General features: G+C 28.5%; 6 protein-coding genes and 1 pseudogene across 17 annotated transcripts; 4 read left to right on the forward strand and 3 right to left on the reverse strand.

Moving 5' to 3' along the window:
* The first annotated feature begins 3246 nt into the window (after positions 1-3246).
* On the forward strand, positions 3247-7681 carry LOC114181088 (hydroxymethylglutaryl-CoA synthase-like). 2 transcript variants are annotated; one of them, XM_028067428.2, is made up of 13 exons: positions 3247-3572; positions 3701-3807; positions 4780-4912; positions 5036-5179; positions 5629-5787; positions 6035-6108; positions 6191-6266; positions 6384-6439; positions 6571-6658; positions 6761-6901; positions 6995-7144; positions 7274-7435; positions 7574-7681. In XM_028067428.2, the coding sequence occupies exons 1-13, from the start codon at positions 3498-3500 to the stop codon at positions 7586-7588; spliced, it is 1380 nt and encodes a 459-aa protein (XP_027923229.1). In that variant the 5' UTR covers positions 3247-3497; the 3' UTR covers positions 7589-7681. The 2 variants fall into 2 exon arrangements, with proteins under 2 accessions (XP_027923229.1, XP_085527964.1); XM_085671838.1 differs by having other exon boundaries at positions 3248-3572; positions 7274-7681.
* Positions 7682-10384: 2703 nt separating this feature from the next.
* On the forward strand, positions 10385-12781 carry LOC114181500 (peroxidase 66). The gene is made up of 3 exons (XM_028067973.2): positions 10385-10678; positions 11318-11506; positions 12009-12781. Exons 1-3 carry the CDS (start codon positions 10448-10450, stop codon positions 12570-12572), a joined length of 984 nt encoding a protein of 327 aa, XP_027923774.1. The 5' UTR covers positions 10385-10447; the 3' UTR covers positions 12573-12781.
* Positions 12782-29853: 17072 nt separating this feature from the next.
* On the forward strand, positions 29854-33351 carry TRM25 (LOW protein: M-phase inducer phosphatase-like protein). 2 transcript variants are annotated; one of them, XM_028067320.2, is made up of 4 exons: positions 29854-30306; positions 30396-30487; positions 30651-31796; positions 32473-33351. In XM_028067320.2, the coding sequence occupies exons 1-4, from the start codon at positions 30066-30068 to the stop codon at positions 33256-33258; spliced, it is 2265 nt and encodes a 754-aa protein (XP_027923121.1). In that variant the 5' UTR covers positions 29854-30065; the 3' UTR covers positions 33259-33351. The 2 variants fall into 2 exon arrangements, with proteins under 2 accessions (XP_027923121.1, XP_027923122.1); XM_028067321.2 differs by having other exon boundaries at positions 30654-31796.
* A 7748-nt stretch (positions 33352-41099) lies between these two features.
* On the reverse strand, positions 41100-45085 carry LOC114181167 (uncharacterized). Of its 6 annotated transcripts, none has more exons than XR_003603762.2 (9): positions 44900-45085; positions 44795-44826; positions 44133-44230; positions 43900-43982; positions 42637-42714; positions 42466-42564; positions 41693-41888; positions 41540-41620; positions 41100-41417 (listed from the first exon to the last, which is right to left on the reverse strand). XR_003603762.2 is itself a non-coding variant. In XM_028067528.2 (8 exons), exons 1-8 carry the CDS (start codon positions 44981-44983, stop codon positions 41607-41609), a joined length of 684 nt encoding a protein of 227 aa, XP_027923329.2. In that variant the 5' UTR covers positions 44984-45085; the 3' UTR covers positions 41100-41606. The 6 variants fall into 6 exon arrangements, 2 of the variants coding, with proteins under 2 accessions (XP_027923329.2, XP_027923328.2); XR_003603761.2 differs by having other exon boundaries at positions 41100-41446; XR_003603759.2 differs by having other exon boundaries at positions 41540-41888; positions 44900-45083.
* Positions 45086-46421: 1336 nt separating this feature from the next.
* Positions 46422-49390, reverse strand: LOC114181412 (putative fructokinase-7). The gene is made up of 7 exons (XM_028067863.2): positions 49121-49390; positions 48469-48680; positions 48044-48256; positions 47758-47955; positions 47311-47451; positions 46981-47097; positions 46422-46772 (listed from the first exon to the last, which is right to left on the reverse strand). The coding sequence occupies exons 1-7, from the start codon at positions 49140-49142 to the stop codon at positions 46635-46637; spliced, it is 1041 nt and encodes a 346-aa protein (XP_027923664.2). The 5' UTR covers positions 49143-49390; the 3' UTR covers positions 46422-46634.
* Positions 49391-53774: 4384 nt separating this feature from the next.
* Positions 53775-55620, forward strand: LOC146887289 (uncharacterized; annotated as a pseudogene).
* Positions 55621-62744: 7124 nt separating this feature from the next.
* LOC114181616 (MADS-box transcription factor 6-like) lies at positions 62745-69545 on the reverse strand. 5 transcript variants are annotated; one of them, XM_028068117.2, is made up of 9 exons: positions 69358-69545; positions 68626-68897; positions 66809-66887; positions 65400-65461; positions 65125-65224; positions 64901-64942; positions 64204-64245; positions 63991-64094; positions 62745-63044 (listed from the first exon to the last, which is right to left on the reverse strand). In XM_028068117.2, exons 2-9 carry the CDS (start codon positions 68805-68807, stop codon positions 62945-62947), a joined length of 711 nt encoding a protein of 236 aa, XP_027923918.1. In that variant the 5' UTR covers positions 68808-68897; positions 69358-69545; the 3' UTR covers positions 62745-62944. The 5 variants fall into 5 exon arrangements, with proteins under 5 accessions (XP_027923918.1, XP_027923917.1, XP_027923919.1 ...); XM_028068116.2 differs by lacking the exon at positions 69358-69545 and having other exon boundaries at positions 68626-69192; XM_028068118.2 differs by lacking the exon at positions 69358-69545 and having other exon boundaries at positions 62745-63041; positions 68626-69096.
* Positions 69546-72089: the final 2544 nt, after the last annotated feature.

Raw genomic sequence — 72089 nt, forward strand, 5'->3', positions numbered from 1 at the left:
TTGAAGAGAAAAATATCTATTATTTTTGCTCTTATTTCTCCTCTGTCCTCTTCCATGCTAATGGAAGAAAAGAATAAAGTAATTCTTTGGTCTCAATTGATAGTGAAATATTAGTTTAATAATTTATTTAATTATCCTCTTTTATATTAATTGTTTATTTCATGAATATAGAAGAAAAAATATTGTACTGTGTATTTTTTTATAACTGAATCTTGATTGTGGTTCCATTATATGTCTTGAGTTTCTCATAAATTGTTCTCATATCTCATTCTCAACTGTTTTCTTTTGTTTTTGAAGAGAAAAAAATCTATCATTTTTGCTCTTATTTATCCTATGTTCTCTTCCATACTTGAGGGAGAAAAAAAGAAGGTAATTATTTGGTCTCAGTTGATAGTGAAATATTAGTTTAATAATTTATTTAATGAGCCTGTTTTATATTAATTTTTATTTTATGAACATAGAAGAAAAAATATTATACTGTGTGTTTTTTTAACCAAATTTTAATTGTAGTTCCATTATAAGTCTTGAGTTTCTCACCGATTATTCTCACCTATCTTCTTTTATTTATGAAGAGTAAAAAATCTATTATTTTTGCTCTCATCTCTCAGCGGTTTTCTTCCATTCTCGAAGAAATAAAGAAGAAGGGGATTATCTCTTGTCTCACTTGATAGTAAAATATTAGTGTAATCATTTATTTAATCAGCCTCTTGTATATTAATTTTTTATTTTATGAAAATAAAAAAAAATATTGTACTTTGTGTTTTTTATAACTAAATTTTAAGTGTGGTTTGATTGTTATTGAATTTTCTTTTTTGCCAATTTTTTAAATATGTGTGATTTCTTTTTTAGTTATTATTATACTACATTATGTATTTATTTTTATTTTATTAGTGACAATAATTAAATATATAAACTTTTGATGTATTATTTTGGCTCTTCAAACAATTTTCGTCAAGATCTGGCTAAAATAACTATCATCTAACCTATAAGTTTTTAACATCTAAATATCTAAAATAATGGAATTCTACACTTTTTTTGTACTATCGTCAATATAATATGTTAATATTAACATTGTAACAATTGTTGAAGGTAAACTCCATTAAGATACAATCTCATCCTAACTTTCAAAATGACCCAAAACATGTGACCTCAATAAATTTTCTAAAAAATGATTTGTCGTTTTTAACTAAGCATGTATTTATACATGTTGTATAAATTTAAACATCAACCAGGTAAAATATTAGTAAATAATTTCATATTTCACTCAATATAAATTTGTTAAAGTAATGTTTTTTTTCCAACTAATTGAACCATAAATAATCAAATAATCGCAAAAGTAGAAATCTGAGAGATGTTAGACCAAAATTTCATTCACACTAAAATAATTTATGTTTGGATAGAAATACTTAAAAGCATGTGATAGGAATTATTATCACAAAAGAAAAGGATTTAAATAAAAAAATTCAAAAAAAAAATCTAAAAATAAAATAAATATACTCTAAATAAATTTTAAAGTTTCATAATTATTTCTCCCTTAATAATTACCCTATCCATACTATCCTATGTAACCGGGATCAAAATATTTAAAAAATTGGAGAGTGCTACTAACTTATGTCTTAACAACATTGTTTAAGATATAATAAATGAACATTGTAAAAATTAATTAGAAATCACAATATTAAATGAATCATAACTTTAATAATTATTAGTACATTTTTAATTTATTTTAAAGATAAAAATACTTATAAATGATATATATTTGTAATTGATTATTTATTTGATAAAAAAAGTTAAAAAAATAAAAAATAATAAACAACTATTTTTTAATGTTGTTAAAAATTTAAATATAATTAAACATAAAAAACCAGCAGAAAATAAATATTGTTTATTTTTTAAATATAAACAATATTATGTTATACATAATTTAATACTTAATTTTTAGACTTAAACAATATTCTAGAACACTGGTTATGATCTTTTAAAAATTTTAGAAAAAATAAAAAAGAATAAAAGAAACAAAGACAAAAAGAATTATTAAAAGAAATTACTTGTGGAGACTTAGACTCTGTCTAAATTAAAAGAAAACGTAAAATTCAATCAAAATAACTTAAATTAAAAAAATTACTTTATATAAAGTTTAATACTTCGTGTTTGAGATTTTTATTTTTTTTAATTGAAACTATTTTAAATTTTTTTCTTAAAATAATAATTTTTTAGTATGAGCGATTTTATTAAATTTTTCTCAATATATTCTTTGTTAATCAGTCATTTTCAACTTGATTTTAAAATTGAAATTAAATAATTAATAATTTTAAAGCTTGTTTACCATAAAATAAATTATTTATCAAAAACATAAATATAAAATTATATATAAAAAATACCTATTTATAATAAGTTTAATTATATAATATGTATTATATATTTATTATAATTATAATTATATAAAATAAATATTTAGCATTTAGATTACATGCTAAAATAAAGATAGTTTGCTTTATATTCTTACAACATTTATTTAGATACTACACATATTTTAAACGACAGATAATTCTATTCAAATTCTATAAAATTATCGCGGATAATAAAATTTTATTAAAAAATATTTAATACAATTATATATATATATATATATATATATATATATATATATATTATATAAATTAGAACAACTAAACCAAAATCGTCAAAATTCAATTCATAACTTCTACTAACGAAGAAAGCTCTATTTGGATAGATATATTTATCTATTTACTATGCGTCAAACCTTTGAAATATTATTTTCGATGACTTTCAAAATATAATTTTCAACGATAGATGGGGTGATACTCTTTTTGACAATGAAAAGAAAACGAATATATTCTCTCTCTTTTTTTCTCAATCTCTTTTTAATTTATCATTTTTAACATCATTAATTTCAATATCTTTAAAGTTACAAATAGATAAAAATAAAATTATTTATTAAAAACGTAATTTATAAGCTTTAAAAAAATACTTATTCATTATGACTCTTTTTTAATATAATTTATTTATCGTAAAATTCAATCGTATAATAATAGGAAAACTAGAATAACACAATCTAAAACTCAAGTTTGAAATTGAAACTGCTGTAGTAGAATAACTTATCAATCATAAACAGATATAGTTCATTAATACAAAAAACATAAAGAACATCATGAACTACCTTGATGTCTTTTTTTTCCACCTACAAAACCAGACAATCCATTATTGCTTTTGCAGAATTGATGACACTTTCCATTCAAACAAACAGCCATTAAAATTTCCGCCAAAAAAGGTGGTTAGTTGGGAAGGCACACAGCAATTCTTCCTAAACCTAACACTCTATCTCACACACTTACACTTCAGAAATTCCAAATTCCACAGCTTTCAATTTCTTTTATATATAAAAAACAAACAAACACACCCCGCCACCACACACTTCTTCCCCTCTCTTTGCATCCAAACAGGCCCCAAAACAAAGAGAGGGAAAATACACTTCCATGGCCTCTTCACGCCCTACCAATGTGGGAATCCTTGCCATGGACATATACTTCCCTCCAACCTGCGTCTCCCAGGTCTCTAATTCTGTTTTTTGTCATAAAGATGTGATTTTTGAACTTGGTTTTGTGTTTTGTCTTGTAAAGCTGCGATTTTTATTGTTTGTTTGGTTGTGTTGTGTGTTTTTGTTTTGTGGCTTGTGCAGGAAGCTTTGGAGGGTCATGATGGGGTGAGCAAAGGGAAATACACTATTGGGCTTGGACAGGATTGCATGGCTTTCTGCTCTGAGGTTGAAGATGTTATCTCAATGAGGTTGGTTACAATTTTGCATAAACAATAAGCATTTCCTACTTCTAATTGTTTCTTTAGTTAATAGTTTGATTATTGCTGCGACTTCACTTTTGGTACCTTTAGTTTTGGATGTGTAGAAAAACATTTCTATAGGTACTTCTAAGAAGAAAAAAATGAAGAAACAAATAAATTAAGTTTCTTCATAAGTTAACTTGTGCTTCAACTAATTTGTAGAAGCCCTGTCGTAACTTATTTAACTTCATATTTTTAACTTGTGTATAACTCACTTTTAGTTTATGGAGAAGTTCATATTTTTTAACTCTCTCGTAGAAATGCTTATGGAGAAGTGTGCCCTGTTTTTGATTTTGTTCTACTACTTAAAACTCTAAAATTCTTATTTTCATTTTTTATCCAAGTGTTTGAGAGGTTACAAAGAACTTGGGATTTGAAGTAGTTTTGAAAGTTTAGCTGTAAAGAGTTGTAGTACTAAAGGGTGTGAGATTAGGATTTAAAAGGGGGGAAATTTGAGTTTCTTTTTTTTTTCTTATAAATTTTGTGGTGAAAATTGATAATTTAGTTGGTGAGATTTGAGCAAAAGAAGGTTTTAAACAATGTGATTGAATTACTTTTTTGAAAATTTGGTGTTGATAATTTGAACTTTGGGGCTTTAGGTAGAGTCAAATCAACAGAAGGGCTAGATTTGTTCAATTTTAAAATATAGGTTAATCTCTGGGGTTTAAAGAGCATTTTGAAGTAAGTGTTATAAAGAGTGCCTTACTACTAGGATTCCTCCAATGGAAAAAGTAGTTTCTCTGTTTTTGTGATACTGTTTACAAGTAGGTTTTTCGGAGAAGTATGTTGTGGTTCTTTTTCGGGGTTACTTAATCCATGCTTTTGTTCTTGATCTATGTTCTGGACTTGTATAATACTGTAATACACATCTTTCCTGTACTTATTATTACAATATTTTGCGTTTAAACTTTGAATTTGCAGCTTGACAGTAGTTGCTTCACTTCTTGAAAAATTTAATGTTGATCCAAAGCAAATTGGACGCTTGGAGGTTGGAAGTGAAACTGTCATTGATAAAAGCAAATCCATTAAGACCTTTCTGATGCAAGTTTTTGAGGTAAATCATTCTCTGCATTGGTGGTGGCTATTAAGTGTTGTCTCTAACCTTCTAAGGCTATTAGGTTTTACAGCTTTATATTGTATGGTATCTGCATCTTATATTTATTCATGCAACAATCAGGCGAGTGGTAATACTGACATCGAAGGTGTTGATTCAACAAATGCATGCTATGGAGGAACAGCGGCATTGTTCAACTGTGTGAATTGGGTGGAGAGTAGTTCATGGGATGGACGTTATGGACTTGTTGTATGTACAGACAGTGCGGTATGAACTCCTGCCAAAAATTAATCTTTCTTTTGCTGCGATTTACTACTTCATGCTTAAGGAAATTACAACTGTTATATTTTAAAACATCAAAATCAGTGTATTTTAAAGACGTAGCAAAGAACTGTATAAAAAACTCAGCAGAGAGTCCAAATCTCATAACTTTCTCTTGCATTGTTAATGATACTTAACCATTTATAAGACCCAACAAAGTATGAACTGGAGAAGCTATATATTGTTCAAGTTTATAGTTGAATTTCATCCATAGTTTACCGAGATATTTCTTTTACAAGAAAGCCTGCAATGCGAGTTATTTTGAATGTCTAAGTTTCATCTCTTGTTGTTCTTGATTACTGTTATAGTTGTGTTCTTTCCCTTCAAATGTTGAAATCAGTTGCAGATTATATGCAGTATCAAACAATTTATTATCCATGGTTTTCTGGTTTCAGGTATATGCAGAGGGACCTGCTCGTCCCACTGGAGGAGCAGCTGCAATAGCCATGCTTGTAGGGCCAGATGCTCCTATTGCTTTTGAAAGCAAACTCAGAGGCAGTCACATGTCTCATGCATATGATTTTTACAAGCCAAATCTTGCTAGTGAATATCCAGTAATCATTTCTCACCTCCTCACTTTAATTTTATTTGCATCATAGCTGTATTATGAAGTGCTGTCTTAGTTTATGATTGGAATTCTTTTGTTCTTTCAATAAGAAATCTTCTTCACGGTGAAAGTATTTCCAAATTCTCGCTATTATGCTTTAGTGCCTGTTGGTGCCTTCTGTTAATCATCTAAATGTTCAGCACTCATTAAGAAAAAAATGTCTTTATTTTTAATTGGTTGTTTTCTTGCTATAGGTTGTTGATGGAAAACTCTCACAGACCTGTTATCTCATGGCACTTGATTCCTGTTATCGGATTTTCTGTGAGAAGTAAGCATAGATCGAACAAAATGGTGATTTTGAATGTTTCTTTTTGGTTTCAAATTCTCATTAAATGTTCTTCCATATACAGATTTGAAAAATTGGAGGGGAGGCCTTTTTCAATATCAGATTCTGATTATTTTGTGTTTCATTCTCCATATAACAAGGTAATTGTCATGCAGGAATTATTTCACCATATTTGGAATGAAAACGAAAAGGCAGAGAAGTATGTCATAACACGACCTACAATGACTCTACATAATTGCTTTCTTGATGTATTGCAGCTTGTGCAGAAAAGTTTTGGCCGGCTATACTTTAATGACTTCATGAGAAATCTCAGGTTTTTGTTTCTGCTACCTTATATTCTGTAAATTGTTTTCGGATTAAGCACTAACAATTCCTGGAAAACTGCGGTATATGAAACATAAAAGTATCAATTTTGTTTTTCTCAAATATGTTGTCTGGTGCCAGTTTTGTTGATGAAGCTGCCAGGGAAACCCTTGCACCATATGCTTCCTTATCCGGTGACGAAAGTTATCAAAGTCGTGATCTTGAAAAGGTAGCCACTCTTGTCATGTTTGAATTTTTGGAATTTTGAATCTTGTTTTATGATTGCTGGAATGAAACTCTTAAATGGTTTGTGATCAATGTGATTCAATAGGCAAATCAGAAAGCTGCCAAACATGTATATGATGCAAAGGTGCAACCCAGCACACTAATCCCAAAGCAAGTTGGTAACATGTACACTGCATCTCTATATGCAGCATTTGCATCACTTGTTCATAATAAAAACACTTCATTGGTAAGCTTTTCGGCACATAAATACATGCTTTGCTTATTTTCCCTCTGTTCTGAACTGCATCTTTGCTCATATGGGTTGTATTTCAATGTGAAGGTTGGTAAAAGAGTAGTTTTGTTTTCATACGGAAGTGGTTTAACAGCTACAATGTTTTCCCTTCGCCTTCAAGAGGGTCAGCATCCATTTAACTTGTCAAACATTGTAACCGTGATGAATGTTTCAGACAAGTTGAAGCAGAGACTAGAGGTATGCAGTTTTTTACCACTCATAAGCTACAGGGTTTTTAACCGTTTTTACGTGTTAAATGGTGTTCCAGACAGACATATCTAAATATGACTTTTGGTTTTATACATATAAAACAATGTTGTGTTGCAGATTCCTCCTGAAAAGTTTGTGGAAACATTGAAGATCATGGAGCACCGTTATGGGGGGAAGGACTTTGTGACAAGCAAGGACTGCAGCAACTTGCCTCCAGGAACATTCTATCTCACCAGTGTTGATTCTATGTACAGGAGATACTATGCAAAGAAGGACAAGGTGATTGCTTAGTTTATATGTTCAAATTTAGAGTTAAAGTGTATTATTTTATTGTGCTTCAACTGTATTTGATCTTTCATAGGTTATTTATCAAATTGTTTATAAGATGATGTTTTCATTTTTTTTTGTGGTGGTCAGGTGCATCCAAAATAAGAACTAGTTTATATGTAATTGTTAATTGTTTAAAAGGAAAATGTGTTAGAGCTTTGTTCTTATGAGTGAAAAAAAGTATAATGTTGCTGTTAAGGATTTTATTTTCCCTTTTTACCGTACTGTTCTGGGTTCATGGACAAAACTGAATGAAGACACATGCTTTGAAGATTATTGGCTATTGATGACAGGTCCAATTTTTATTTAATCTGATTTAATAACAAAAAAAAAAAACCTTAGGTTTTAGACATTATAAATAATAAAGGAATAACTATTCAAAGATAATATAAAGATAAAAAAATTATTGATCCGAAAATTTTTTATAGATGAGATGCGGACTTAATGGTTATGATATTTTCTTTAATTGAACTAAGATTTTATTTGCTGATTGTTACAGCACCTATAATGCATTTAATAATTCGAAGTATGAATGAGGAACAAAATATATTAGTTTTATATAAAGGAGAATTATAGGTATGATTGATTAAAAAATCAATAAAATTCTATATACTATTATTAAATCAAGGAATGATTAATGTGAAAGAAATATGCAATAGTTGTTGATTGAAAAAAAACATTTTTTTTTTATAAAATCATATTTACGTTTCGTAAGAGACAATATTGTTCGAGTTCAAGAAACAGAGTCCCTCTTTAAATATTTGATGCAATTGTATAGTAAAGACTAGAATTTGAGAATACTCGTTAATCTAAAGTGATCATGGCTCAGATAATTCTCAAATGTATTACACGGACACATTATTTTTAATTGTGTTATTAACCAAAATTAAAATTGTGCTTTTTAAGTTTTACAAAGAGTTGAAGTTTATTAACAGGACCATTTGTGACTTTGTATGATGAATGGAGTAAAGTAGCAGTAATTTGTCATAACTTAGAAGTAAGAAAAGGCAAAATACATACATTTTTTAATTTGTGTTTTAAAGTCCGGTTATTTTATTATAGTTTTATCATCATGTATCTCAAATTTATGATTTTATTTCTTTGTCTTTAAGAAGGATTCACAAAAAAAGAAAAAAAAAACTAGTTTCCTAACATATTTATTGTCTTCTAGTAACAAATTTTGATCAATAATTTAAAAAGTTGGCAAAATAATATTCTAAAACTAAATGTAATTTTAATGTATTAGCCGTTTATTTTAATAAATGTTCAATTTGCATCAATAAAATATATAAAATATGAATGTAATTCTTATATTAATATCAATTTTAATTCAAAATTTTAAGACAACAAATTTATAAACTTTAATTATTAATGTTTAATTTTTTTCACGTTTACTCAATAAAAAAACTTATACTCACACTTCAATCTTTATTAACATCAACAATTATATTTTACTTTATCATTAACAACACATATCCCAATCTTTATTCTCAAAAGAAAAAACATCAAAAGTGATTCTAATGAAATTAAAAACTAAAACTATTCATGCTCCTATTAAGATCTAAAATTATTGACTACTTGAATGTTTAATTCAGCAAATTATATAATTTTATGTTTTAACCTTAATTTTCATATAAGAACTTTACCCCAAAACATTGACTAAAACTTCCAATACTATTTATTATCTCTTCTATAGTTTTAGAGCATAATGAAAACTGTAAAAATTATCCTATGATTAGATAAAAGGAACATTCCTACGAAACCTACGATAATATAGCAAATTATATAATTTTATGTTTTAACCTTAATTTTCATATAACATCAAACTTTACCCACACAGGACAAAACATTGACTAAAACTTCCAATACTATTTATTATCATTTTATAGTTTCAGAGCATAACAGCAATGAAAACCATGAAAATTACCCTATGATTGGATAAAAGGAACATTCCTACAACAATTATGATAATTATTGTCGAAGAACATAACCTCTCATCATCACCAACTTCACAACTACTTACCTAAACTAACCTGATAGGTATAATGCAACAGAAAAGTATCATAGAATATATCATACATATACCTAACAATTGTACTTTTGTGTAGTACATCCCTACAAAATCACAGTCACTTTTTTTTTTCTTCTTAATTCACGTAACTCGCTAAATTTAAGAGAAAATTAGAATCGGTTCCCTTCAAAATTTTTGATCAATTTAGTCCTTTAATTTTACAAATATATGAATTTAGTCCTTTTAACCAAATCTGGTTAAGTTTATTTAACGTTTCAAGCACATTTCATGATAATATTTGAATTGTTTACACCGTTTGACTCATTTTCGTTTAAATGCTAACTCAAATATTATTATAAAACGTCTATGAAACTTCAAATAAACTTAATAAAATTTGATTAAAAGGCTAAATCCATGCATTTCTAAAGATGAATGGCTAAATTGGTTCAAAAATTTCGATGAGGGACTAATTCTAAATTTCATTGAAATTTGAGGGAACAAAAACATATTTAACTCTATAATTTATATTGGTGTTACTGATTTAGATACTTATAACTTGATTTTACACATAAATTAGGAACTCCTTCTGGTAGAGAACACGCAACAAGAATAACACAAAATTTGTGCTAATTAGTTCTTAATTAATTCTTAACAACAATAACGTTGTTGAATACTTAAGATTTGTGTTTTGTGCGTGTGTAGGTGGATGAATATACTTGATCTTAAAGCAGAACAAAAGTGAAGTCAAAATTTGGCACTTCCAGACTAATCTCCAAACATTGAGTGGCTTTTAAGCAAAATAATTATGCATTAAACTTGTATTTTAATATTAGTGTCAACAACTTTCTATTCCATATATATATAAACCATACACGTGCTCAAGGTTTTCATCAAATCCTCATCACTTTTCCAGTTATTGCATTCCATAATTACTTGTTTCACTTCCAAAAAAAATGGCACTTTTGCCATATTCAGAATGCATTGTTCTTTGTGCAACCATTTTTCTCTTCTTCACATTATCATCATCATCAATGTCTCAAGCAGAGCTTGATGCTCATTACTACGATAAAACATGTCCACAAGCAGAGAAGATCATTTCAGACACTGTTCTCAGAGCTTCCAAATTTGACCCAAAAGTCCCAGCTCGGATCTTGAGGATGTTCTTCCATGATTGTTTCATAAGGGTAAGAAAAAATTAAGGTTAAATATGATTTTAGTCTCTCAAGTTTCAGTAAAATTTAGAATTAGTCTATTTTTAAAAATTTTGACTAATTTAGTCCTTACTCTTTAAAAATGCGTGAATTTAGTCATTTTAACTAAATTTTATTAAATTTATTCATTTCAAACATATTTTATGATAGTATTTGAATTATTTACACTGTTTGACACATTTTCGTTTCAATGTTAACTCAAATATTATCATAAAATGTATTTAAAATGTCAAATAAACTTAACAAACTTTGGTAAGAAAGACTAAATTGGTATAAAATTTCGAAGAATGACTAATTTCAAAATTCACTTGAAACTTGAGGAAGCAAAAACATATTTAACATATTTAAGCCAAAAAACTAACCTCATTTCATATCTATTCTTGATTAAGGCTGGTGTATGTTAAAATGGAGTATTTATTCTGTGTGTAACACATTATTATATTTGGACTAAAATACCTTTTTTGACATTTTTAATTATTACTTGTTTTTGAAAATAGCTTCTTCTTTTTTTTTTCTTTCTGAAATTTATATATTTCAGTAAGAATTTTGTTCTCTAAAACTCTTCCTCTTTGAACACTTGAACTGAGAAAAAAATATTGGTGTGAATGATAGGGTTGTGATGCATCAATATTGCTGGACTCAACTCCGAAAAACCTGGCTGAGAAAGATGGTCCACCTAATCTCTCTGTTCATTCATTCTATGTTATTGATGAAGCCAAGACCAAGCTTGAGAAAGCTTGTCCACACACTGTTTCCTGTGCTGATATAATCGCCATTGCAGCTAGAGATGTGGTAGCACTGGTAAAAAACTCCATTAATCCTTCAAACTATTTTATAATTGCTAAATTCTTGCTACAAGATCAATATTTCAAGACATATTAATGCGGAGTGTAATTGGCCCAGATAAAAGGCACTAATATACTATCATGTTTGAATCTAGTTGCATATCGAATAAAAAAAAGAAAAAATTAAACATTATACAAAAAAACTCATAAATCCAATACATTGAAATTTTGAGTTAAAAATGATGTTAATATTTTATGTGAGTTGAATTGATGTAACATTTATATAATCTCTCTAAAATAATAGACCCATCAATTAGATACTGATTTTTAAATAAGAGTTAAATATGTTTTTGATTTTTTAATTTTAAGTAAAAATTAGAATTACTCTCTCTTCAAAACTTCTTTCTCAACTAATATTTGAAAAAAAAAACTGTCAAATAATATAAATAATTCAAATATTATTCTGAAAGACGATAAGTTTTCATATGTTTAATGATCATTGTTCATAAATTTTCCAGTCTGGAGGGCCATCTTGGAATGTGCTAAAAGGAAGAAAAGATGGAAGGGTGTCGAAGGCATCAGAAACAGTGAACTTGCCTGCTCCAACCTTAAATGTGAATCAACTGATTCAGAGTTTTGCAAAGAGAGGTTTAGGGGTGAAAGATATGGTGACTCTCTCTGGTGGCCACACTCTTGGATTTTCACACTGTTCTTCTTTCCAAGCCAGAGTTCATAACTTCAGTTTGTTGCATGACATTGACCCTAGTTTGAACACTCAGTTTGCACTAGACCTCAAAAGGAAGTGTCCTAAACAAAACACAAACCCCAGTGCTGGACACTTCCTGGACACAACATCATCGGTGTTTGACAATGATTACTACAGACAGTTGCTGGTCGGAAAGGGTTTGTTCTCATCAGATCAATCTCTCGTTGGGGATCAAAGAACTAGGTGGATTGTTGAAGCATTCGCCAAAGATCAGGGCTTGTTCTTCAGAGAGTTTGTGGCTTCAATGTTGAAGCTTGGGAATGTGGGGGTCTCTGAAAATGGGGAAGTGAGACTTAATTGCAAGGTTGTGAATTGAAGAAGAGAGAGATCGATGAACTTAGCATCGATCTTTTTTGCTTCTTCTTTTCTTCCACCTCTGGTCTTTGGAGAACAATTGTCCAATGATGTCTTGTTATTGTGTGTTTGAATAAGAGAAAAATGTTAACTTCTTCATCTATTTCTGTAGATTAGCTTATAAGGTTTTTAATGGTTGAAGAATAACAGTTGAAATAAGCTTTCATTTTACATTAACCAGTATTTAGAATATCCAATTTATAAGGAATGTTTTATTTTACCCAAATTTCCTATACTTGTTATAAGAACTAATAGTGGAAACTATAATTTTTCTGAACATAAAAGTTCTGCTTGTTTTATTTCTTCTAAAAAAGTTTTTTTTTTTATAGTGATAAAGCTCTCGTGTAATAATCAAGAATAAATAAGTAATTATTTTTTGTGTTTTTTTATCTTATTGCTTATCATATTCATTTCAGTATTTATATTTTTAAATTAAAATAGAGTTTGAGAACACAAAAATTAAAACCAAATATAATATAATATGTACTATCTGACCTAAAATCTAAAATTGGTTCAATATCATATCAGAAGTTTAATAATAGAAGGTACACTATAATAATTATTATTATAATTATAATAACCCTTGATATCCAATAAGTCTTGTATCGCTTAACAGTCGATGTCAAGTGTAGTTTAAATACTCATTTCTTCCTCTACTCTTTGAGACACCTTTTAAGGACAAAACCGTGACAGATCTCCAAAACGAACAATAACTCAGAAACGCAATGGTTGTTCTAAAGATGACTACTGAACGGACTTGGGTCGGAATCGAAACATCTATATTTAAATTATTATTTGAAAAGATATTACTCTTATATTCATATTGGGCCGGAATCAGAACATCTATATTTGAGTTATTATTTGAAAGGATATTACTCTTATATTCATGGATGTAAATTTGTTTAATATATCATTCTATCACGAGAAGAATTCATTTAATAATCTTTTACTGAGATAAAGTTATATTATTATCATATTATTCATTCACTCTTACAATTTGATCATGAAATCGTGGTGATAGAAGGGAGTCTTGGCCTCCCAATTTTATTTTTATATTTATTTAAATTAATATATAATTTAAATTATTTATTTAATTTTAATATATTTGTCATCCAACAAATTTTTATATATTTATATAAAAATTTTAACACTCCAAAAATATTTGTTGAATATTTGTCACTGACTTTACAACAAAGATTCAATAATTAGAAATCTCTCATCCGCTCCTCTTCAAATTTCTGATAAGAACAATATGATTAAATTCATCGTACTATCTCATGAATAATATTCTCTTGTACTAATAATTTGAGTACCGGTGTGAACCTTGTAAGATTAAAAAAGATTCAGCAAACTCAAGTTACAAGGAGATGAAAGTAAAATTTGGAATGTTCCTGCATGGATAATGTTAAATCATTATGGGACCTAAACTTTATCTTACCACAATTTTCAAACTTCTCGGATGAATACTCCTCAGTTTTGTTCATTATGCCTTCGTCACTCGATGTTTGATAGAACATAGAGGGTTACCTGTAGAAAAAGGCTCTGACAATCAAGTCAGTAAAAGCTCTCAAAGTCAAATATTAGATTATGCACCAATGAGATGCATACCATTAATTATTAGGGTCCACTCTTATTTATAAAGGATTAATATGGTTTTTACCTTCGTTCAAACCATGGGCCTTGATTATGCTTATAGTAGCCCAATATTTATTGGGCTTGGTATGGATTTAGTAGGGCCCAAACTTCAGGCCCATCACTATTTCATAGTGGCTTTAATTGTCTTTTCCCCAAGTCGGAGTAGGCGGCATTCTCTTGCTACGACTGGTTGGTGTAGGTGCTATCTTTATTTTTAGTGAATCTGCCTAGTTGACTGACCTTTCCGTTATACACTTCGGTTGATTCGTGTTTATTGACTTGTACGTCGACATGTACCTGGTTATGGTATGTGTATAACTCCATTAGGCCTGACAGTTTGTTGAAGTTAACAACCTTTTAGGATAACGACTAATCTGGCTATTATAGTGTAGTTACCTTAAGTTGGTGACTTTTTAGGGTAACGGTCAATCTGACTACTATGGTACAATAACTAAATATATTTTTTGCTCAAACTAGTCTCAAATGAGATTTAAAGAGAAATTTGAAATATAGAGTTAAAGAAGATGATGATAAGTACATCATCTCAAATACAGGATAATATTGTGAGAATTCACCACTTGAATCAAACAAGATAAGAATAAAAAAAATGGGAAGAGAATCACATCGTTTGACACATTTTCACTTCAATGTTGATTGAGAAACGCGTTTAAAACGTCAAATAAACTTAAAAAAAAAAATTGTTCAAAGGACTAAATCTACATATTTCGAAAAATGAAAGACTAAATTAGTTTAAGATTTACAAAAGAAACTAATTCCAATTTTTAATAAAATTCGAAGGATAAAAAATATATTTAACCCTTTTAAATAATTGATTGTAAAAAGAATGTTGAAATATGATTCCTATATATCCTAAGAGAGAAATTCAACCATTATATGACTAATGAGCAATCAAGTATTTGATATTTTTATTGGATGATTTTTTTTTTCTTGAGGTAAAGGTGGATTGAAGTTTATCTGAACCATCTTGATCTTCTTCTTCAATTTTTTTATTTCTTGATTTTCTTGGAATCTGAATGTTTGTTGAATTTGAAAATTGGTTGAGTGTTCTTGGTTGATTAGATGATTACAGTAACTGAAGAGGTGCAAGCTGTGTCCTTAGAGAGCAGTGTTGAAAGTGGAACAGATGTTGGAGTAGATGAAGTTTAGTCCCTTTCTTTTCTAGTACTCTCATTCAAACAACTCGCCAAATGTCTTCTCCCACATCAATGCACCATCACCTTATTGTCTGCAACAACAAACATATTCAAAACTAATATTCACCAAAATAATATTGCTTCCACACTTTAAACTTTCAGTTCTGCGTTACGGAAATAAATTGTTACAAATTACTGTTCTTGTTATCTTTTTATGCGTAAATTTAGGATAGGTAAGATTTCTACTTGTAATAAATAAAATTTCAATTTATTCTTAAACAACTCAGAATAATAAAATATAAATACCGTAACAAATTAGTTGGACTATATTTGATAGGTTTTTTTGAAGGAGACTGGTATATATACCTTCGATTTAAAATTTTAAGATATGAAATTTTTTTATATAGTTTTTAACTTTTTTTTATGACTTATATTTATTTGGATTTTCAATTATTTTTGTTGTTCATCGTAATAAGACATATTTGTTTAACTTTTCGTAGAAGAGATTTTAAATACATGGATGTATTTATGGTAATCATCAAAACGAACCTTTTGACTCATTAAATTATTAAAAAAATACAACATTAATAAAACATAAACAAGTGTAAGGAATTAAAACTGCATTAAATTTAAAATCTTCAGTGTGTCTTTTTTCTTATGTTCAATTTTTTTTTGTCCGAAAAACAATTAATAAATCTTAGTCATAAAAAATATAATTATATTAAAATAATAATTGATAAAATAAGTTAGAAATCCGGTATGGAAACCTAAATTAACCTAAGAAAATATTTTATTATAAATAGGGGGATAAAAAAAATACATAACATTATAAGTGTTGAGTGCTCTAACTAGAGATCATTATATCTGTTGTTTGTTAGCTACAACACTTATAATACATATTATTTTGCTGTATAAATTTTAGTTACTTTCCTTAACATTTTATCATTTTTTAATTAGTAATTTGAATTTAAAAATTAGAAATATTTTTTTAATCTGATCATGAAATATCAGCCTTGCATATCCTTATTATTTTTAAAAAATAGAAGGATTGAATTAATATTTGTTTACAATTAATATTTTTTTTGGACTTTAGTCATTATAGTTTTTTTAAATTTTAATAAACACTTTTACTAATTAATTACTCGAAGATGAAAATCATAAAAAAAAACAATTGTTACTAAACGCAATAGAATATTATTAAATTTAACGTTATATATTAACCGGTCAATAACAATAAAGCTTATCAAATTAAGCTTATAAGAAGCTAATTTTGACGAAACCAAACATAATTTTATGATTTTTTTTACTACCCTCTAATTTATTTCGTTTTTATCCGTTTATGTGTGTGTTTTTTCTTTTCTTTTTTTTTTATCTGGCAGGTTAATTTTTTATGAAATTCTTAATTTGTTGTTGCATGGTAATAGGTTTTGACCTCTTGGGGTTTCGGTTTAATTTTTTTTCGCTAATATATTTGAGAAATATAATAAGGTGGATTTGATGAGTTTGGAAGGAAGGGTGGAGAGGTTATGGGTTCAATTTCTTCCACTAATAGAATACTAATAACTAACATTTGATAAAAAAAATCAAATTTTATAAAAGAATGTTATAATTTAATTTATGATTTTTCTTATGCGTCTAAATATTGATTACAAATTTTGTATTTAGAGCACTTACAATCCAATAATATTAATGCATTATTTTCAAGCAGCTACCATTCTTTATTTGAACAAACGAAGTGACCTATATTTGAGTAGTTCTTTTAATCTTAAATATTATGTTTAGTAATAATAATAAAATGTTACTTTTTACTTTCCTCTTTTTTACTTTCTTGTTCTTTCAATGGGTAGTTGGAATGTCGAGATTAATTTATTCTAGAGAAATGATACATATTTTACTTATATTATGGTTGTTATAATTATACTTTAAATATTTGTCGTCTCTTCCTTGAGAAATTTTTAGTTTTTTTTTTAGTAATTGGTTTCTTTGATAGCCAAACAGTGATACACTACTATTATTATTTTAATATTATTTAACTGCTTGTGAAGGAGAAATGAGAGTTAAATTAAATATAAACTTATATTATTTTTAACTCAAAATCTTAAAAGTGGTGTATTTATGTATTCTTTTCTTATATATTATTTATTTTTATGATTAAAGTTGTCAAAAAGGGTTATTTAATCTTGTTCGGCTCACTCTACCACAGGTTGGTCATTTAGTAAGTCAATCCAATCTGGCTCATTTATTAGCAAGTAAAAAAAATGATTCCGGTCTAGTCCACCATGGGTTGGTTGGTGAGTTAAACGGATTGATTCACTTAATTAAAATTTTTTTTTTCTTCCGTCCCAAAAAACTAAATTATAATAGTGATTAAAATCTAAATAAACTTATAAATACAATCTAAAATAATGTTCAACCCCAAATACAAACAAAAAATATTAAGTTTGCATTTGCCAACTCAATATGTTGGCTAAATAAAATAGCACAACTGAACCTAAATACAAAAAAATTGTGTGACCCTTTATCTGCGGGTGGGTTGGTGAGCCAACCTGGCTCATAATGGGTTCAACCCAGTTGAGTTGGGTTCTTGGTGGACCAAGTCAAAAATTAACTCGTATTGAAATTTGTAAATGAATTTTAACCCAATCTGACCCAAACCCATGGTGGGCCGAGTTGACCCACATATTGTGACCCACAGATTCTGACCCACTTTGACTAATTTTTAATTAAAGTAAGAGTTAGACTCAAATTATTGTTTTACTATTTAATTTTCAATTTAATAAATAAATTGTTTTCATAGACATTAAATTTTGCTAAAAAGTATGAGTTATATCGAGGAAATAAGCATATGTGATTAATTAGATTCAACTAATTAAACCTATTTACTGAAATTTTAACATGGAATCTTGTTTGCTAGAATTGAATAGGCATATATTTTGGTGCTAGCTTGTGGAGTTGTATCAAAAAGTAAATTTTGAGTGAGGCTGAGTTTCTTGTTTTGAGACTATCTCATATGTGTATGGTTGAGAAGTTTTATATTTAGGTTTATAAGTTGTGGATTCAATTGTCACGCCATTAAAGATATATTATGATAACTATAATGCAATATCTATGGCATTAATGCAAATATATGAGTTAATTATACAAATAAACTATGATTATAAAAAAAACGTAGTATATGCTAATATGTGATATTTTTAAAAATATTGTCAAAGATATGATTGAAAAAAAAAACACTGATTCTCTCAAGGAATTGTAGCCTAAAGTGAGACTATCTAGTCATAAGAGGACGTGTTAAGGATATTGACATTAATTATCTCGCTATGAGAGAATGTGTCAAGGAAAAGAAAGTGGTTGTTAAGCACGTTAACAATGAGTTGATGATTGTTCATCCTTTATGCCACCAAAGAATTTTAACACAAATGGGACTTGGTTCCATGGTGTGACAATTAATAATTTTACTTTGACAAAACTCTTATTCAATTTAACGTGTTTTTCCTTTGTTGTGCACATATTTGTTTATTTTGATAAATTTGATTTAATTTGACCTAAAATAAACCTATGATTTATTCAATATAATAAGAAATCTTTAATGAAAGACTTGATATATTATGATACATAATAGAATCTATCGTCATGATTCATATATTTAATTTATAATTCTGATTGATAATAGGATAAATGCATTAAGTAGAAGAATGTTAGCACATCATTAGTTTCTATCTTATAAAAATATGGATATAACATGAGATATACCTAACAAATTACCCATGTACCAATTAACCCATATTACATCAAGTGTTGTCCATTTTCAATTATTATCAAAATGGTTGGATACAAGTTTTGGTATCACATTTACCACCATGTTCCCATGTTCTTTGGAACATTGTAGAGTTTTATAAATACCACATGTAATGTGTGCTTTTTGTAATAAAATGTGCTATTTTCTATGGCATACTAAACCATTAAAGTTTTAAAGAGTAACTTAAAATCATAAGCACATTGGAAATAGGTTTTGCAACAACAACAATGATGGAAGGTTAATTTCATTCTCTATTTCGGCTTTTAAGATCTCAAGAACCCAACTTCACATTTAATTAATTCCTCACCAAAGTTTATTTTCTTTTTTATAAATTCCTTTATAAATTTTCTCTCCCTCTCAGTCTCACTTTTGAAAACTTGAAGCTAAATAAAATTATTGGTTTATATTTGTAAGCATTCGCATTCAGATTTTTGTGGCATTCATGATGTGGCCCTTGAAAATTGCTTTAGGGATAATAATTTTGGTGAAGAAAGCGCAGTTGAAGGAGAGAATAATTGTTGGCCTAACATTGATAATGGAAATTACAGCACGTGGGACAAAAACCCTTTGTTTCCACATTGATATGGTAAGGTATTTCACTCAGATACATAACAACCATTTCTGAACTCAAGACATTATTTCTCAAGAAACTTCATCGTTTACTTCTGCAACCTTTTACCTTGAAGACAACAAAAACATCATTTGATGGGTACGAAATGGTAAGTTTCATTGCTGGGGGGTAGTGTGTGTCTGTGCCTCTCTATTAACCAACTACGAGTTCAAATTCTCTAGTAATTTTTTTGTGTTATTCTATGCTGAATATTAAAAATACACTGTGTTGGTAATTTAAATATCCTTTTAATATATTTTAAAACATCAAAATTAATGGTAATCAGTATATTATGAAGATACAATAAAAAAAAAAAAACAGAGAATCCAAATTCACCAACTACATACCATAATCATCCCTAACCAAAACTGTCTAATTTATTTGTCTTTTTATTCAAAAAATTATGCAAAGTGTTGAATTATTGGGTAGAAGGGATGAATTAAGAAGGTAACTGGGAAAAGTTAATGGATAGTGACTCAATTGGACCATGGCACACAAGAAATCATCAATATCTTCATACTTGTCTTCTACCAATTTTGAGGTAGAATTTTACAACTAATTTTCAACATTTGCCTCCCCAAAATACAACAAAAATTCAAAACTCTCCCTATCGCTCCCTACAACTTGTACCAACTATCAATTAATCGATTCATATAATATTTAAACTAATTATTACAAAAATAAATAAATTAAATGATGGTACAAAAAAATTCTACATTGTCAACATTTTTTTTTATATTATTTTTTACCATAAAATATTTCTCACAGATAATATTAATTTGTTTTTACCACTAATTCTTGTACATTTTATATGTTCACTAAGTTATTATGACATCTGACCATTTAATAATGCAATACCTTTGTACTTTGCACAAATTTACATCATTTATTACTCCCATCATGTACTCATTTACAAGAAGAAAAATGTATATATATATATATATATATATATATATATATATATATATATATAATAGGGGTAAATTTTAGTAAAACCACTTGATGTTTTCTTTTTTCAAATTGAACATGATACTTCGTGCCTATTTTTTTTAATGTTTATAATTTCCCTTACAAAAGTATATTATGTTTTTTCTCATAATTTTCTGGTAGAAACAGAAATTTTTTCAAATATCATTGTGACTTCTTAAAAATAATTAAGGTAGGGACAGACAAATGAAGGTACTGTGTGCAATAAAGAAAATATGGTTTAACTATATTTCTACAAAATCCCACGACTGATTAATATTATATATTTCGAATAATCTATTTTATACAAAACTATAATAAAGTGTTGGACATTCAAATTTGAATTTAAATCTCAAATCAAATCAAATAAATAAATCATAAGCTCACATGTTGATTTTAATTTGGTATTAATCTTTTCGGTAAATCTCTTCAAGATCATCATAAAGAACATGTCATGAAGTAACTTTTGAATTATGAAATATATTAATTAACTTGATTTATATTTAAGTTGAGAGTTATGAACAGTGCTTAGAAGGTTCGTAGGGAGGTCAACTTCCCAAAAATTTTTTAATTTTTTTAAATTTGTTAGTTTGATTTTTATTTCTTTTATAAAATATAGTATTTAATGTTAATAAATATTAAAAAAAGTATATAATAAAAAATAATAAAATTTGTTGAGATATTGTTTTTGTTATTTCTTATTTTAAATTTCTTATTTTGTTGAGATATATTACTCTTCTTGCATATTTTTTTTTGTTTTAAAAAAGAATAAAAAGTTAGATACAAATTTATTCTCATCACTCTCATCTCTCATTCGTTCTCTTTTAAAATAAAATAAAAAAAGTAACTCTTTTGTATATTGATAGAAAAATATTAGTTTGATATATAGATTTTTTTTAACTTATGAGTTTTTTGTATTATATGTTTTTTCATATATTCATAATATATATATATATATATATATATATATATTATGAATACGAAAAGAAAAGTTATGTATTATATATTTTTCCATAACCATTTTTTAAATGTAACTTGATTATCATAGATTTTATTTTTTAGTAATTAAGTCTCTTACTTTTTTGTTAGATTTTGATAAATTATCTTTTAGTTTTAAAAACAATACAAATTTATTTTTGTTATATACTTTTGTTACATTAATAACATTAATTAAATATATTTTATCCCGGGTAGGAAGAAAGTTTGGATGTAGTGAAAATGGATTTTTGAAGAGAAGGGTGGAGATGGTGATGTGTGTTGCATGAATAGGGAATGGGAGGGTCTGCCAAGAGTTTCATTTTTCTTTCCCATACTCAATAATGGTTGCTTTTAAGGCTGTAAAATTCAAACAATACCCAGACAATACCATCAGACACATATATACATGCTCTCTCCTCTCTTCCTTCCCATGGCTTACCCCATTACCACCCTACCCTACCCTAACAACACACGCTCCCCTCTTTTCCAATTACATTTTTCAATATTCAAACAATTCTTATTATCATCTTAACAATTCAAAACACTTCTAATTCAAAAACATAGATTATGGAGCAGTGTGTAAGAGGGTCAGGAATAATGTAAGGGGGAATCTGCCAAGTTTTGCGCAAAAACTGAATCTTGTTCTAAAGATGACCTCATGTGCACATTCAAAATTGATAAAAAAAAATGAAATAATATAGGATATTATTTATTTAATGTTCACATTTATTAATAATATAATTTAAAAACTAAAATGCAAATGAGTGTAACGGATAAGATGTTCCTTTCAAAATGCAAAACAACATCGTTTTGAGTTGAGACATCACTGCATTATTATCATGTTCTCTCTCACGTGCCCTCTCCAATGGTTTCAAATTTTCACAAGTTAGTTAACTCGGTTACCATTTTAAAACTTCGTTTCACTTCTGAAATGTTTCTCCCATATGTGAGCATGCATTGAAAAACTCGAAAACAGAGCATATGCATTGATTTGAGCGTTGAGTATATGAAATTGTTCATAAGATTTGGAAACAGAAAAAAAAATGCATATTATAAGTATTTATCTGTATCCTGTAATTTGATTTAGAAGGTAAAAAAGTGTTGAAAGTTTCACATCGACTAAAGATAAGATCAATTAACAATATATAAGTGAGTGTAAATTTCACCGTACAAATCAGTTTTATAGAATTAAATTAGATTTAAAACACACTTCTAATATAATATCACTTCTAATATAATATCAGAGTCAAATTATCGATCAAACTTCTAACTAGAAGAGAGAATTTGAATAATGAGTTTGTTAATTTGAAGGTCCATAATTATGCAGGATGTATTATTGGGACCACTTTTACACAAGACTTCACTTTCGAAAACGACAGCACATTTAATTACCCAGCCATGTGAGATGTGTGGGAAACTAGAGTCATATCAAAGATTGAGAATAGAAACATTTGAAATCAAGGCCTTGTGGTCCCTTTAATAACATAACATGATTAATTACCACCATGCCAACAAAAGATATAATGTAATAATTTTACTTACCCTGACATATACAACATTGGGTAATTTTCTTATACTAGTTTCACCTGTCGGACAAAATGCACACACTTTGTGATAATTATGCTGCCACACGCTTCAAAACTTCATCGTCTTCATTTTCTGTTCCTACTGTTCTTCATTCAAACGTAAAAGCTTCTTACGACATCAATTATGTTTGTCTCTACATTGGATTTGGATTAATTTGAAAGCAACTATCATGTGATTTTCCATGCGTGTTTCACCCAAATCCCTTTACTATATTGTTAACGTACACATCATATATATATATATATATATATATACGTATATAACTAATTAACAACTATTTTCATATATTTTCTTTTCAAGATTAGTATTATTGGAAAATTTTCATAATCATAATGCTCAACAAAAAATAGTTAAATCTTAAATTTGTCCACATTGATGAATAAAATCCATATTTATTACGTAAACTTTTAGGATTTATACAAATTGTGCTCTTCATATATTTTTTTTGAGTAAATTATAGTAATTACTTTTGAAATTTCCTGAATTTAAAGTTTTCACTTTTTTTTATCAATATGATATCTTTTTATTCTTTGACAAACTAAAAAGTAAGAAAAAATGTTGAAAATCTCAAGCCGACTTGAAATAAGATAAATTTATAATACAAAGATGGATATAATCCTTACCTTATAACGAGTCTTATAAGATTGAGTTAGACTTAAATTATATTTCTTAAGATAATATCAGAACTATTTCAAATCTATCATAGTAAGATTTGTATTCGTTGGGTTTATCATACCACTTCTATCAAAATCACTATTGAACTACATATTAATGTCACACTTGATATGTATATGTCTCGACACGAAGAGATGTATTAGAGTTCTTACATTTGACTGAAAATAAGATAAATTTATAATATATAAATGGTGGAAACCTTATTTTACAAGTCAGTTTTGTAAGATTGAATTGTATCTATTTCAAAAAGAAAAATTATATAATTTTACAAAATTAATATGATATTTTTAAATAAAACAACAATACATTTTAAAATATAGGATGTTTCATAAACTAATCAATTTTTTACAAAAATATTTTCTTTTTTACAGTACAAGGATTTTATTGTCCAAATAAATGTATACTCGGTATTAGTGTAGGTTAACCTAATATTTTGAATAAGAAAAGTTATTAAAAAGACAGTACTAAAAAATTTATTGGTCATGTGTTTGGCTATGATAGAGAAAGAGTTAAATCACCTGAGGGGAGAGGGGAATCAGGTGGTCATTTTCTGACATGATTGCCCTGCCCAAATTAATAATAAGTCAAATCTTCAACACTGTTGTGCACCAAATATTTTCTCACCCATTAATTTCCTGCTTCATAATTCTCATTCATTTTTGGTTGTTGATTTCTTAACAAAACCATTTAATTTCTTGCATTTGTTATTTACTCCATTTTAGCAACCACTTCACCAAATGCTTTATTTCACAAATTATTTAACTGGACGCAAGCTAAAAAAGAACAATATTTTCTAATTTGCATGCTGCTCCTTAGAGAATGAACTCAACAAAATCTTGTATTTATGAGGTAGACAAGACAATGCACATGCACCAAAACAAACTTCACAGTGATTTTTCATTATGAGGGATACAAAAATGGCTCCTCAACTTAACTAACTAGTGAAATCACTTACTTTTTTATTATTTCATTTAGAAAGGAAACCCTACTCTACCATCTACTACAAAATTCAAAAGTATGGTGCATTAAACACTCCAAATTAATTACCACTAGATATTTCTAATGTAACTTTGAAATATATTGATATATTAAAAATGTTTATAATATATTTTAGGGTTAAATATGTTTTTGTCCCTTAACTTTCAGTAAATTTTGAAATTAGTCCATTTCGAATATTTGAACCAATTTAGTCATTTATCTTTCAAAATACGTGGATTTAGTCATTTTAATCAAATTTTGTTAGGTTTATTTGATGTTTCATATGCATTTTAGGATTATATTTGAGTTGTTTATACTGTTTGACACATTTTTGTTTTAATGTTAAATCAAATACTATCGTGAAACGTATTTGAAATATTAAATAAATTTAACAAAATTTGATTAAAAGGACTAAATCTACGTATTTCGAAGGATGAATGACTAAATTAGTCCAAAATTTCAAAATATACTTATTTCAAAATTCACTACGAGTTAAGGGACAAAAACATATTTAACCTAATATTTTAAAATATGGACAGCATAGAATTTAAATTTCTCAACACTAACTAAATATTTACGACATGAAACATTTATGACCAAATTATTGAACTTGGGTTTTATTCAAAACCAAACATTGTTTTTAAAACGATTATTACTGCATTTTTTTTTTAGTTTGAATATTGTTGTTACTTAGTTGAAGACTGAACTCTTATTCCCACCATAATAATAATAATGAATGCAAATGAATTCAATACAATTAATATTGGTAGATGAAGTTTGAAGTCTCTTTCAGTCTTTCTAGTTTCTTTCAAATTACCTTCATCGATTTCAAATGGAAGGTTATCAAGAAAAGTCAACAGAAACCTATTTGCAAGTGTTGGACATTTATGATTGATAATTGATAGGGAATTGAACTGGTCAATAATTTCACGCGTGGGAGCAAGTTTTATGTAATTTTTCGAGGTAGTGTAAAAACAATTCTTCAAAACCCAAAAAAAAAAAGTACTAAATTATAAACTATTTAGATTTATTGATAATTTTAACTTTTAAAATTTCTATATTTTCAACGTATGCGTGAACGAATTTATTTACCTTTTATTAAAATTATTCAAACTAATTGTGGTCGTCTAGACCCGAAACCCGAACAAGCTTTAACTTACGTTTAATGTGTCTTTCATTTGTAATATGCTTAATTTTATAGACAAATCACACTTTTTTTTATCACTTTGTCTATTATTTATAAAGGGGATTAATTGGTATAACTTAAAAAAATGATTACAAATTTAAAAAGCTTTTAGGGAATCTAATTAAACCCATACATACCACTGGCACGTTTGATTTTATATTGTTGGGAAGTATGGGAGAATATCCACGAGAGTTATAATGGACTAATAAAATAAAGATTTAATATTTTTTTTTCTGTTTTTTATCAGAATTATTTTATGTGATTATTTTATTTTATTTTTTTATTATAGTCTTTTTTTCGTTAAAAAAAATCAATGTACTTTCTTTCATGTTGCATCATTTACAATGTGATAATGTAGCAATGACATGTAACAACCGCCTTGAATATTTATAATATCGCATGTCATTTATACTATTTTGTTGTAACTGGCTAAACAGTGTCATTATCAATTTAACAAAAAAAAAATCATATTAAATCCTTTCACCACAAATGAAAACTATATTATAGAACAAAAAAAAAATTGAACGACCGCATTGAATAATTTCAATAAAATTTAGGATAAAAATAACATGAAACCTAAAATAAATTAATCCAAAAAATTATCATTTTTACACACAGAATAACACTACACGATTTTTATATTTATCAATGAATTTTTATTGATAAAAAGAAATCTGTCGATAAACCCAAATTGATTGTGGACAGACAAATTTTAGAATTTAAACTATTGATGAATATTTTTGTCAATAAAATTTATTGATAAATTTAAATTTGTATTGTTGACAAATATTTTTACAGATAGTATGAGCAACAATTTATTATCAAGTATGATGATTTTTTTTTTGTATATTAATAGAATGTGACGAGAAGAAAAAAAAAGAATGAGAAAGAGGAAGAGGAAGACAAGAAAGACAAGAAAGGGGAGGAGGAGGCGTATCACCATTGGTGACGAGAAAAAGGAGGAGGATTCGAAGGTGACATCAACAATGGAGGTGAAGGGGAAGGAGGAGGAGAGGATAGGAGGAAGAAGAAGAGGACGAAGAAGAGGAAGAAAAAAAGAGGAGGAATAGGTGGAAGAAAAAAAAATGACCAAATCACAATATATACGGATAAATTTTATCGACAACCAAAATTTATTGGTAATTATCGATAGATATTTATCAACAAATTTGAGATTATTAGTAATTATTGACGAAATTAAGACTATCAGTAATTATTGACAAATATTTAATACATAATTCATATAACAATTTGAATGTATATGAAATATTATTAAACTTATACAAGAAAAGAAATGATTATTATTATCTCTTTGGCCCAAAATTTAAACCATGCATAGATATTTTTTAGTTTTCGAGCATCTAAATAGTCACTTAACTAATAGTACTCTAGAAGATCATCAAAAACAATTTTTCAAAACTATATTTGTTTACTCTAACTACTCCAACATGTTTGAAATGTCATTATTTTACTTATATAGCACATAATTTCCTAACATGCCCATTATACCACAATTGGACTCTTCTAATCAAACATCAAGTTAAAAAAAGCAACTAATTCTCTTTAAACATTTAAAAGGAAAATATCAATACTAATGCACAATCTATATACTAAATATAGAATAAATTTAATTCCACTAATATAACCAAAAGTCACATTCTAAAACAATTACAACTTAAAATACATCAATTAAATCACATAACAAGATAAAATCTCAACACTTCTAAAAGTATTATATATGTTCCAAGCCAATAAAAACATAATTACAAACTCAAATCAATTCAAACACTTCAAAGTAAAATACTAACAATATTAACAAAAGATACTTCATGAATCATAATTAATCAAATTCAAGTACCTTTCTTTACCTTAATTCATACGTTCTTTAAGGAATTATTCCAGAAACTTAAAAAAAAAAAACTTGAGAATATCTAACTTACTCTCAAGACACTGTGGACCAAACATATTTTAGCATACATGTGCAACTCACATGACCAATGCAAGCAATGTCATTTTTTCTTCTATGTTGCAAGTGATTCTCTCTCTCATTGTCTACCCTATCACCATGCTTATCAATATATTCAATATCCTATCCTCCCAACTTTACCACATTCACAAAAATAATTATTGTTCTATCCTCTGTACTCTATTACATTACAAATATAATCTTCCTCTTGTTTTTATATAAAAGAATCTCAAATCGAAGAAAATACATACTATTTATATTGAAAATCAAATAAAAAAAACTAAAATTTACTCAATGCAACATATAACACAATTTTTCTGATATTTTGGTAATATAATATTCAAAATACAAACTTCCAAAAAGTAAAACAGTATAATTTGTTGTTTGTGTAGTACCTTCAAACTCAATACTAGTATGCTTGCCACCCAAATCAAAATATATTTAATAGAGTTAAGCAAAAAACTAAAAATTAAGGCAAAATATACCCACTACCTTGAATTTATCTAAAGCAAAAACTATGAAAAGATCACACAAGAGAGAAAGAGAAGCAAATAGAAGAGGAGAAAATAAGAGAATCGACGAATGAAAAATAGAAAAGTAAAGCGAAAATAAAAAAGTGTTGAAGCATAAAAGTAAGATCTGCTTTATATATGTTGTGTCTGTGATAAGAAACAGTATATAGTGTTAGTGTGCGTAATAATTTAAATAAAAGGTTTACAAGAAGAATATACGATGTTATTAGAAGACATGACAGGACATGATCCAATTTCAATTAAAGTTAGAGAAAAAAGTTGAAATCACATCAGAAAGTTGTGGGAATCACGTTGCGAAAGGAGGCACCTGGTGTAGGCATGTGTAGTGTACAGTACCTCTCTGTGCAACACGACCGTAGGATGATACGTATGTGGTTCTGTTCTGTAACTAACAATGAAAGAGAAGAGAGAATCAATATGCGTGGTCATGTCATACCCTCGTCTCTTCTCTCTCTCCATTCTTAATTCCTTAACCATTACACTTCCCAATAACAGAGCAGCCTCGCTTCTGCTCTTGGTCTGGTTTTCGTAATAGCTTGGAAGTGAGTGCTGTAAAGATAAAAAGGTACACAAAACAAACAAAAACTCTCTCTTTTTAAAACACACAACAAAAAAGAAAACATTTTTTTTAAAAAAAGTTAATTGAAATGTAAACAAAGCACACCCTCTTGTAAGTTTATAATACAGTTCCATGATTTTCAATTAAAGGTTCTTCTTTTATGAAGCAAGATAAAAAGAAGTACACGCTTTGTTTATGATAATAGAAAATGATCATTGCTACTATAATGAAACACAGATGAGAAAGAAAAAAAGATGGGCCATGTGAAAGATAAAAGTGAAAAATGAGTGGGAAATTAACAATACAATTATCTGAAAGTGAGTTGAATTTCTTATTGAACAGTCATAACTAACATTCAAAATGTGACATATATTTTAAAAAAACATGGTGTATATGAATGTGTATGTCTTGAGAGAAGAAGTTTTGGTCGATCGAGGGAGTTTTAAAATACATTTTTTCAAAAAAAGGGTGACGTCATGTTGAGTATGTTTATCATTCAAACAATTAAGAAGGTACATATTTTAATAATACATTTTATTTTGTTCCGAAATATTGAAAAGGTATAATTTATTATGGAGGTGGTGTTCTCAGCTCAGTGTACTTAATTCCTTACACTGTGACCGTTTTATGCTTCAAGGATCCGCTTTTCTCGCTTCTTCACTTGCAGATCCCACAAAGTTTTTGCTCTCTCTCTCTCTCTCTTTCTCTCTCTCTGAGGCCACTGCTTATTGTGTCATTTTCATTCTGATTTCATCACTTGTGTGACACCCCTTTTTCCACACCATCTTTCTTGTTTCTAAAGTTCAGCAAAGCCATAGGCTTACCAATTATGGGCAAGGAGGGTTATTTTGCTGGAAGATCATCAAAGAGAGGTGTAGTTGTTGGAGGAGGTGGTGGTGGTGCTGCTGCTGCTGCTGCTGATGCTGAAACACAAGCACCTTCTGGTTGCATGTGTGCTGTTTTTCAGTTCTTTGATTTCCATCCCTTTCACTTTCCCAACATAACCCAACAACAAAACTCTTTCAAACCACCCTCATGCACTTTAGAAGACCATGCCACAGTCTCCAAAGGTATTATTCTAGTTATTATTACTCATGTTTCAAACCACCCACCAACTACCTTTTTCTTTTCATTCTCATGTGGGTTTTGTGTAATTCAGGTGCTGAAGCACCTAGGAACAGCTTGGAATCAGAGGATGCTGATGGGCCTGTTTCATCTCTCTCATCAAAAGAAGAGGATTTTAAAATTCCTGTAAGTTTATCAGATTGTATGTGAGTTTTGTTTTTGTTTCTTTTATGAGTTTAGCTTCACACACACACACTCCTAGTTGGGTTTTTGTTTGTTTATTTGTAAAGTGAGTAATGATGGCACAGCACTATGGTGATTATTTTGATCACTTGTTTTGAAAACCCAGAAGAATATTATGCAAATTAAGACAAGTGGAGGCACAAGAACAGGTGGTGGAAATTTGAATGACTTGTCTGCAGAAATCACCAGCTCCCCAGGGACAAAGACACCAACTTTGGTTGCCAGGTTAATGGGTTTGGATCTTCTTCCACACTCACCCTCTTTTTCTTCTCCTTCTTCTTCTTCTTCATGTCTTTCTGCTCCAAACACACATGGCAATGCGCCACATCTACACCACCACCACCTGAGACACAAGCAACATGTCCAAACGAAGCACAGAAACAGCATTGACAGCAGTGAGATTGCAGCCACGAGATCTTTGCCTGAGACACCAAGAATCTCCTCAGCAAGAAGATCAGATGGTGATTATTACCACCACAGACTCTCACTCCAAATCAACAAGGAAAACATGAATCTTGCCGAGGATTTAGAGCTCCCTCGACTCTCGTTTTCCAAAAGAAAGTGTGATGAGAACAATGGCAGAAGTCCAAGCCACTATGCTAGGCAAATAGTCAAACAGGTTAAGGATAGTGTGAGCAGAAAAGTTGGCCAAGACATCACCAACACTCTCAAAACAAGAGAAGAAAATTCAGGCCAACAACACAAAAGCAAAAAATCTTCCAAAACATCACCACTGAAAGCAATTGACGAAACTGAAACTAGTCCACCCAAACCACACTCAAACACATCTTCCTATTCCCCGAGGCTTAGATTCATTGACAAACACAAACCATCGCCACTCACCCCAAAAGACCAAAACATGATGAAACTACCAGCACCTCCTCCTCCTGTTAACACTCAGCTTTCGAGAGTTTTAACAAAAGCAAAGGCTCAAACATTATCGTTGCCGGAGCAGCAAGATTTTCATCAGAACAGCAAATCTGTCCCAAAATGCAAAATGGGTAGCAATGAAAAGTTCAACTCAAGGCTGAAAAGGCCTCCTCAGACATCGGACATAATCAGAAACAAACAAGAAGAATCGTTCGTGATTCGTCCCACATCGCCTACTAGAGCCAGTGACACCAAAACTGCTAAAAGCAAGAAAACTCATCCATTGTCAAGTAATCTCCTCAATAACATCAACACTGTACCAAATCTTCTTCCTGTCAAGACAGACCCTTCTCCTCCAGCAACCAAAATTCCTCCAAAACAGGTAACTCATTATTCAATCTTCAACTATTTCAATTATTTTACTTTTTTCCTTTTTAAGTCCTCTCTTTTTACCAGTCCCTACATGGGATTCCATATGTTTAACTTTTTGTCATAAAAATACTATTTTTATCAACAAAATTTGCTTTTTGAAGTTTTAAATATTCGTGTTTAACTTTTTTAAGAAAAAGATCAAAAAAAAAAAAAAATCAAACTCCGAGTTGTTGTACAAATTTATTTTGAACATTTTCTTAAATAATCGTTTTTTTTTTCGAATTTACTTTGAGTACTTTTCGAAAGATTAACTCAACTTACCCTTTAAAGTAATTTATATATATATATATATATATATATATATATATTTAAAAGTTGTGGATGATTAAAAACATGTATCGAATTTTCTTGAATGTTATAATTTAAACTAATAAAAAATCATTATAGGCTTAAATTTTGAAATAGTTATTTATCAAATTGACAGTCTTCTTATAAAGACATGTCTATAACTAAATGACAATAAAAGAAACTTCCATCTTTTAAATTAACTTTTTTTATTGTTTTCATAAGAAGTTTTTAGGAAGAATATAATTTTTTAAAATTAACCGATAAAAAGATGGTGTGAATTATTTCCTATTGTTTTTTGAACCACCAAAACATTAAAAATCTATGTATGTCCCAAACAGTCACAGGTGTGTGATAGTCAAGAGTCCAAAAGCAGCTCACAGTTATCTAGTTGTTCGCGCCAGAGGTACAAACAAGAAGGAACAACCACACTCGCCACCCGAGAAACATCACAGAACAAACATAACAGTGCCTCCTCCGCCACCATTGGAGCACCGCAACCTCACTCTCACACCCCACAAGAGCTTCACTACATCACAGCAATCCTTGCCCGTACAACTGCCCTAAACGTAGAGGGCACCCCCACAAACCCACCATTACCGTCCCACCAACACCACCACTGGTTCTCCCCAACCCACCCACTTGACCCATCGATCTTCTTCCACCTCGAAGCCGACAAAGATCTTAGCTTTTCCCCGAAAGAACAACTGGGTCAGCACTGGAATCGGAAGTTGGTGTTCGATCTGGTGGACGAGGTTCTGAAGGAGATCCTGCAAGACAGAGGGAAGAACGGGCTTTGGTTTTCGAAGGGTGTGGGCGGTTGTTGGCACGGTGGGAACGTTGTGGAGAGGGTGTGGAAGAGGGTGGGTGAGTTCCCACGTGCGAAGTGTGAGGTGTTGGAGGACATTGATGGATTGATTGAGGGAGAAGACATGCAGAGAGATAAAGATGGTGAAAGGTTGGAGGAAGAAGGAGAAGGGTTGGTGGCAGAGATTGAAGGGAACATATGGGACACGTTAGTGCATGAAACGGTTATGCTCACAGATTGCTTGGGAAATGTGAGAAAAGAGAAGTTATTAGATGATGATGTGAAAATATCACATGTTTGTACTGTCTCTCAATTTTAACCTAATTCTAGTACATAATTGAGTTTCAATTTATTGGTTATGTATTATTAAAGATCATTTATTATAATAATCAGGAATTATTATTCATGAAAATTTTTGTTTATATTTTTTATTTATTTAAAAATTGTTTAAAATTTTCTAAGTTTAGGATGAATTTATGTAGTGATTTTGCAAGATGAATGAGTGTATGTAAAGTATTATAGAATAGGACAATGATACTTTAACCCACTTTTTTTGACCTACTTTTAACCCACCACTTCAATCACCATTAGATCATACATCACATCACTAAAAAAGATAATCTAATGGTGATTAAAGCAATAGGTTAAAAGTGAGTCAAAAAAAGTGGGTTAAAATATCATTTTCCTATAGAATAATATGTGTGGTGGATGTTAGTGGAAGTAAGGGTAGAAAGGAAGGATGTCACGTGACATGGTTGAGGGGTCCACGTGCATGGGTTTGAAGTTTGAACCCTTCGATTGTAGGGTCAGAGGAAGAATTTGACCCCTCGACAAGACTGCTCTATTCATTGGTCATTAAAAGACAAGATTTGACAGAGGAATCCACGCCCCACACTTTCTCTCTCTATATTCAATTTTATTTCAAGTACATATTTCTAGTATTTTTATAATTTCATTTGCTATTTAGTTATGCTTATCTTGAGTTTGGGTTTTTAATACTACCATATTTGAAGTATCCAACCCAGGTATTAATGTAGCTACCATTATATAAAAGATTATATTTTTTAATTTATCTTTTAGTTAAATTTAACTACTTTTTGAATTAAAATAACTAGTTTATTGTTTTTGTTTATAAAATATTTTTTAATGATTATTTATTTAAATTTGACTACTTCGAAGTTAAATTAATTGAATAAAAAACATACATTCATATAGTGCAAATGTTACAACTAGTAATTAATAAAAAAATTTAATTTGTGATTTTTTTTTATAATTTTATTTTATTTATCTTTTATTTTGTAACTTTTTTTCTGCTGATTTTAATATAAGTACTCCTTCTATATAATTATAATTATATTAAAATTATTAAAACAATATTTTTAAGACTACTCTATATAGATTTAATATATGTTAGTAATATTATTATTTTAATAATTATCCTAATTTTTAAATTTTATTTTTTATTATTTCAAAAAGATGGAGATACAAATTGTGTTTCTACTTGTGCATATGAAAATTATTTTATATTTATGTTTATCAAACATATAAATTCTTAATAATTATTAAATTCCTGAGATCCATTTTTTATGTACTTATTCAACTCCCACCCTATATATATATATATATATATATATATATATATATATATATATATATATATATAATCTCTTACATTTGTTATTTTATACCATTCAACAAAGTTTCATATATGTAGAACTCAAAAATGTATTATTTTAGAGTTAAATATGTTTTTAGTCTTTGAACTTTAATTTAAAATTGAAATTTGTTTATGTCTAAAATTTTGATACATTTTCGTTTCTAAACTTCAAAAATGAAATAATATAATTTTTTTAACCCAATTATGTCAACTTTTTCAAATGTGTCAAAAGCGTTTCATGTTAATATTGAAATTGTTTACACTGTTTGACAAATCCCGATTTAATGTCTACTGAGAAATGACACCTAAAAAACCTTGTGGAGACTGGTAAACAAAATTATCCTTGCATATGTTGGTCCATTCTATGAAGCCAAAATTAACATAGAAGTTTTACTTGGTTGATAATATTTCTAAAATTGATTTTTTTTCTACAGTAAATACATGCATTTCTTTTTGTATATAATTCCTTTTTTTATCATCAAATATAAAAAAAGGGTCAGTAATCAAAGTAGAAGATATCGTGTTGTTCTTTTAAAATGCAAGTTTATTTGATTTTTAAAATTTTAAAATTTGATATTTATGTTAATATGACCAATTAAAGCAAATATATGGATAATCGATTATATGGTTAGTTAAAAAGGTAATTATTTTAATTATTTAAGTTTCTATATCTTTTAGACTTAACACTGAAGACTTGTATACCTCGAATGCGGCTTTCCAAGACAAAAATCTGAAGAAAAAAAAAACACTTCAATGTTAGTAATAAATACTATTCAAAATCAAATCAACTAAGTTAAGTTCTATTTACACCGTTTCTTATGGGCTTTTATCCTATTTTGGGCCTAGGTATATAGTATAATAGATTTACTTAATTAACTTGTTAATTAGGTGTGATTTGATTAATTTGGATATTTGATTAATTTGGATTTATGATATCGAATAGTTGGTCTACAATTGAAGTTTAACAAAACAGAGATGGGTTGGAAAAAAAAATCAGTATATTTAATTACATTTGTTATTACATTTATTACAGTTTAACAATTTTTTATTACATTTATTATTTTCCATAATTTTTTATAATTATTTTTTATTTCTGGTTATGTAGATTTACAATTTGATTTATTTTAAAAAGTATATTGTGAATCAACCCCTCAACCGTTAATAAATCGGGTTGATTCACATATTTGACCAAAACATAATATATATACTTGCTTAGCTTTTTAAAATAATTAAAAAACATTAGCAAAAGAGTTTTTGATATACTTTTTTTCTTATTATTATTATTATTTAAATTTGTTAGAGTTCATAAATTTTGATGGATGTCGTATCTTATTTGTTGTCTTCATCTCTGGATTTTTCATAATTAGAATAAATTTCAAACAATTATGAGACGGTAACACAAGTATGATATGAAAAGTAGATAAATTGTTTGGCTTTTAGCTTATGGGGGTTTGGGATTGTAAGGTAGAACAACCCTAAAAGTAAAGCTTTTATGTTTTAATTTTTATAAAGTGATTTTTGCATGGAGACATCAACTTTAATGCCACTTTTTCTTTTCTATCACAAAGAATGTTGAAAAAGAAACCCGAGACAACGACTATTTTTACTTTTATTTTATTTTATTTTGTTGTGAAACTCAACCAACGAAAACAAATCACATGAATGAATAATGTTCAAGAACTTGGATCCAAAAGCATGAGTTATATAGATGCGAAGATTCCTAGTATATAGATATATGACCATGCTTGATTTGGCAACCTAGTACTTTTGTTTTAAAATGGATAACAAATATTAAAAACTGATAACTTTTTATTGAGATGTGTGATTTCTGATGTTACCATCTCCTTAATACCTCAGAACATGTAAAAGCACATCAAATATAAGCTTTACCAGGGTATTATTCGTTTATTCATATATTTCTTTTATGATTAAATTTCTTTTAAAATAAGAATTATTTTATATTTGAAACTTTATGTCAGTTTTTAACTTTAGAAATACATAAGTTTATTTTTTAAAATTAAATTTTATTAAGTTTATTTAATGTTTTAAGTTTATTTAACATTTTAAATATATTGTACGATAATATTTAAGTTGTTTACCTCATTTAACATATTTTTAATTAAGTTTAAAAATGCATTTGAAACATTCAATAAATTTAACAAATTTTGAAAAAAAAATTAAATTCACGATTGTTTAAAGTTTAGGAATATAATTAATCAAAATTTCAAAATGACTAATTTTAATTTTTACTAAAAGTTAAATAACCAAAAATATATTTAAACTTTTTTTATTATACAGTAATTAATGCTACAAAGTTAACTAGAAAAGACTTAATGGGATTATAATTATTTTATTATAAGTTTCATAATCACATTCGGAAATCCTTCATTATACAAACATAAATTTACAATCTTTTTATTAATAGGTATTTGTTGAAAATTTAAAATATGAATTTAAATCTGATATTAAATAAAAATAAAAAAATTAAACAATATATAAAGTTGGATCGAGATCTTATTTATATTATATATTATTAATATTCATATATATATATATATATATATATATATATATATATATATATATATATATTACTTAACAAGTTAATGAAAAATAGTATTATATTGAAAACACAGCAGTGAAAATGTATGGTACAATTTATAGTTTTTTATTTTATTGAGTGACCCATTTTGTACTGACACTTATTAAGATTCTTTTTCCTTTTTGGATACAAGTGTTTCATTAAATTGTTGAGTATGATTAAATAAGAAGAATGATATCTGTAATAATGATGGCATGTGTTAGTTATGATTAGAAGAAGTTGTGAAAGAAAAAGAGCGCCAAAAATTCAAAGAGGAGGAAAAGTGAAGCAATGAGTAGGAGACATGTGAGTTTATGTTGTCTCAGCAAAAATGGTGGAAACAGAGAACACACTCTCTCGCTCTCCATTTTAATCATCTTTACTTCTTAAATTTATCATTTCTTGCAGTTTATTATTTATCAATCTCTGTGCACTTTTGGTTCAATATTACTAAAATTAACATATTTAAGAAAAATTACTTTCGATAAGTTGGGTTTGCATTATATATAACTTTTGTTATTGTAAAAGTTTTTCTCTTTTGTCTTTATAAAACACAGACTTCAATTCCACATTTGACTTTTAATTAAAATTGTGATTAATAACGACAAATTTGATTATTGAAGTAGAATTCGTATAGGAGTGACAAATTTTAATAAAATTATAGAGAGTTTCAATGTAATAATGAATTATAAATAAATCCATATAATAAATTAAGACACAGTTTTTAATATAATTTTTTTAAAAATAAGACTTATAAATCATTATATTCATATGCTTCATCTTATTTATAACTAGGGTAAGATTTCAATTCATCTTGAATTTTTGATATTTTTTTATGTACAAACTATTATTCATAAAACTTTTGCATATACGAAAAACACTATATACTCTGTTGGTGAATTAAATATCTTTAATTAAAGTATAAACAATGCATTATTTTATGATTTTTTTATCTATGATTTCCAATAAAAGTATAAAATTATTTAACTATAGTGTATTATGGGTATAACTTTACGACTTTATCCTTTTCATATTCTTTGAATCCAAAAACGATACAGTTTTTAGGTTTTACAAAAAATTAAATCCATTGATTAGTTTTCAGTGAAATATTATTTTTTCTTATTTTAATTTATCCTCAAATAAATTATATTAGAATAAATATAACTAATATTTACCGAAAACTTTCCGTATTATATTCATTCCCATTAAAATAGTCTTTTCTATAAGTGTAATGTTTTTAAATTTGAAAGAGTACACGTATAATGAAAAAAAAAAAAATAACAGTGTAATATTTCAAAAACAAATAGAAGATTTATGTACAATTTAATGTAATGAGGATTTTATTATGAAATCAGAAAACCCCACGTCGAAGTAATTTATTCATTATTTTAATATTTATAGTTGTAACAAGTGAGATTATGTTAACAAAATTCTTTTAATATATGATATATACTTGTTTTTAATCTAATTAGAAAACCTTGGTACTTTATATAGAAGAAAGTGTTATTTTTGGGAAAGAAAAACATAATAGGCTTATGGATCTGTTTGTTTGAGTTTCCTTGTTCAATGATAGGGATTGTGATTTGTTGGGTACTTTTTATGAACTATTTTTAGAATATGAACTGAAGTTTGGTGAGATTATATGAACAATTAATTTATTGTATAATAATGAGTCATTGATTGGGAAGTAGCATCGAAAAAGGTGACACCCTTTTAATTAAATAAATAAAGAAAGTGCAATGGCTCAAACTTTTTGTTTAGTGTGAATTAATTAATGCAAATTAATTATGATTATCCACCTTTAACACTGCTCCCAAAGATGGGGATCTTTCCATACTTTCCAAAATTAAAAAGTTTAAACAATTGAGAGCAAATCTTTCCCACACTTTTTGTTTCACCAAAGTTCAAATATTTTCTCTCAAAACTCTAAAATATATAACATGAATGGACTAAAATAATGAGCTAAATGTAGAGATAGTTTGTAATGAGATAGAAAACTAAAAATATTAGGTTTTGTTTGGATAGAAAATTTTAACTAAAATGTTATATTTTAATTATTTTTTTAACTACTAGTTGATAAAAGTATATCTTATAAAAGTTCATTAAATATATTATCTTAAGGTACTTATCAAACTATTTTTTTATCGATCAAATAACTTTTACTGATCGAACTAATTTATTCAATATTTAAACTAATAATTAGTTTATTAAATTTATCTAACACACTCGATAGTTAATTTGAATAATATACTAAAAATAGAAGAGAAATAACATACACTAAATGAAAAAGTAAATTAATTGCAATAGCTAAGAGGTATGAAGAAGGACAACACCAACCAGTGGATCATACTATGGTATGTTCAAATGAGTGGTAGTAGAGAAACCAGAAAAAAAAAATAGAACTCTAGCTTATATTAAAATAGAGTTAAAAGAAAAAAATAAAAAATAAAGGAAATGTAATAGAATTCGACCAAATATATAATAGAATTCAACCTAATTTGAGTAGTATTAAATGTGTTTTCTTGTTTTACAAATTTAACAAATATGCATAAAAATTATCAATAGTTTATTTAATTGAAATTTGTTTTGGATATTCAATATGGCATATTTTGAATAATGTAGAAAATAAGGAGAAAAGTTTAGAAGTGATTTTAAATTTTAAAAGTTTCTTTGACTTTTGATGAAGAGAAGACACCCCAACTCATCTAAATTTTTGATACACACAAAAAAGATGGGTCACAGAGGTACATTAGAGAGACAAGGTGGCAGAAGATCATAATTGCAAGAAACAGAGTCAGTAATGAGTAAATTCTTCTGAGAAACGTAATTCAATCAGAAATTTGATGCTGAAAACGGCTTTGCCCCCACCATCTGGACAATTGCAGATACCCATCTTCTTCCTCAACTCGATTCATCAAAAAATTCAATCATGGTTTGAAAAATTGTCTCAAATGGGACCTTTTTGTTCCTTGATTTAATGAGTACAGTTCTAAATTTCACAGCAAACTATTCATTTGGTCATCTAACTCACTGTTAATTTTCAATTTGAGAATTCTAATTGGTAAGTCACATTTAAAGAAGAATGTATAGATAGAAAGTTATTCTTGAACTATAGACATTCATATCTTTGTCATTTACTGTGCTTCCAGGAATTCAAAAAATCAAGACTTTCGAATTGTATAATTCAAAATGAATAAAATGAAAATTTTATTTATATGGAGGTGGAAGAAGAAAGTTAGGAAGGTGCAAGAAGAAATTGTCCTAGTTTGATTGGTAGAAAAGTGTGATTGAATTATTATATTTGAGTTGGACTTCTTTAAACTAGTCAAATTTAGTGACAACTCTTAATTTCTTTCTACAATCTTGATCATCATTCATTGTGCACAGAATGGCTCCAGGGAACTCCTCTTCAAACTTTAATTTCATGCATTAGTAATTTATTTGTAACAATATTAGCATTTGGTTAACTAATTTCTTCAGAAATCAATAATTCCCTCATTTTTTTACTCTTGAACAAAAGAAAATAAAGAATGATGACGAAGAACAACTCTCTTAAAGTTATTTATGAAATAATTTAATTTTTCTTCTTTTTTCTATAAAATAAAAGGACACCAAAACTAAAATTAAACCTTAGACAATATAATTTCAGTAAAAGTTTCTATATAACTTCATTTCCACTCTACCGCACAGAAAAATTGTGCTTCACACTATATCTTTCTTTTCTTTTCCATTTTCTCTTCTCAACCAAACCTTTTCTTCTGAATTCTCTTCACCCATTTTCACCCTCAAACCAAGCAAAGTCAAAAGGTGAGGAAATCAAGTTCAAATAATTAAGCTTAATCTATAATTACTTTTTGACATAGCAGAGAATTGAATCAATCTTATGCTACCAAAATTTGCATATAGACAATTGAACCAACAATTGAACAACAAACTTATTGCATAGACAGAGGAAATTAGTTTCATCCCCACCATGATAAATTTCAAAATTTTGTCATTTTAAAAGTTTTTCTTAGGAAGCTTTTGAAGCAAACAGACACTGCATCTCTGGAGATGTCTATGAAGCAAAGGCAGTTCTTATCATTTCATCAGGAGATTGCCATGACAGTAGCCAAGAACAAGTGAAAGTCAACCACCAGTTCAAAACAAAGAAATCAAAATTGAGGTGTCATTTCAAAATCTGAAAAACAGAAGGACGAATCTAACTTGATGAATTGATCTTTCCTTCCATGAAAATATCCTATTCACAAGTTTGTACAAACAAGCAGTCTAGAAAAGATTAATCATTAGGTCAGACATTCTGTGGCAACAGTGAACAAAATAGGGAGAATTAAAGAATGGAAAATTGAAACATGTAATTACCTTCCGCAGATCGTAAAGATTTCTCAGCCAAATGTATCTGATGCAGTAACGCATTACCATAGTACCACTAGGTTCTGCCATCTACATCAAAACCAGAACCAGTCCAGTCAGGAGTTGAAGACCTAGTCTTGGGCACTGCACCAATTCCTTTACCTCTTAAGTTAACTTTCTTTTTATTTCTTTGTTCTCCTTCACTAGGAGGATGCGGTTTATGCTCATTGGCCGCTGGAACTTTCTGACCACTATTTTGGTACTGAACATTCTCAGCCGAATCTCCATTTGATTCCCTTGTGCTGGGAAGGGAGGAGGCATCTTGGATTGCACTATCCAGAGAGCTTGATTTCCCAGCCTAGCATAATTCACATGCAAGGTTAGGTTTTAGCATTCAGAAGAACAATATGGATTTGTTTAACGGGAGATAGCATGTCAGACAGAAACAAAACAAATGACAAAAGATTATCTACATATACAATCAAAAAGAAGCTGAAATGAAAGATTTTATCAGTAAGAAGCCATGCAACCAGTGAAAGATTTTATCAGTAAGAAGCCATGCAACCAGTGCACATTCTCTTGTATCCAACAACCCATTACTGTGATAACAAAAAGTTCAGTTTGAAACTCCAAATGTTTAGAAAGTAGAATGTCATCCGTTTGACAGTAGGAAACCTTATTGGTTAAAAGTTAGGATATATAGTTCGAATATCAACTTTTAATGGCTTGGTCAGTACCTTTTACTTTATTAACGGTATTTCTTGGAGGCAGGTTTGACAAGATAGAGAATAGACATTATCATACGACAGGCAGATCAGTAAGTATTAAGGAAGGTACCTCAGGTCAATCACCAATGTAAATTTCATTAGGCTAATGCCATAGCAGCTATTGACAATATTGATCTGAGAATAAGGAGTGTCTTAATAATAACATACACTGTGAGGACTACTTGACTGCCGGTTCGGATTCATAGCTTCCAATCGTCTTTTTAATTCCTCCAGCCTAGACAACTGAGAGTTATTGCTCTCTTCTACCTAGAAAAGATTGTTAATATATCAACACAAAGGATGAAAAATTAAAATATTGTGCCCGTTGAATCTGTTTACCAGTTTACTTAAGTCTTCACATAATTTCTGCTTTATTTGCTCTTCATCCCTCACTGCTTTGGATGCTGATTCCCACACCTGCAGCACATGCAGTCAACATACTATAACTGAAAAGGTAAATTACGATGCTTAACAATGTTTTTTGGGATCAATTATCCACTTTTCCATTAAATGGTTCAGGCAGTAAACCTCTTATCTAAATCGTAAGTTGTGCAATTTTATAATTTAAAAATAAGATGCCAATGAGATCTTTCGAAAAAGCATACAATAACTATTTGGAAAAGTAAAAGTAAAGAAGCAATCAATTCATGTTATTAAGACAAGGAATGGTTAAGGAATCTTATTTTTAAAGTGCGATTGGTTCAACTTAATTTGAGTAACAAAATACACTTATTTTTGCATCCTAAGTGAGTTTCTGAAAAGAAAAAGAAAGAAGAAGCTATTATTTCCCTTAAAAAGTTGTTCCAAACATGCTGTTAATAGTGACATGCTGTTAATAGTGACATACTATCTTACTGGCAAAGAAAAGGGGAAAACAAGTTAAGGTATAGGTACTAATGTCTTTCCTTTACCATATACACTCCCATTTTAATCCTTAAGTTTATTAATATATGTTGCTTTAACCTCGCAAATGACAATAACTGTAATCCTTTTGAAGCAAAATGGCAGTCGAAAAGTGATAAAAAACTAAAATGAAAGACTTTTGAAAACTCAAGAACTAAAGTGAGGATTTGTAAAAAGTGGATTAAAGTGACACACGCTTTGAATTTTAGAGACTAGAATGAGGATTTTAACTCTTATCCTATTCCTTTTACCTCTTTGTTTATTATCATAACAAAATGAATTGATGAACAAGCATATGCATATGCACACCCTTGTTGAAGTTAAATGTTGAAAAATAAGCTATATCCCATATATGTGATAAAATGAGCTAATGGGTAAAAGCTTATCTCACTCACTTTTCTAACCCTTGCAGTGCATGTGAATCACGAATGTTCTGAATGAGCCGATCATTCAGCTTTTTTATAAGCCACACACAGATTAACATTTAAAAAATTTGTTCAAGCTGTTTAAAAGTAGCACAGACCTTCTTTACATTTTCTTCTCTAGCATCGTTGTTACCTCATTGTAAACTCAAGAACTGAAGTCACACTGCTAACAGACATACCACAGACAGAGTATATGGCAACCATAACTCAAAAATCTAAATATCATGAAAGCAGCGTGAAAAATAGTTAATATTATTACATAAAAGTAACATGCCTTATGTGCCTGTTCTTCCTTTAGCTTTGCCACACGAATTTTCTCTGTTGATGCCTCAATCTTTGTTCTCATATGTTCCAACGCTTAAAGTAAACATGGCATGCAAAAATGAAGCAACGTTATTTCATATTTCACTAATTAAAACTATGAGGAACAGAACAGCTATTATTTATGCAAAAGGAAACAATGACACTCTTCATTTCCGCAAAGGAAAACAATTGATACATAGAAACCTGCTTTCTTTGGTCCAGATGTAAGTTTCATCTCCAATCCCAGATTTGCAAGCTCACGCTCCACGTCACGAATTTTAGAATAGTTTTCCTCAATATACCTGAAAACATGTTTAAAAATGAGAAAGGGAGATTTTTAAGTATAATTCAACACACTCAAGTCTAAAATTCAACATGTTGTACGAGAAAACGGATCATATTGATATATATTATAGGATTAAAGTGACACCAAAATAACAACAAAGGACTCAATTTAAATTTCTTGTTCCAAAAACTAATTTGAATGCATAGGACTAAAATGTTGTTTACCCATTACTATTTGTTTGATTTAAACACAAACTACATACATGTCTTATTTCCCTTTTATACATACTAATTTGCTTTAACTATATACATTGTTTGCTTTAAGAAAAAAAATAATTTGGTTCAATTTATTATGAGTCACTTGTAGAAACCCAGGGAAATATTAATTATTTCCTCCATTTGCTTTTGTCCTTGAACATCTCCACTAAACAGAATGGGAAACCTTGCAAATGGTTTAGCACCACCAATGTTGAATTGATTGAACAATAAGAATCAGTGGTCAAAATGTAAATTAAAAATTAAATAAATAACCAAAATTTAAACAATGAATTAAGAGGTGCTTAGAGAGAGAAAAGGGTTACTTCTTCAATTGAAGTTGCTCTGCTTCGATTATCTGAAAAGAAAGGAACAAGAGTGTGAGAGATTGAAGAGAAAAAAAAGGAGGAATATATAGAGAGAGAGAGAACCTGTTCTGTGTAACTGATAACCGGAGATTCTTTGGGAATACCATCGGGTCCGATCTCGAGAACAAACGGCGGGTTTGAACCCATTTTCTGTGAATCAGATCGACGAAGAAAGAAGTAGTATCTTCTCGCGCCAACACAGCCTCAAAATCCTATTTTCTTCTTCTTATTTATATATTACACCGTGATTTTGTTATCGACGTGGTTATATGGACCATTCCCTTTTATCTATACCGTTATAAAAATTATTTAAATAATTATTATTCTTTTGTTTTATTCTTTAAATAACAAAATGTTTTTAATTAAAATTATTATTTTGTTAATTTTACCTTTTATATGATGTATTTTTTAAATTTAACTATTTTATTTGACATGATTGTTTTCTAAATTTAATCGGATATGGATAGTTTCAAATTTTACACATGTTGAGGTTATGGATAGTTTCAAATTTTACTAAAAACAAATATCTATTTTCAATGGAGGATGTCCTACATGACATACAAGATAAACAATTAGTATAATCCAAATTGTTTCAGAAATTCTTTATAGTTATTATAACTTACTATAAATTTTAATGCAAGTGCTACCGTCCATCCCTTAATATATAAATTCCAAACAATTTATTTTATCAAATATCTAATTTCTTTTATATTTTTAATTAAATGTCTAGTTAACTAAGTAATTTTAGAGTCCCAAACAAAATATTCCAACTTTAAACAATAAAAAAATGAAATTATAAATCAAATAAATTAAAATTGATCTAGTTTCAATCATCAATTGAAATTTCAGAGACTATATTCTATTTATATTTCTAAAAGAATGGTTTATAATGTATGTCTTTCAAACTACGGACAAATAATATTCATCTTTTTTTAATATTATATATATATATATATATATATATATATATATATATATATATATATATATATATATATATATATATATATATATATATATATATATATATACATATATATATATATATTTATATATTTGTTGTAACTTCTAAATTTACCCATACTAAGCACAAATGTCATACTAGTTAATAAACTTATAGAAACAAAATTCTCATCAAGAACACATTAATACAATTAAGTGACAGAAATGTCAAAATTTGATTATTAAGTATAAATTTAAAGATATTAAATTAAAAATAATATTTTTAATTATAATTAAACTTATAAAATAATACAAAATTTGGGAAAGCTAAGACCTCATAAGTGAAAACTAACACCACTTATTTGGAGGATTTCATTCCCAAATTAGTAAAACCCACATGAATTTCACTAATAAGTGAGTGTGTTCAAAGTAGAAAATTAGAGAATATATTCCTAATACTTTTCATATTTAGAACAATTTCTTGTAACCTAATGCAGTTTTCTTCATTTCCTCTAAACAGGAATGAACAAAAGTTGCAGCAACAACATATATATGTTTGTGTTTAACCAAGTTTAAGTGTTAGCAACATATGTTATGTGTTTAACTAAGTGATTGAAGAAGGTTCTAATCATAGTGAAACCACTTTAAATATAAAATAAATCATGTTCACATTATACCTAGAGTTGATCAGTGAGCTCAGCTGACACACCTACCAAAACCAGAGCAAAAGGCAACTTCAATTTTATATAAGAGAATTACAGAGTCAAGAGATTTAAACAGAAAAAGGAAAAAAGAAGCTCAGAATCTCCTACACTGTAGTTTAACAACAAATTATAACAAAAATATGTGAATTGTGTTATATTACAGCTGCTTCTAGTAAGAATTGCAAGATAGCTTCCTTTGTAGGAAGTGCAGGAATTGCACCTCTCTCAGTCACAGTGAGTGCACCACATATATTGGCAAAATATAAAGCCTTCCTAAGACGTTTCTCATCCTGAAAACCAAACCAAAATGTATAAATTTCTATGCAAGAACAATGATGAATTTCATAGTTACAGACATCATATAGCTAATTCTCATCACACTGTTCCAGTTTAGGCTTATCAAATAAGACCAGAAGAAAACATTACAAGAACAATAAAACATTATAATGATACAAGGCTTAATCTACACAACCAGAACAAGTCAAAATTCAAGATTACCTGAAAAATAGTTTGATCAGAAGCTATACTGTATAAAATCCCACTAACAAATGCATCACCAGCACCAGTTGTGTCTACAGGTTTGACTTTAACACCTCCAATCCTTCCCTTAAATGCCTGCACAGAAATTTTGGCAATGACATGGTTAAGTGCTAAAAAGAAAACTTCATATCAGTTTTTTCACTAGCTATCAGAAGTCACAGTGATTAATTCAGCTCATAACTTATCAGTACAAGGGACATGATATTTGTGTAGAAAACAAAGCAAAGATATAAAGAGAAATTGTGCTTCCAATGAGACATTATAATTAAATGGATTTGGTAAGCATACTTTGGTGTAATATCTGCAACCCTGTGACCCTTCAGTAACGATTAAAAGCTTGAGATTTGGATGAAAAAGTTTCTTCAAAACAACATTATCGTCATAAGGATCGTCACCTCCAGTCAAAAATGTAATTTCATCCTCACTTATCTGTACATACACATAGGAAAATACCATGTCAACCCAATTTTAATGAATTTTTATTTTTCAGAACTAAACAGGATAGTAGAGAGTCAAATTTGGATACTCTGCTAGGTTTTTCTGTATTGTTCCTCTGTTGTGTCTAAAAAATCCACCAATGAGAACTGATTTTGATCTTTTGAAATATATTAAAAAGATGTTAAAGTACCAATATTATTGTATTGGTAATGTTCAACTGAGGACAGCACAAAAAAACTCAATAGAGAATCTAGACTCAGATAGTCGTATAAGAATATCTTGGTCAAATATGTATACCTTTGTGACATCAGCCTGATCCCATATATCCATTATGCTTTTCCGAGCAGCATCTGCTGAAGGCCATAGAGCCAATCTCAAATTTGGATCATAAGAGAGAATGCAACCAGAGTTTTTGGCTATTCTCATAGCAGCAAGGTGAGCTGACTTGCATGGTTCATCAATCAAGCTGATGGAGCCATAATGGAATATTCTAGCCTGAAATCAATGTTATCAATATCCTGATTTCAGACGAAAGGCCTAAAGGAAAACATTCATAAAATACACAAACAGGTACACCACACACCTGCTTTAGGAGATTTTTATCAAGTTCTGATTCTTGAAGGAGCATATCAGCACTTGGATTGCGGAAAAACAAGAATTCACGTTCACCATCTTCTCTAAGTGTCACAAAAGCTAATGCAGTTCTTGCATTAGAGTCAAACCGCATGCCAGAAGTCTCAACATTGTTCTGCTTTAAAATGTCTGCCAGCATGTACCCAAATTCATCTGCTCCAACCTAATAAACAAATCGCAAATTGAAAAAGCACTTCAGATGTGAATTCTATTCTAGCAGTTCTAGCAATCATTTCCCTTGAATCTTTCCCTGCTAAGAACAAGTGTGCAGGAACAACTTTCTTCAGAACTATTCAGTTTCAAACATAGCATATGACAAAGGAAATCAATATCCTACAATACCAACCAGCATTGATTGAGAAATGAGAACTAAACCTTGCCCATAAAAGCAGATGAACCTCCCAATCTAGAGATACCAACAGCTACATTTGCAGGAGCTCCACCGGGAGCTTTCTTGAAAGCAGGTGCTTCGGCCAGCGATACTCCTCCCACGGTCGGAACAAAGTCTATTAACATTTCCCCAAAACAAACAACCAGTGAACCTGTTTCCTTGCACTCTTCTTTTCTAAGAAGATCATTGGAATGATCTGCACAAAGCATGATCTTCAGACCCAGATGAACCATGTTTTGTCATTACTTTTCATTACTAACAATGTGACTTCACAGAAAAAAAGTGAAAAATCAAACACTTCAAGACACTGCCATTAGGTGATCAGGGACAAAAGTTTCAAAAAATATATAACTTGATCTTCCTTTCTTAGGCTGCAAACCGTAAACCAGTGCTCTGTTTGTGATTCAAACATTCACACCGACACACTCGACAAAGGTCTCCATTTTATTCAGTTCAACAAACCCAAAAAGAGAAAGACCCACCATCCATTAAACCTTAAAGAAACAATCTTTATCTTAAAATTCTCCAACCCAGGTAAATAAATAAATAACAAAGTATCAAAAATTGCAATACAAGAACATTAAAAAACAAAAATGTGGGCAGATGAAAAGAGTGAGGGAAGAAAGGTAACAAAACCTGATGAGGTATGATGAGCCATTAATGAATGAAGTTGGAAGCAAGAAGAAAACAGAGATTATGTTGACTATGTTGTTGTGTTAAGAAGAGAGGAAAAATGAAGCAGTAAGAAAGTAGATGAGAAGAAGGAGAAAATTTGGTTGGTCTTTATAACAAGTGTGGTGACGAAAAAGAAAAAAGAAGCCAAATTTGAATTCAACAACAACAATCAACGCGCACAGCACCCAGATTCTCACTTTCTTTTCTACATTTCTTCTCCAAACACACTAAAACCTTTGATACAGTTCATGTAGACACAATTTATAGAATTAAAATATTGTGAATTAATTAAGACGTAGATTAATAATAACTCAAATTTTAAATTGTGGTAAAAAAATTTATTCTTTCCCTCAAATTTAGTTATTCTACAATCTGCATTTATATTAAGTTTTTTTAAAATTAAACACGCGATGACATAAAACTTTTAAAAGAACATGCATAACGTTAACTCTTAATCATTCATAAATAATCATAACAATGAAGAAATGTGGTTCCTTTCTTATAATAACTTATAACGAATTTGATCATGTAAACTATTTTTTTTTTATCACATCTGATATTTTTCTTTGTTTCTCTCATTGAGAGTAAATTTATTATTATTGAGAAATTGAATGACAAAAAAAAAAACATAAAAATGATCTATTTTTATGAGGCTACATTTGGTGTCATTGTCTCTTTCAGAAAAGGCATTATGCATATGCTTGACAAATAGGATGTCCGTGAAATACAGTTTTTTTTTTTTTCTTTCTTTCTTACATTTTTTTTTCAAATTCTTCATAGAATTATATTTCCCTTAAGAAAAATAGAATGATATTGATATGATTGTTGAAACTTTACAAAATATATGAATATTCAATTTTTCTCTTTTCATTTTAACGTTATTCTAAATTATATTTTATTCTAATTATATATCACTAGCATTTAAAATAGTTATTGATTTTTGACATATATAAATTACACCAGTAACTTACCTTATATATATATATATATAGCCTTAAGTTTGATACATCTCATTTTCTTAAACGACCTAAAATATAAATAGCTTTATTTTAACATTTTTCTCTTATACCTCAATTATCAGATGATAAAATATAGGTTTAGATTCGAGATTAAATTATATGTAAAGAAAGAATTGATACTCCAGAGAATATGTCTTAAACGAATCTATCTAATTAAATACGTAAAATCTGTAATTTATCATATCTTTAAACTTTTATAAGCATTTGCAAGAGAAAAAATAAAGAAGAAGATATTATTATATTTTTTTTTTTTGTTTATTTTAACTTAAAAGACTTTCATTTAATCAAAGGAGGGAATATATCCATAAGGGCTATCGTTAAAGGTTTTTCTATAATAACTAAAAGAAGGTACATTTAAAATTATTGTCTTTCTTTATTTTTTTCCAAAGTTTATGTAATATTTGAATGGGAAAAAAATCGAAAAAAATATTATTAAATATTTGTTAAGCTTATTTATTATTTTCTAAAATATAAAAGATTTTCATCAAAATAGGGAGTTTCCAAGATATCTATCATCAAAGTGAAAGATTTTATGAAAAACAAGTAAAAAGTAATTTAACATGATCAACTTTAATATATATTTTTTGTTTTATAATTATTCGTTTACTAGAAGAAGTCTATACTTTCTCAAATATAATTTAAAATAAAAATGTAATTAGAGTATAAATTTAAATCAATGAATAGTTTAATAAATTAAAAGAAAAATAAAACGATTTTACATTCTTTAAAAATTATTATTATTATTATTATTATAAGTTTATTAAATTCTTATTAATATCTTAAAATTATTTCTGGCATAAGGTTGACAGCAGCTACGTTAATAATATATAAAATATAAAATCCTTTAAATTAATCTTAATGATAAATTTGACACTAAAAACATCAAGAAGGATGTAAAAGGTTGGGCAAACTAGCACCGTCAAAATGGATTATTCCTTTGGCACACAGTTTCATCAATATTTGTTGATTCCCACAATTAAAATTTAAAAAATGGATGTGGCCTCTTCCCACATGCACAAAGTAATTGGACCCTCTCTGTATTATAAAGGTTAAAATACTTCGTTGGTCCTCGGTTTGGTTCAGAAATCTCAAATTGATCCTCGTATTTTAATTGATCTCAATTTCGTCTTCATTTTTGTAATTGAGTATTAAATAAGGGCAATCGGTAACAGTGTTAAATTTTGTAATGTTAACTTGTTTTTGAATTTCTGACGTAGCGTTATGTATTATTTTTCAGTATTGCGACTGAGAATTAAAAAAAAAACGTTGTGCTTGAAACCCTAAATAATGTAATTTAGGGATTGGATTGGGAAAATCAGTAAGTGCGGGAATGCGAACAACTTCTTCACTTCCACCCTGTCCAACGAAATAAAAAACCCCCAATTGCAAAATTAGGTTTTCGAAAACCAAAATACAAAAACAACATCCACCAAAAAATAGTACTAAAATCATTTCCATATCTCATACCTTGAACTTTGGGCATCCCCAAAATTTTCTCCATCTGTTCTTAGCAGTTCTAGCCTTTCTTGTAACATCTCAAAATTTGTACCCCGGTGTTTTCAGTATATCAATACCTAAAATTTTATGATACATTATTTTTTTAGGTATTGTGACTAGTATAATAAATTTTGAACATATGATATATATAAAAAAAATGTCGATAGTACTTATAATATCTGCTAGCTGTAAATTTACAAAATAAATTGTACTAATGGGTAATAATTCATTACCAACAAATTATACGATAGTTCAATATTCTATAAATTATATATATATATATATATATATATATATATATATATATATATATATTATTGAAACTAATAATAAAATAAATTATGAATATACGTATATATATGAATTATATGCAAAAGTTTGAATAAGTGGAAAGCGGATTACAATCAGATGCGAAACCTTGGAAAACAAAGTGGCAGTATACTAAATAACAAATGGATGAGAACGTTAATATCATATTTAATAAAAGATTAAAAGAAAAGAGTATATATATATATATGGAAGTAATCAGAAGCATTTAATGTTAGCAGATATGTTTCTATCCTTTATCCGTTCATTGTGAAAAAAAAAATATATATCTAGGATGGAATGTTAAGAACTAATGGAACTAGAATAGTATAGGAACCAAGTTAATTAAAATCAAACTAGAAGTAATGATTACTTAATATAGTATAAATAGGGGTGGGGTAAGAGAAATAGAAAGCAAAAGAGAAGCTGGACAAAAGAAATCAGAGAAAAACTTTGTGTGAAAGAGAGAGAGGTTACGACAACGAAGAAAGAATTTTTATCACAGTCTCCGTACAACCTTGGTGTGTTTTCCATAGTAATTAAGGTAAGGGAAGGAGACATCCATCACTTTATCTTTTTACTTCGATTATTTGTTTTTATCTATTCGTAATTTTTATCTCGATATCTACCCTAAGTGAGGTGTCCCTAACCTCATTCTAATTTATATTTAGTTCCCAATCCTATTTATTTATTTCCAGTTATGCACTGGTCCTATTTATTTAATTTATATTTATTCTCATTTACTTATTTATATTTATCTCTAGTTACGTATTGACCATTTTTATTCATTTATATCTATTTTAATTATTCATTGATCCTATCTATTTATTTATTTATAGAATTATATGGTTTAATATTGAAATAAAAATTATGATAAATAAAGATTTGATTAATGTAGTTGGAGGTATGACCTTGGGGATTTAAACGAGTTAGTATCACTTAAGATGAGATGTTCTTGAGTTACTTTGTTGGCCATGAACTCATTTATCCTGACTAGTCACTACAAAATTAATCAATATCTTTATAAAAGTATAATAAAGATCCCGTTTTATGGAATTGGAAGAATTTTCATTTCATTTTATTTTATTATGATATGTTATTTTTTTGTGATATTTGTCTCACTTCCCTATTTCTTTTGATTGTGTGCGAAAAACAAAATTTTATAACATTATCATAGATGGCTGCTCCGAACACGCCTGATCCCTTCTTCGCCGACATTGTGGCTGTTTTTTCGGGAAATGCATGGCAAACCAATGTAGTGAATAATTCTGTAACATTTCAGGGAACGGGAAACTCTACCATTACTTTTCTCTCTGCTCCGAATGCACCGATTGTCATCGAAGGACAAATCGGAGTTACCTTTTATTTACCCCCAACAGTCAAAGTGAATCCTATCCATAACCTTTTCCCTCCACCTGTTTGATCAACCGCATATGAGGGGGAAACTGTAAATAAATAACCCTTCTTCCTCTTCCAGTATAGGAAATATAAAATGTACTAAACAATGTGAATATAGGAAGTATATAGTATTGTAAATATATATATAAAAATGTGAATATTTTAAATATAATTATATATTAGTGTATAAATTTTTGCCTCTAAATATTTATAAGTATACTGTAATAAATAAATAAATAGAATTTTTTTTATCGTCACATTAGATGGTATCAGAGCGACGTTTCATGCGAGATCTGTTAAATGTGCTCATTATATATATATATATATATATATATATATATATATATATATATATTTTTTTTTTTTTTTTTTCTTTCTAACTCATACAATTTCAGATGGCAAACATTAGAAGAAACAATGAATTAACTGAAGCAATGCAAGCTATCCGAGACATGGCTGCTGCTCTAATGAGGAATCAAAGACCTGAAGGAAACCCTGAATCACAAGGATTAGCTGAATTTAGGAGAAACAAACCCCCACAATTCTCTGGAGGATATGATCCAGAAAAGGCTGAATTATGGATTAAAGAAATGGAGAAAATATTTCGAGTTATGAACTGTGCTGACAACCAAAAGGTGAATTATGCGGTATTTATGTTATTAGGAGAAGCTGAATATTGGTGGGATGGTACCAGGAGATTACTTGAAGGAGAAAGAATAATTATTACCTGGGATGTATTTAGAACAAGGTTTTTAGAAAAATATTTCCCTAATGATGTGAGGAGAGCAAAAGAAATAGAGTTCATGCAGTTGAAGCAAGGAAGTATGACTGTAGGGGAATATGCTTCCAAGTTTGAAGAATTAGGAAAATACTCTACTTTCTTTTATCACCCAGAGGAAAGGATGAAATGTATAAAATTTGAAAATGGACTTAGAGATGAATTGAGAAAAGCAGTAGGGATACTAGAAATTGCTGATTTTCCTATGCTTATTCACAAGTGTAGATTTTTGGAAGATTTTGAGAACAACCAAAATATCAAACCAAAGTATTTTGGACCCCAGACAAATAAAAATAAACGCAATGAGGGAAAACCTTACAATCGCCCACAATGGAGGACCCAATCCAACCAATCTTCATCAGGAAATTCTAGTAGACCTGTATATGATCATATCAGATGCTTTAAATGCGGACAAGGTCATCATGCTAAAGATTGTCACCTTAAAGGACCAGTCTGTTTCAAGTGTGGAAAACCTGGTCACATATTCTCTGAGTGTGGACAACAGAAGCCACATTTCAATCCAACTGCAACTAAGACAAGACCTACCACAACAGGAAGAGTGTACACCATGACTGGAGCTGAAGTTGCTAAAAACCATGATCTAATTCAAGGTATGTGTTTTATTAACGGAAGAACTTTAAATGTACTGTATGACTCAGGTGCAACTCACTCATTCATTTCTAATCATTGTGTTCAACATCTTAATATGTCGACCTCTTTTCTAAAAACTAGTTTGGTTGTTTCAACTCCCACAAATGACTCAGTAATAACCAATAGAGTTTGTTTAGACTGTCCATTGTTCATTGAGAATACAAAATTCCTTGTAAATTTAATATGTCTACCTTTATCTCAATTAGATGTAATCTTAGGTATGAACTGGTTATCTTCCAATCAAGTCCTTTTGAATTGTGCTAAGAAATCAGTGATATTTCCAAACTCTGAGAATCTTCTAAAATCACCTACCAATTCAAAAAGTGAGCCTTTAAGGAATGAAATTCAAGGGTACTTGTTATTATCTTCTATGGAAATAAAAGAGGAAGTTGAGTTGAAAAATATAGCAGTTGTTCAAAATTTTCCTGAAGTCTTTCCCAATGATATTCCTGGTTTACCACCTAACAGAGAAATTGAATTTTCCATAGATCTGATGCCTGGAGTTGGACCAATCTCTATGGCACCATATAGGATGTCACCCTCTGAATTAGCAGAATTGAAGAAATAATTAGAAGATTTACTTGAAAAACAGTTCATTCGTCCTATTGTGTCACCTTGGGGACCCCCTGTTTTGTTAGTTAAAAAGAAAGATGGAAGTTTTAGGTTGTGCGTAGATTACCGTCAATTAAATAAATTCACCATAAAGAATAAATACCCTCTTCCTAGAATAGATGACTTGATGGACCAATTGAGAGGAGCCTCTGTATTTTCTAAGATAGATTTAAGGTCCGGATATCATCAGATTAGAGTAAAAGCAGAAGACATACAAAAAACTGCTTTCAGAACTAGGTATGGTCATTATGAATATCAAGTGATGCCTTTTGGTGTGACCAATGCTCCTGCAATATTCATGGATTACATGAATAGGATCTTTCATCCATTTTTAGATCAATTTGTGGTTGTTTTTATAGATGAGATTCTTATTTACTCTAAGACTCTTGAGGAACATGAGGAACACCTTCAGATTGTCTTACAAATCTTGAAAGAAAAGAAATTGTATGCTAAATTGTCTAAGTGTGAATTTTGGTTAGAGGAAGTAAAATTCTTAGGACATGTGATTTCCAATAACGGAGTGTCAGTGGATCCGACCAAAGTAGAAGCAGTTTTACAATGGGAACCACCAAAAACAGTGACTGAGATTCGTAGTTTTCTCGGTTTGGCAGGATATTATAGGAGATTCATTGAGGGATTTTCTAAAATAGCTTTACCTTTAACCCAACTCACCAAAAAGGGCCAAGCTTTTGTGTGGACAGAAAAATGTGAAAATAGTTTTCAAGAACTTAAGAAAAGATTAACCACTTCTCCTGTTTTAGCATTACCCAATCCTAATGGACACTTTGTTATATTTTGTGATGCTTCCAAAATGGGATTAGGTTGTGTTCTTATGCAAGATAGAAGGGTAGTGGCATATGCTTCTAGACAATTAAGAACACACGAGAAAAATTACCCAACCCATGATCTAGAACTAGCTGCCATTGTTTTTGCACTTAAGATATGGAGACATTATGTTTATGGTGGAAAGTTTGAAGTTTTTAGTGATCATAAGAGTCTCAAATACTTGTTTGATCAAAAGGAATTAAATATGAGACAAAGAAGATGGATAGAATTTCTGAAAGATTATGATTTTGAATTACAGTACCACCCAGGTAAGGCAAATGTAGTGGCAGATGCGTTAAGTAGAAAATCTTTACATATCTCCTCACTAATGATTCATGAAATAAATTTGTTAGAAAAATTTAGAGACATGAATCTGTCAGTCACCCTAATCCATGATACAATGCAATTAAACTCCATTCAGATCACTAACAATTTACAAAAACAAATCCATGAGGCACAGGAAAGTGATGAATTCATTCAAAAGAAAAAGAAATTGATGGGACAAAAGGATGGGGAGAATTTTGGCATAGATAAAACCGAAACTTTGAGATTTAAGGACAGGATGTGTGTACCCAATAATGAGGAAATTAAGGAAATGATTCTAGAAGAAGCACATAAAAGCAAATTAAGCATACACCCGGGCACAACAAAAATGTATCAAGATCTCAAGAAAATGTTTTGGTGGCCCAAAATGAAAAAGGAAGTGGCACAATATGTAGCAAAATGTCTAGTTTGTCAAAAAGCTAAAATAGAACACCAAAAGCCAGCAGGAATGCTACAATCCTTAGATATACCTGAATGGAAATGGGATAGTATAGCAATGGATTTTGTAGATGGTCTCCCACGAACCATTCAAAAATTTGATTCCATATGGGTTATCGTGGATAGATTAACAAAGTCTGCTCATTTCTTATCCATTAACATTAGGTATTCATTGGAAAAATTGACTGAATTGTACATAAAAGAAATTGTCAGGTTACATGGAGTTCCAATAAGTATTATATCTGATAGGGACCCTAGATTCACTTCAAAATTTTAGGGAAGTTTACATCAAGCCTTAGGTACTAAGCTTCACCTTAGCTCAGCTTATCATCCCCAAACTGATGGACAATCTGAACGAACCATTCAATCTTTGGAAGATTTGCTGAGAGCTTGTGTGTTAGAAAATTCTAATAGTTGGGATCGATACTTGCCTTTGATTGAGTTCACCTATAACAACAGTTTCCATTCCAGCATAGGTATGGCACCTTATGAAGCATTATATGGGAGGAAATGTAGAACACCTTTGTGTTGGTTTGAGACTGGTGAGAATTTAGTATTAGGTCCTGACATGATTCAACAGACAACAGAGAAAATCATAATGATCCGGAACAAATTGAGAGCAACTCAAAGTAGACAGAAAAGTTATGCTGACAAGAAAAGACGACCTCTTGAATTTCAAGAAGGTGATCATGTATTCTTGAAAGTAACACCAATCACTGGAATTGGTAGAGCGATGAAATCAAAGAAACTCACCCCCCGGTTCATTGGTCCTTACCAAATTCTTAGAAAAATAGGTTATGTTGCATATCAAATTTGCTTACCTCCGTTCCTTTCCAATCTCCATAATGTCTTTCATGCGTCTCAATTAAGAAAATATATTTCTGATCCAACTCATGTGATAAGACATGATACAGTACAATTAAAGAATAACCTTACATTTGACGCAATACCTGTACAGATTATGGACAAGAAGGTCAAAGAATTGAGGGGCAGATAGATCCCTCTAGTGAAGGTCATGTGGAATGAAACTAATGGAGATATTACATGGGAATTAGAAGAAAAAATAACAAACCTTTACCCTTATTTATTTCAAAAATAAATAAATAAATAATTTCGAGGACGAAATTTCTTTTAGTAGGGGAGAATTGTAACATCTCAAAATTTGTACCCCGGTGTTTTCAGTATATCAATACCTAAAATTTTATGATACATTATTTTTTTAGGTATTGTGACTAGTATAATAAATTTTGAACATATGATATATAAAAAAAAAATGTCGATAGTACTTATAATATCTGCTAGCTGTAAATTTACAAAATAAATTGTACTAATGGGTAATAATTCATTACCAACAAATTATACGATAGTTCAATATTCTATAAATTATATATATATATATATATTATTGAAACTAATAATAAAATAAATTATGAATATACGTATATATATGAATTATATGCAAAAGTTTGAATAAGTGGAAAGCGGATTACAATCAGATGCGAAACCTTGGAAAGCAAAGTGGCAGTATACTGAATAACAAATGGATGAGAACGTTAATATCATATTTAATAAAAGATTAAAAGAAAAGAGTATATATATATATATATATATATATATATATATATATATATATATATATATGGAAGTAATCAGAAGCATTTAATGTTAGCAGATATGTTTCTATCCTTTATCCGTTCATTGTGAAAAAAAAATATATATCTAGGATGGAATGTTAAGAACTAATGGAACTAGAATAGTATAGGAACCAAGTTAATTAAAATCAAACTAGAAGTAATGATTACTTAATATAGTATAAATAGGGGTGGGGTAAGAGAAATAGAAAGCAAAAGAGAAGCTGGACAAAAGAAATCAGAGAAAAGCTTTGTGTGAAAGAGAGAGAGGTTACGACAACGAAGAAAGAATTTTTATCACAGTCTCCGTACAACCTTGGTGTGTTTTCCATAGTAATTAAGGTAAGGGAAGGAGACATCCATCACTTTATCTTTTTACTTCGATTATTTGTTTTTATCTATTCGTAATTTTTATCTCGATATCTACCCTAAGTGAGGTGTCCCTAACCTCATTCTAATTTATATTTAGTTCCCAATCCTATTTATTTATTTCCAGTTATGCACTGGTCCTATTTATTTAATTTATATTTATTCTCATTTACTTATTTATATTTATCTCTAGTTACGTATTGACCATTTTTATTCATTTATATCTATTTTAATTATTCATTGATCCTATCTATTTATTTATTTATATAATTATATGGTTTAATATTGAAATAAAAATTATGATAAATAAAGATTTGATTAATGTAGTTGGAGGTATGACCTTGGGGATTTAAACGAGTTAGTATCACTCAAGATGAAATGTTCTTGAGTTACTTTGTTGGCCATGAACTCATTTATCCTGACTAGTCACTACAAAATTAATCAATATCTTTATAAAAGTATAATAAAGATCCCGTTTTATGGAATTGGAAGAATTTTCATTTCATTTTATTTTATTATGATATGTTATTTTTTTGTGATATTTGTCTCACTTCCCTATTTCTTTTGATTGTGTGCGAAAAACAAAATTTTATAACATTATCATAGATGGCTGCTCCGAACACGCCTGATCCCTTCTTCGCGGACATTGTGGCTGTTTTTCCGGGAAATGCATGGCAAACCAATGTAGTGAATAATTCTGTAACATTTTAGGGAACGGAAAACTCTACCATTACTTTTCTCTCTGCTCCGAATGCACCGATTGTCATCGAAGGACAAATCGGAGTTACCTTTTATTTACCCCCAACAGTCCAAGTGAATCCTATCCATAACCTTTTCCCTCCACCTGTTTGATCAACCGCATATGAGGGGGAAACTATAAATAAATAACCCTTCTTCCTCTTCCAGTATAGGAAATATAAAATGTACTAAACAATGTGGATATAGGAATTATATAGTATTGTAAATATATATATATATATATATATATATATATATATAAATGTGAATATTTTAAATATAATTATATATTAGTGTATAAATTTTTGCCTCTAAATATTTATAAGTATACTGTAATAAATAAATAAATAGAATTTTTTTTTATCGTCACACTTCTCATGATTGCTTTCTCACCGCAATAACATACAGGTGCGAAATCGAATCTCCTCCACACACCCCATGGGAAGAAACACTAGAATTTTTCTTTCCCCAACCATTGCAAGTGTAGGACGAGCAAGAATGAGAAGGAGACATTACTGGTGCAAACAAAGCAAAACGGAGGAGACAAGAAACCTTCTGCACCCTCTTTCAAACACTTACACTCTCTCAACATTATCTTCTTAAAAGGGAAAACAACAATGGCTGTTTACGGTGCCAACCACAACTCAATGACACGTAAGAATGAACATTACAGCCAAATCATCACATAGAAACGCCGTTTGTCAACCGTTAACGATTGCCCTGATTTAATACTCAATTACAAAAATGAGGATGAAATTGAGATAAATTAAAATACGAGGACCAATTTGAGATTTCTGAACCAAACCGAGGACTAACGGAGTATTTGAACCTATTATAAACTATAAGGGCTAAATATAAATTTTTTGTCATTTAATTTTAACTAAAATTTAGGATTAGTCTCTTTTAAAAATGTTGAACTAATTTAGTCTCTTAACTATATAAATGAGTGGATTAAGTTCTTTTAACAAGATTTTATTAAATTTAGTTGATGTTTCAAACACATTTCATTATAACATTTTAGTTTGTTACACCGTTTGACATATTTTTATTTTAATGTTAATTGAGAAACGCGTTTTAAACATCAAATGAATTTTAAAAAAAATTGATTTAAAGGACTAAATACACACGTATTTAAATATGAGAGACTAAATTAATTTAAAATTTTCAAAACAGATTAATTCTAATTTTTTCTAAAAGTTAAGGATAAAAAATATATTTAACTAAATATATAATAATTGAAGTTTCTACGTCATACGCAAATAATATTTTATAAATGAATAACTTTTTAGAATAATATTTATCTGTTTTTATATTCCAGAAGAATTACATTTATAGGCTTTTAGAATAATTTAAATTAGTTTATGTTAACATTCTTTAATAATATATTAATAAATTGCCTCAAACTAATTACATCAACAGTTGTATTTGTAATAAATAAATGAAATGTATTTATTGAGAAAACAATATTACCTTAAAGTTAGTTTAATAAATGACATATTTATTGTCATAGTTAATTTGTATAAATATAATAGCTAACACCGGCTTTGTTTTATTTTAGTTACAATTTAACAAAGTCCTGCATAATTAATTAATATTAAATATTATAAAATTTTATAATTAATTGTGATATAAAATTTTATAATTAATGTTTCATTTTATTTAGAGATAAAAATATTCAGATATTATATAACTATCATTTACAATTATATATATATATATATATATATATATATATAAAATAAAATAAATAAATAATTTTAATATAATTCTATCTTTAAAATAATTAAATAATAAGATTTAATGTCATCAAATTTAATGTTCCTACGCTATTAATTATGTTCTCTGAAATTTTATAATTAATTTTTTATTTATCATTCAATTTAACTTTCTATTTTACTTTTAATTATACAATGAAATTATTTAATAACTTTTTATATTATTCATATTTTTAAAATAATTTTATTTAACTAAATTATAACTATGTTAAAATTATTTTATTATTTAATTATTTTAATTTTAATTTTTATGTATTAAATAAATTATCAATGATATATTTTTATTTTCTAAATAAAATAAAACTGTTTTAATAATTATTAAGATAAAACTAAATTAATGGCACACTTAATTAGAACTTCAATTTTATTGTTTATACCTTAACTAGTTGATGGTTAACATTCTCTTTAATGAAATCAATTATAGCAGACATTTTCTTTTCAACACCCTAATCAATACACGTAAAGGCTGTATAGTATAATAGAAGAAAATGAACAATTAACCAGAAAGATAAAAAGTACAGTTCTTGTTAACCAGTATTATAAGACTATCAGATAGTTATGATATTAAATAAAATTTGATCTAATTACAATTAATATATTTTATTTATTTAAAAAAATACTTATGAACAGTATAATTGTTATAACATTTTATTTAATATTTATTAATAAAAGTTAAAAAATAATTAAATAATAAAATAACTATATTTTAATATTATTAAAAATTAAAATATAATAAAATATAAAAAAATTTAAATTAATAGAAAAACTAACAAAAAATAAATAGTATTAAACATCTAAAAGATTTACAAAATAATAATAATTAAAGTATCAATTTAAAATTTAATTGAGTTTCTTAAATACTTATTTTTTGACTTACAAATTTTAAAAAATATTTTTGTCTTTATAAAATTAGTTATATATATTTATATTATTTTAATTAATAAAATTAATTATTTCTTAACCAATATCTTTATAGTTACTGGTTAGCATTTTCAAAACAATATATTAAAATTAATTACATTTCTCATTATTTTTTAAGTCAAAACCTTAAAAACAAGATCATGAAAATAAACTCTAACAAAGTGTTGTCTAGGAATACTTTAATAATTCTTTCATGGGAAAGTGATGTTTATGGGACCCTTGCATGACATTTTCTATTTAAAATGTTGTCTTAGGTTAACACTTTTAAAGTACCTAACATGTCTATAAAGCTATAAAGGAACATTTTTCTATGAGAATTTGTACAATAAATATATATAAAATTATATGACATACACAATTTTTCTCTTATAGAATGCATAATCCCTTAATGAGAGAGTGTTAAGTAGAAATAACATTTAGTTTATGAAAACTATGGTGTGAATAGCAATGCATGGGTAGCCTAAGTAAGTATTTTTGGAAGATGTAAAATAAATTAACATTCACTACAACCATCCATTGCTTTTGGTGTGAGTGCTTTGGTTACCCTCTGTCCTCATTTCAATTGCTCTTTCTTTTGAACCAACTTCTTGGTGTTGAAACCTACTACAACAATATTTTTTTTTTCATCAAACGACAAAAAAATATTATATGTTTATATATAAATATCACTCCATACTTATAACATATTGAAGAGCTTTAACTTGTGTATCGAAACTAAAATTGTCTATTTTATGGAATTTTAAATGGAGAATGAAAATAAATCTATGAATTTTTTCTATATAAATATGATTTTATACGTATTAGAACATTTTTTATGTAATAGAGTATTTAACTAATAAAATCATGTAAAGTCTTTGCTAGTTGCAACCGTTTTTAATTGGGCCTTTTTACTTGGATTTTTGGCCGATAATCTTTCATGGCCTGATTTATCTAATGATGGGGCTTTTCTCTGCAACTCCAAAACTTTCTTCGGTACTCCAATTTCTTTTTTTTTAATTCTTCTTTTGTTCTTTTCAGTAAAAAGTAAAAATTAATTTTTTCTCTGTTATATTTATTACAGCAGCCCACATCTTCATAGGAGAAAAAAAAATTAATTTTTACATTTTACTCAGAAAAACAAAGGTGAAATTAAAAGTCTTTTTAAAAATATAGAAGAAACATTTGAAAGTGCAGGGAGAAGTCCCTCTAATAATTTAGACTTAATCATGTCCCTTGCCTCCAATTTTTTTTTGTCTAGGAATTTGTAACCATAAAAATAATACAATATTAGTCTAATGAATAATTTTTAATTTTAAAATCCCAAAAGATGAGGAAGGTAAAAATATTTATAGGTTTAATTATAAACTTTCAAGGCTGGTAGGGGAGTTTCATGGGTATGACCCAATGTAATTGTTTTTTTTTTAGTTTTCTCATTTTTGTTCTTAGTAATGAATTTCACAATCTTTGATGAAAAAATTAACATATAAATACCTTGAATGTGTTTACTAATAAATGATCCTTTTTTTTATATATTAACAAAAATAAAAGGGATAAGAAAATCAATGCATACCATGTGTTTATTGTTGTTCCAGATTCAAATTGATCGGCTTGTGTAGCATGCAATTGAAAAAAATTGTTATTGTCAAGCATGAGGCTTGAGAATTCATCTTTTTCCTACAAAATAAATTTTAAAAATAATGCATAAAATCGTAAGAAAAAAATGTGAGCATGTTATGGCTTCTCTCAATTTTATTTGCATGATTATTAAAATAAAGGAAAAAACCTTGGATTCCAATTGTTTGTTAAGATCTTCCAATTTGCGCACCTGCAAATATATATAACTAATACAAATTAATTTACAAGCCTTTTGAATGTATTTTAGTGAAGATAAATTTTGCTATTGATATTGATCTTTTGCTATTTATTTTCAAATATGCCATTGTGAAAGAATAAACAATATATATATAAATTTAAATTTCTAAATTATTCTTCCAAAATAAAATGTTAACATCCAAAATATATCTTTTATGGGATGAATTCATGCAAGGCTCATTTGAAAAGTTAACTAATATTAATTAATTATTAATAATGTAAACACTAAAAAAATCAGAAATAATGATCAATTTTGATGATAAAAATATGTTTAAAAATCAATTTAGAAATTAATTTTTTGATTAGAGAATAATTTTTTTCGTAGTTAAAATTTTGATAAATAATATTACTGATCAATTTAAATATCAGTTTATAATAAAAACTATTTTAATTACCAATTTAATTACAAAATATTATTTTTTATAATAGAAATTATTTTACTAAATTTATTATTATATTACTAAAATCTAAGAATTTTTACTGTTATTAGGATAAATAAAAAAATATATTTTTTAATCCACTTATCAAGTCTTTGTTATTGATAGAACGTAATTTGAGACAACAATAACATACCCTCATTTAATTAGTAGTTTGAGACAATAGCATACCTTTTCGCGTAATTCATCAGCTCGTGCCATGAGTTTCTTTGTCTGCAATTTAAAGACACACCCGACAATAATAATCAACATAAATAAATAAATAAATAAATGTTTTTTTTCTTCATTTTAATCTTTTTTTTTCTGTCTTGTGTTTTTATTATTTTTTTATTAATGCTGACGTAGCATCCAAAACTTTTATATATATATATGCATGCACGAGATAGTGAGTTTACTTGCTGCTGTCGAGTTAATGCAAGTGTAATGTCTAGTTGTTTCTCAAGGCTCTGCAATTCTTTAAAGCTAAGAGGCTCAAGTTCTTCTCCTTGAAAATGCCTTAAACACACAAAACAAACATTTAATAAACTATTATATACACAACATTTTTGTTTCTCAATATATCTAATTAATTCAAAGAAGGATACTGTTATTTTTAGGGTTATAACAAACTGAAAAATATATGCCAAAAAATTTCACACTTATTTTCTACGTCTATATATTAAGAGGATACCTTTGTGTCCGCTCAAGAGATTCGTATTTCGCTCTTAATTTCAAGAATTCATGATATGAACTCTGCAAGGGACAGTACTATTAATATGCATGCTCACATTGTCAAATAAAAATGCCAAGAACAATATTTGTGTTAAAAAAAAGTGTAAATAATTAATTAATATATGGAGGTGTTTACAACCAATTTCCTATGAATAATTTTGAAAAATATTAAAAGCATAGTAAACTTAATTATTTAAAAAATACAATCAATAAAAATATTGAAAAAAAAACTAATAGTATAATTAAAGAAGTATGAGAATTATATCACTACAAGAAAAAGTTATTCAGAGGCATTGATTGGTGTCTGCATCGTGTGGGTAAAAAATCTACCCTCGAACTGTAGAAGCTACAACGTTTTGCGTCGGCTTTAAAGGCTGACTATAGTATCTTCGATCAAGCCGTCACTTAAATTTTATTTTTTAAAAGTAATATTGCTATAATAGTGTTTGTGTAGCCAACGCTCATTGTTTATTTTCTTAAAATATAATTAACACTAATGTTGGTCTAGTCGATTCTCACTTTATAATTTAAAAAATTTATCAATGACAGTGTTTTTTTAACCAACATTTTTTATGATTTTTTTAAAAATAAAATAGTGGTGATAGATAGAAAATTTGGAAACTGGTTTGAAATTTGGAACATTTGATTGAACTTAACTTACTGTTTATATAATTTTTACCAACACAGATGGATTTATGATACATTTTGCATTTGATGGGAAGTCTGACGTTAGTTTGAGATGAGATCAATTTAATATATATATATATATATATATATATATATATATATATATAAATTTAAATCTTATTTTATAAATTGATTTTATTGAGTTGAGTTAAATTCAAAGTCTATTTCTTAATTCTTTAGTTATTATTTTTCATAAACATGAAATTACAATTCATTTTTATTTGAAACTTTAATACATTTGATCCATCAACTTTAAAAATAAATTGATATAATCTTCTCAAACCCAAAGGTGTTAATTTTTTCTTTATGTGTTTAATGACTTTTGAGACTAACATTTGAATTAAAATGTGTCAAATGGTGTAAACAACTCAAAATGTCGCTTGACAATAACAAAAATTTAATGTAATTATATTTAAAAGACTATATCCATTCAATTTTAAAAGTTTGCAGATCAAATTATATCAAAGTTCCGAACATAAATTTTAATTTTATGCTAAAATTTAGTGACTAAACACGTATTTATTACTAACAAACTAAACTAATTAAAAATATCGTAATAAAAAGTAATGAAAACGATGACTTGAAAATTCTCATTCAAAATAAAAGTTTTAGAACACTATGTTATATAATGAGATAAGATTAGAAAAGAAAATTGATATATGAAAGAGAAGAAGAAGAAACCTGTGATTCGAGTTCCGAGTCACCGGTCTGTAACTTGCTGTAACGACATTGGCGATACCTCTCAACGATTTTGTTAAGACTGATCATAATAATAATAAAGAAAAAAGCATTATTAATTTGTTAATTAATTTAAGCAATGCTTGATAGAGTAATGGGATATAATGTACATGAACAAACACTATTAGAAAAGCTTATGATTAATGGTAAAATTCACCTACTTCAAATGATTTACTAATTAGTATATACAGCAATTCTAGGGTTTTATGCAAAGGTTATAATAGTTGCATCAAACTTTTAAACTTAGTATATATTAATTAACCATGTTTTACATCGCTTCAGCATAAGATATTTTATTAGATGATGATTAGCAGGTGAAGTATTGATCATGGACATGCAAATGCATGTTATATGGCTTAATTAACTTATTAGTTTGTTCCATCTTTAAAATTTCTCCTTTTTTTTTCTCAACTTTTTTGGTAGACTTCAACTCTTAGGACACTATCCTTTGTTAGGTTTACGGAAAGGGTTTTATTGGAGAAATATAATACCAGTGAGACCTGAGCTCAACCACATAAGGCATTGACATCACTCTCAATCCAAAACTTTAAAACAATAGATTTATGGATCTTTATTATTATATAGTGCTCTACTTTCTCATTTCTAGCCAATGTAAAACTTAAACTCACCCTTGAATTCCTAACATCCTCGACCTAATATAATCTCATATATGATCTCAGTAAAATCTGAATATTCTAGGCCCCTAACATAAAGCATATGGTATGCTTATGCATGCATGTGTAGGAAGCATGCTATATATACATCCGAGGAACTCAATTAAAACAAAGCATCAAAATGTTGGACCATATCTTTTTATCTTTTCTTTTGAGTTGTATACAACTTTTGAGGGTAATCTAAAATACCACCCTCGTATGATAAAACAAATTGAGAATCATTAAGCTCGTTAATATTCAATAAAGAACTAGATTAGTTATTAATCAGCTCAAATTAATGATTAGCATGGGGTTCCTAAACGATAATCATGCTTACATCATTCGTAGCACTCACCATGATAACCAAACCACAGAATATGACTGTGTAATCGTTTTCCAATACAGATTTGTAGGAAGAATATGAATTCAACAAACAAGATCTGATCGACTGAAAATTATTATAGTGACATGAAAAGATCAACTTCCAAAGACTTTTATAAGTCGAACTTAATTCTAGTAATTAGTTTATAAAGTAATTTGCAATGAAAGGTTAACAAAACATAAAAAAAAATCTGCAAAAAGCTGAAAATTGTTAAAGGTTATAAATTTATGAGAGCTTAATTTCTTATTTTGTGAGTTTTCGAGTTTTCCTGGTTTGGTAGTTTTTAAGGTTGTATTAGAAATATCATCTTATAACCTTGTCTAAGCGGGTCACCACACGAATCTGGTTCAGATACCACTGTTGGATCTTTTGAGAGAGGATCATTGGGAAGATAAACACCAATGAAATCTGAGTCCAACTACATAAGGCATTGACACCACTCCCAACCCAAAATTTAAAGACAATAGATTTAAGGGTCTTTTATTTTTATATAGTGCTCTACTTTCTCATTTATAGTCAATGTGGGATTTAGACTCACACTTGGATTCCTAACATAATCGACTTGTGATCTTATGTAAATTTGGATTACTCTGACGTCTAAAATCTTGAGACATAAATTTGAATCACTCCATGCCCTAATTAACTATGCATGTACAGCGGCAACATCTGTTGGCAAATTCAATTAAGAAAGCAGAAGAAAGATGAAAGAGAAAGAGAGAAATTACTCCGTGCTGCTGTACTGAAAAAGCTTGCCACGGCTAGAAAAGATGATAAGGGCAACTTCTGCATCACAAAGCACAGAAAGTTCAAAGGCCTTCTTCAGCAACCCACTTCTGCGTTTTGAGAACGTTACTTGACGGTTGATCTTGTTCTCTATTCTCTCCAGAACAACTCTTCCTCTTCCCATGCTTTCTCTCTCTCACACAGTGACAGTAAAACGATAACTATATGCTTCTAAATTGCACTTTCTTTTTCTCTGTTTTACTTATATATTCAACTGCAGAAGGGGTTATAGATAAGCACATGCATAAGGGACAGCGAAGATAATACGATCAAGATTCCATATTCTACTTCTATCGCCAAACTAATGACCACGCTTTTCCCCGCATTATCAGGTCAAGAACTCATCGTGAACCTAAAGTTTTTTGTGATTTACCAACCACTACTACTCCTGCTACTACTAGTTACCATTATTGCTTTTCAAGTCGAAATGCATTCGTGTAAAGCGTAATAAAAAAGTTGAAAATGAGAACCACTCACTGTGTTTAAACCAATCACATAATAACCAGTTTTAAGTTTCAAACATAAACATGTAATAATTAAGATTTCTTTTAATAAAAAGCAAATTTTCATCAGTGAGCATTAAGATAGTAACAAGGTCAAGATCTTAATTATTTTATGAGACATATATTAGAAGGAATACAAAGAATACTCTAGTCAAGTGCGGAACACTTTACCCGTCACTTCCAATAACTTTATTCTGCATATTGGATTAATATGCAAGCAGAACCATAATATTACATTTGCAAGGACGTGTTTGGTTAGCAGCTTCAACTTTCATTCTGAGTTCCAACAAATTTAACTTGGCTAATCAAATCTGTTGGATTCTGCTTCAATAGCATCTCAACATCTTTACAAATACACTCGAAACTTTAGGTGTATTATTTAGAAGAATATATTCCAGAGAAAAGAAGAGAAGGAGAAATGAAAAATATCGTCTGAGGAATGTGCATGCGACAAAATGGTAACCTTGGATTTTCTCTTTTCCATGATGATGCTTTTTCTTTTTCGAATTATCCACTTTCTCCGATAGTGACTGCCATGCCAAATATCTGTATATATATATTTCAAAATTTAACAGATTTTAATATGTTATTTCCATTAAACATAAATAGATTATATACCGCATTATATCACACTGTAAAATAACATCTTCGATAAGAAGTGAATGAAATATTATCGTTAACGATTTAATTTTAAGTTTAATTAAATTCTAAAAAATTAATTTTTAACATAAGGTTTAATTATATATTACACTAATTATATATTATATATTGATTTTATTTCTCGTCCATCTGAGACTTTTAACATATTCTCTCATTAAGAGATATCTACATCGTGAGTATAAAACTAAATATCAATGGCCCGATAAATCCTATAGATAATAAATTTTGTTATAATGAACTTTAACATATAATTATAATATCATGTTAAAAAGTAAACTTTAAATTTAATTGAATACTGTAAAATTGACTTGTAATATTGTATTTAACCACTTGTATATATTATTTAGGGTTAAATATGTTTTTTGTTCCTTAAAAATTTCAGTAGAAATTAGAATTAGTCCATTTTCAAAATTTTGGTCCAATTTAATCCTCCAACTTTAAAAATATTTAGATTTAGTCATTTTAATCGAATTTTTATAAGTTTATTTAATTTTTTTAAACATGTTTCATGATAATATTTAAGTTGTTACACCGTTTGACACAGTTTTACTTTAATCTTAATTAAGAAACTGTCTTGAAATGCATTTGAAATGTAAAATAAACTTAACAAAATTTGGTTAAAAGAACTAAATTCAAACATTTGTAAAATTGGAAACTAAATTAAATCAAAATTTCAAAAAAAGACTAATTTCAATTTTTATCGAAAATTAAGACAAACGATGTATTTAACCTATTGAATTTATCTATGATCTATACAAAACTTTTAATAATTATGAAAATTTCACTTTATATTCGGTCTTAACTAAGACAACAAAGGGTGGTTTGCATCAAAGAAAGGCAATAAAAGGATGGTACAGTAATACGTGTCGATCAAGCTGAATAGAAATTTTGATGTTTGATTCATTTTCAGTCATAATAGCCATTGAAAATGTGTGGTGACTGTTCTGAATTTGGTTAACAATGTTCATCTTTGTTGTCATCGATTCTCAGTCACATTGTCACTTCAATCTCATCTAATCTATAAGGCAATTTCTACTTTTTTTTTCTTTCTTTTTCAACTTTACCCTAGATGTTGTTGGACCAGAGAGACTTTTATCATTTGGATTCAATTCCACTGAACTTGGACGCGTTTCAGAACCCTAATGGCTCTTTCCATTGCTACAAAAGCTGAAGTTCTCTTCACCTTTTGTTACTTTCCATGTAAAGCATGTTCATCCATCTGCAACTCGACACCTTGCAGGCTCACAACTAGTGTAACAGAGCAGGGGAATTCAATGTTTTTTTTTTCTTAATTTTTTCAAATTATGTGTTTATACTTTGTTCTCACATATATGACCATATTGTAGACCAAAGTTGGTACAAGAACCCCACACTTCAAATTTTTATTCTCTATATATATGATTTTTATTCTCATATTTTTTTTTTTTTTTTTTTTTTTTTTTTTTTTTACATTTCCCTTTGCTAAAACAATCTTAGTAATCACCCATCTTTAAAAACTTGAAAAATGAAGTTTTTCAATTTTAAAATTTAAGTGGTACCAAACATGCCCACTTGACACATATGTTGTCGTTAATTAATTTAATTCTTTTATATAATAACTTTACCACTAATTAACTTGTAACCTGATGAATTAATGGTCACTATGTACTTAATTTTTTTTCACATAATTTAATATGTTTTTGAAAAGAAGCCAAGGAAAAATCTCACTTGGCACCCTTGCATGTTCTTATAAACTTGAGTGGAGTGAAAGAAAGAATAATTTTTTTTAGAAATGGGGATCCACTAGATATGAAGTGTACATTTAATAAACTGGTTCTGCCCCCTTCTTCTGTAGCAAAATTCTTTTTTTTCTTTCTAGAAATAAATTGGATTATCTATCACTTATCTGTTTTTTTTTTTTTTTAAATTAGTGTTGTGATTTATCAACAATGGTTGAGATTTTCAGGATATTAGTTGAAGAGTAGCTCAGCAGAAAGAGAAATCCATTGGTAATGGCATTTTTGAATGGCAACATAATTTCGTTCAGAAAATCAATGGCCGAAGGAAAAAAGAATCTAAGAAAGAAAAAAAAAATGCATTCCACTAGATGTGGTAGTGCCAAGAACTCGCAAACAGAAAGGATATGTTAACAATATATAATATGTAGCTTTCTTTCTTCATTTAAAAACTACAACTAAAGAAGGCTAAATGAAAATAAAAATTTATAAGGTTAGCAGAGAACGAAAATATACCAATAAATGAAT

Source organism: Vigna unguiculata, chromosome 4, assembly GCF_037176805.1.
Source record: "Vigna unguiculata cultivar grain cowpea cultivar isolate G323 ecotype 2 chromosome 4, ASM3717680v1, whole genome shotgun sequence".
NCBI classification, from domain to species: Eukaryota; Viridiplantae; Streptophyta; class Magnoliopsida; order Fabales; family Fabaceae; genus Vigna; species Vigna unguiculata.

What these genes read in the sequence shown, in the direction of transcription:
- LOC114181088 (XM_028067428.2), top strand. Translation starts at nt 3,498, where the DNA reads ATGGCCTCTTCACGCCCTACCAATGTGGGAATCCTTGCCATGGACATA. An exon ending in ATAATAAAAACACTTCATTG is followed by an intron (nt 6,902 to 6,994) that starts GTAAGCTTTTCG and finishes TTCAATGTGAAG; the next exon opens with GTTGGTAAAAGAGTAGTTTT. An exon ending in AGTTGAAGCAGAGACTAGAG is followed by an intron (nt 7,145 to 7,273) that starts GTATGCAGTTTT and finishes GTTGTGTTGCAG; the next exon opens with ATTCCTCCTGAAAAGTTTGT.
- LOC114181500 (XM_028067973.2), top strand. Translation starts at nt 10,448, where the DNA reads ATGGCACTTTTGCCATATTCAGAATGCATTGTTCTTTGTGCAACCATT. An exon ending in TCCATGATTGTTTCATAAGG is followed by an intron (nt 10,679 to 11,317) that starts GTAAGAAAAAAT and finishes TGTGAATGATAG; the next exon opens with GGTTGTGATGCATCAATATT. An exon ending in CTAGAGATGTGGTAGCACTG is followed by an intron (nt 11,507 to 12,008) that starts GTAAAAAACTCC and finishes TAAATTTTCCAG; the next exon opens with TCTGGAGGGCCATCTTGGAA.
- TRM25 (XM_028067320.2), top strand. Translation starts at nt 30,066, where the DNA reads ATGGGCAAGGAGGGTTATTTTGCTGGAAGATCATCAAAGAGAGGTGTA. An exon ending in CCATGCCACAGTCTCCAAAG is followed by an intron (nt 30,307 to 30,395) that starts GTATTATTCTAG and finishes TGTGTAATTCAG; the next exon opens with GTGCTGAAGCACCTAGGAAC. An exon ending in CCAAAATTCCTCCAAAACAG is followed by an intron (nt 31,797 to 32,472) that starts GTAACTCATTAT and finishes TGTCCCAAACAG; the next exon opens with TCACAGGTGTGTGATAGTCA.
- LOC114181167 (XM_028067527.2), bottom strand. Translation starts at nt 44,983, where the DNA reads ATGGGTTCAAACCCGCCGTTTGTTCTCGAGATCGGACCCGATGGTATT. An exon ending in GAGCAACTTCAATTGAAGAA is followed by an intron (nt 44,231 to 44,794) that starts GTAACCCTTTTC and finishes ACATGTTTTCAG; the next exon opens with GTATATTGAGGAAAACTATT. An exon ending in GTGAAGACTTAAGTAAACTG is followed by an intron (nt 42,565 to 42,636) that starts GTAAACAGATTC and finishes AATCTTTTCTAG; the next exon opens with GTAGAAGAGAGCAATAACTC.
- LOC114181412 (XM_028067863.2), bottom strand. Translation starts at nt 49,142, where the DNA reads ATGGCTCATCATACCTCATCAG. An exon ending in GGCTCATCATACCTCATCAG is followed by an intron (nt 48,681 to 49,120) that starts GTTTTGTTACCT and finishes TGCTTTGTGCAG; the next exon opens with ATCATTCCAATGATCTTCTT. An exon ending in CATCTGCTTTTATGGGCAAG is followed by an intron (nt 48,257 to 48,468) that starts GTTTAGTTCTCA and finishes TTTGTTTATTAG; the next exon opens with GTTGGAGCAGATGAATTTGG.
- LOC114181616 (XM_028068117.2), bottom strand. Translation starts at nt 68,807, where the DNA reads ATGGGAAGAGGAAGAGTTGTTCTGGAGAGAATAGAGAACAAGATCAAC. An exon ending in TCTCTTGAGCGGACACAAAG is followed by an intron (nt 65,225 to 65,399) that starts GTATCCTCTTAA and finishes TGTGTGTTTAAG; the next exon opens with GCATTTTCAAGGAGAAGAAC. An exon ending in CATTAACTCGACAGCAGCAA is followed by an intron (nt 64,943 to 65,124) that starts GTAAACTCACTA and finishes TTTAAATTGCAG; the next exon opens with ACAAAGAAACTCATGGCACG.